Source organism: Prionailurus bengalensis, chromosome A1 (assembly GCF_016509475.1).
Source record: "Prionailurus bengalensis isolate Pbe53 chromosome A1, Fcat_Pben_1.1_paternal_pri, whole genome shotgun sequence".
NCBI classification, from domain to species: Eukaryota; Metazoa; Chordata; class Mammalia; order Carnivora; family Felidae; genus Prionailurus; species Prionailurus bengalensis.
This window is the reverse complement of record NC_057343.1, coordinates 30,235,899-30,307,987: the sequence shown is the minus strand read 5'-3', so window position 1 is coordinate 30,307,987 and position 72,089 is coordinate 30,235,899.

The following is a 72,089-nucleotide window of genomic DNA, read 5'->3' as shown; positions in this document are numbered from 1 at the left end:
CCCAGTACATCTCCAGTCCCCTTACAGATTATCATCACGTACAATTAAAGCTAACGCGCACTTGTCAAAACAAGATACATCACACTTGCGGTACAATAGCCCTAGATTTCTTTTTAATCATCCTTTGTCACCTGCTCGCAAAGTTTGCCAATGGAACCATTTGCAGTGCGGTCCCAATCCTTATTAGTGATTTAGTCATAGTTATTGCCATAATTATCATTTTAAAACTTTAACAAATAATTAGTACTTAACAGCTTTACGCGATGTTTAATGAGGTGGTAATAATTTATACCAGAAATAAAAATTCAGAAATGTTACAATTTTTTATCTTTCTGTTTTGGGGCCCCTTATGAAGATAAAATAACACCAAAGCTAACTTGGAACTCATGGTGTTTAAAGGAAGAAAAGAGGGTCGCATATGCAGCTGTAGACTAAATGACTTTGCTCTTTTCCAATATGCCAGTCAGGATGGGCTGGGGTTCACAAATCTCAGTGGCTTAACACAACAAAGTCTGTTCCTCCCTCATACTAATGGTGATGCAAGGTAATAGTCGGGGATCGGCCCAGTGTATTCAGTCAGGAACCCAAAGAAGCAGAGGCTCCACCTCCCCAACGACCATGTGCTTCCAACAGGAGAAAAAAGGAAGCTCTGCATATCACTTCTGTTCACATTTCATTAGCAAAATCAAGTCACAAGGCAAACTCTACCTTCAAAAGGAGAATGGGGAGTACAATCCTACCCTGTACCTAGAAAGTGGAGAACCAGAATATTCCTGAACAGTTTGAGTGACTGCCAAATCCAAGCGTGCAGAAAGATGGCTAACTGCCAAGGGCAGGTTCCTGGAAAATCTCAGGAAGAAAAGTAAAGTTGATGCGATCATCTTTTGTTCTGTATCTTACCTCGCCACAGAGGCTACCTATTTCTATGACCCGGGTGATGGTTTTACAAAATGTTCAATATTCTATGTAGAGAAAAACTCAAATCACCAATAACAAAGTGAAGAGAGGAATCACTGAAGAAAATCTTATATTTCAAGAAGAATCATGAATCTCCATTTTCTCCTTTGGGTGTCCTACTTACACATTAATCAATAAACAACTACGATAATACAGGTGGATTCTCACCCTGCCAGCGCTGTGTGGGAGACGCCGGTAACCAGAGATTAAGTGTAGGAGCCCAGAAATGGAAATATAAAGCAAGCTTGGCCATAATGTTCACAGCAGGAAGTTTCGCCTCTGACCATTTGACACAGCTGATTCTTACGCCCTTGTTTTATCCAGGAAGATATAGACAGCTATTATGGCGCATCCACTTTGGCACAGTCTCATCAAAATTGCAAAGGCAAAATATAATAACATTCTTTTTTGTCAACAATGTATGTAAAGGACAGTCCCAATTTGCTAAGCCTCAGTTCATCACCAGTCTACACCCCAGTGAATTATATCAAAATTAAAACACTCTGCTTGTACATTATTTTTATATGAGAATGTATACAATATTATCATTGACCTTCATCCTATTCCAAATATCTCCCCATTCTTTAATGTCAACTCTTCTCTTGTGTGTCTGTTATCACACTTAAATACCATCTATCTTTCTCATCCCAAGGCCCGCTCCATCACGTGCTCTTCTCCACAGCTGTTGTCTAGACTCCACATGCACAGCCATCAGAAATGATCTGTAATAAGTCTTTATTACTTGTAAATCCCTGTTTTCCCCATAGGAGATTCAGTAAAATATTAACAATAATTGAGACTCATTAAGAACAGGACCAAGGATTGATATAGAATAACTTCACAACTGATCCGCAGGAAATTGACAGCTACCCTTTTCAGGTATTTGAGGAGAGTTTTATATATGTACCCTCCTTCCACACTCAAGATTTTTCTATCATTTTTAACATGTTAACAAGGCCACTGGCATTTCTCCCTTTTGTGGTGCTCATGCCCTTTGTCTCTTCCAGATTAGACTCTATAGATTTTCATCAACACAGTTTCCAAACATTTGTACCATTTATAAATGGCTTCAACTAGGAGATCATTTATAATCATTATTCATTAACTTATTAAGAAATGACTTAAGATGACATGGAAATAATGGAGCTTGACAGTGCCCTTGACCCTTTATGTTTGTGTGTCTGCAGAGGATGTATATAGGCATGTAAAAGATGGAAGGATATATATAGAGAGAAAATCTTCCAGCCAATTGTAAATTGGGTACAGTTGCTCAATTTCATTATCTTCCAAAACTTCAAATGTAAATTTCAGTTCATAAAAAAATATAGTATTTTTATTTTCCAAAAAGACCCTAAGAGGATATTGTATATAGGGTGATGCTCGGAGGTATCTGAGATGTACGTCTCAAAGCATTACCTAGTAATAAAAACTTAGAGTTAAAAATAAGAAGAAAGAACAGCAATGGGACAAAGGTCCAAGGGAATGGACTACATACTGCCTTTGTGCATTTTTTTCATTAGGTAAATAAATGAGTTCAGTGGGCTTTTTTTTTCCTTCTTGTACGTTAAAATATCCCCGAGTCAAACTTCTGCTCCAAAACATGGTGTATAGTTCCCGTCTAAGGTTCTATATCTCAACAACAATGATTTCATTTGTTTCAAATGATCTGTGGTCAAGCCTCGATGTGTTTAAGTGTTTTAGGGCCTATTTGAAAATGACACAGACCCTGACCTAAAGATCTCATCAGTTGAAGAGGGCGGTGGTTCTTGGGCTTCAGAGAAAGCTAATTTAATGGACCTTTGCCAATGATCTAGAATGTCACAGCCTCAAAAAGAAATTTATAGCCTTTCTTCTTATATATGGTTATTCTTTGGAGGAGGGACTTGGACTCTTCGTTGAGAAAAATTTGAAAGCTAGATCGACTAGGCAAGGTTAGGTGTGAATTCCTCCAAGCTCATTTTCTGAGCACATGAAAGTTGATCTTCAAAATATCAAATTTATGCAGAAGACAGTCTGTGCTGAGTTGCATGCATATGTTGAAGTGCCAACAGGTCTGGCCAAAGAAAGAAGGGCTGCCTGGGACCACAGACATTGATGGGTTGGAGACATCTCAGCCTCCAAGGCTAGTTGACTTAAAACATGGTTGGCAGGAAGGAACTTTCTACTATATCCTTATCCTGTGCCTTCAGCATCTGTGTTCTATTTCCTAACTTGTCAGTGGGCAGCCTGCTGGAACAAGAGCCTCTTCTTCAAAAGGAATATGAAAAATTAGCATGCCAAATAACTGCCTCATTCCAATCAGAGGGCAGTTTGTGTATCCTGTAAGACAAGCTTCCTTCTCAATTCACGGACCTGAGAATTCAATTCAAGAGTGCTCTGCTCTGCTAGGGAGATAACCCGGGAGTTAGTGCTTCAATTACATCAGCAGGTATGTTACTTTTTTGCTCCTTCTTGCTAGTGTTCTCTTGCTTGTCATTGTCTGAAGTACATGGTTAGTCAGTATAGGTCGCACAGGTAAAGGGTGTTACGGGAGGAGGAATTGTCAAGAAGGTCCTCTAAGTAGGTTTTCTATCTATAGCTACAAAAATGCACGGCAAAATGAAGCGTGTAGTTGTAACTGTTAAGGACTCCGTATAATACGTGTGTTGAAGCCCACTCCTTCGGTGAGCGCCTCCTTGAAATGTGTGCGAATAAAGTTGCCCTAAACGTTCTGACTCTAAACAAGGTTGTAAGGTAGTTTCATGTTTTATCTCCAGTGACCTCTTCCTTCCCTAAATCCTCTGTCTTTATTAATTTTCTGGATACCTGCTCTCGCCAGAGAGAGCTAGTGCCTCAGAAAGCCCCGCCCTTCCTGTCACAGCAGAGAACTGCTCTCATACATCTGCACCTTCGACAAGCTTATTTTGAATGTCTAGTCTGTCCTAAGCGATGGGAACATAAAGAGTTCCTGCTCTCAAGTTGCCTGTAGTCTAGTGAGGGTGAAATGTAGACTGCACTCTCTACAGTTTCAACCCATAATAATTAGTCTTCAGTGGAAGGAAGAAGACCAGGTTGCAATGGGCATCGGTCACACAGATGGTGTGGATACCGGTGACTGGTGACCACTGGGCAGACCTTGAAGGAAACAGAAATGCTATCAAAACAGAAATGAGACATGTGCTATGAAAAGATGTTCAGCGTCGCTCCTTATCAGGGAAATACAAATCAAAACCACACTCAGGTATCACCTCACGCCAGTCAGAGTGGCCAAAATGAACAAATCAGGAGACTATAGATGCTGGAGAGGATGTGGAGAAACGGGAACCCTCTTGCACTGTTGGTGGGAATGCAAATTGGTGCAGCCGCTCTGGAAAGCAGTGTGGAGGTTCCTCAGAAAATTAAAAATAGACCTACCCTATGACCCAGCAATAGCACTGCTAGGAATTTATCCAAGGGATACAGGAGCACTGATGCATAGGGCCACTTGTACCCCAATGTTCATAGCAGCACTCTCAACAATAGCCAAATTATGGAAAGAGCCTAAATGTCCATCAACTGATGAATGGATAAAGAAATTGTGGTTTATATACACAATGGAATATTACGTGGCAATGAGAAAAAATGAAATATGGCCTTTTGTAGCAACGTGGATGGAACTGGAGAGTGTGATGCTAAGTGAAATAAGCCATACAGAGAAAGACAGATACCATATGGTTTCACTCTTATGTGGATCCTGAGAAACTGAACAGGAACCCATGGGGGAGGGGAAGGAAAAAAAAAAAAAGAGGTTAGAATGGGAGAGAGCCAAAGCATAAGAGACTGTTAAAAACTGAGAACAAACTGAGGGTTGATGGGGGGTGGGAGGGAGGAGAGGGTGGGTGATGGGTATTGAGGAGGGCACCTTTTGGGATGAGCACTGGGTGTTGTATGGAAACCAATTTGTCAATAAATTTCAGAAAAAAAAAAAAAAAAAAAGAAATGAGACATGTGCTTATCACAGAGATGAGAGAGGCAATGGCTGTTGACCGCGTACCCCCATCCAAGATAAGGAAGCTCACCGAAAGCCAGGCACAGCCGGCTGGAGTCCAGGCACTGGCTTCCAGCCTGGAGTTCTGGGCTCCACAGACTACAGACAGACCAGATGCCTACACCTGGCCTCAGTCACCCTGATGTCCCAGCATTTTCTATGTCCTTTTGGAGAAGCCCCAAGTGCTCCCTGCCTTCCTCCACCCTTTAAGTTGAAATTAAGTCTGCCGTTTACAGTCATGAATTTTTGGAATGAGCAGTCTATCGGAAATAGAAAAAATGTCACGACGATAACATAATAATCAGCATGCCTGAGTGCTTGAGGCTCCTTGAGACTACATTTATCACCTCTTTGAATCCTCCACCCATAGGAGGTAGGTGGGTTGATCATGCCTGTTCCATCATGGCCAGAGAAGTGGTGATAGGGAGAGGTGTCACTTCTGAGTCCCTGCGGCCAGCCTTCCAGGCCTTGCAGGCAATCATTTCTTCGCTTTGAGCTGAAGCTTCCAAGAGCATATTGTTGAATGCAACTCACTCCCTGACTGCAAAATCCCAACTCTAGGCTTCCTGATGGCAAGAGAGGAAGGAGATACAGACTTTAAGAAACATTTTTTTTATTCTGAATTTCCAGGAATTGACCTACATAATCCTCATGATGGTCCTAGAGAGATATGGATCATTTTCCCATCTTAGAAAGGGTAAAACTGATCCTGATGCACGTTAAAGCTTGAGGACCACTGTGCTAGGAGAACTGGGAGTTGTGAAAGCAGGGGGGATAGATGTTTAGGGTGACAGGGAAAAAAGAAGGTGCAAAGGCACTGAGGCAGGGAGAGCCCTGTTCAGGAATGGGCGGAAACCTCCTGTGACTAGAGCCCAGAGAGGTAGGAGAGCCGGCGGCTGAAGGTGAGGAGGCAGAAAAGGGCCAAGCCAGTGTGGGCTCCATGAGGTAGAGGATGTGGACTTTCTCCCACTGGCAGTGGGCAGCCACTGCTGGCTTCTGAGGAGGAGTGGAACAAAACCAAGTTTTGCATCGTTCAAAGATTGCTAGCTGCAGTGTGGAGAATGGATTACACGGAGGAAGTATGGATTTAAAGAGACAGTCGAGAGGCTATTGCATCAGTGAAGTGAGAGGTGATGGTCACCGGGACCAGGTGGTGGCAGTGAAGAGAACAGAATGAGCACATTCAAGAGCTCTTTAGGACAGGGGAGCCTTGGTCCATCCTCGACACAGCAGCAAGATTTGAAAGCTGAATCGGATCTTGTTTGTCTTTGACTTCTAATTCTTCAGTCTTCCCAGTGCGGATGGGTGGATGGGATGAAATCCAAAATCCTTAACAAATCCTGGGGCTTCTCCTCATTCTCCACACTCCAACCCCAGGCTCTTTTTCTGTTCCAGACTCAGGGTTTTGCACATGCTGTTCCCTCTGTCTGAGCACTCTTCTAGCAACTTCCACATGGAGGGCTCCGCTCCCCCTTGTTTACTGAGCCTCAGCTTGAATGCCCCCTCCTCAGAGGAGACTTCCTGGACCATCCAGTGGAGGTAGGGGGTCCATACTATTATCTACCTCAATACCTTGTGTTTGCCTTTCCTGGGTCTTAATTTGTCATTTGCTTTGTTCTTCATTTACTATCCTTTGTTTGTCTCTTCATGAAGATTTCATGAGAGCAGGAATCATGTCCATCTTACACACCCAGCACCGTACCTGCCCTAGCACGTAGTAACCTCTCAGTAAATACTTAGCACATGAACAAATAAACTCATAAGGATATGGATATCTTGGGGCACTTCAAGTTTCAGGCAGGCACAGTTGGATCAGTGGTGGGGACCTTCTCCAAGGACCACATTAGGTGAAAAATAATCACATTTTAGATGCAAGAGCTATGTGTCAGCCTTATCTTTATTTCTCCTTTCTTCTTTCATTACTTCCCTGAGATTTTTTTCAGAAGGTCACAAGTTCAGAGCCAGTGGCCTGCAAAGTCCCGGACAATGCATACAAGCAAACTGTCTTTCTCCAGAACCGTTTGCGGCAGTCACGTTTTGTTCCAATACCTTAAAAGTTGTCAGGACAATGAAAAGACCACCACACTTACCCAGATGTCCGAAATACTAAAAGGTCAAATTCAGCTGCATTTTTATTATTGAGGAGATTTTTAGATCACTAAAGCATAGATCTTCTGTATGTATGGTTTTAATTAGTATTATTTCCTTTCACATTCTGGAGTACTTTCTGTTTGCAACCTCACATCCAATGAGTAATCTTTATCATCCTCCACAGAAGCCAAGGTTTAGAAAATTGTATAATCCCTATATTCTAACTCAGGCGATTGAAGCAGAGAGAGATTACTTTTGCCAAGAGAGTGGTTTTATGGCTGAATCGGTTTCAGATTCAGAGCGTATTCCAAGCTTTCAACCCTCTACTAATGAACTGTGTACGATTTTCATTTCTGTTTGCTTACGTGAGTATTTACCAAGCCACCGGCATCATATAAGATCAGTATCCAAGCTACAAAGGCTTTTCAAATTGCTAACACCAGACATAGTTTAGACTTTAAGTACCAGGAAGCAACTGGGAACAGCTGCTTTTGAATCAGACATAAATCTAAGCAATGCTCCAATATAGCAAAAGGGGGAAAAAGACCTTGTCTCATTAAATAGCTAACAGGAGAGTATATCTGATAGTAAAACCTTGGCAGAACATAAAATACCTGTTTACTGCCAAATTCTAGTCACACAACATTAAGGTTACCTATTTAAGCACGGAGCACTGGCTTCTCATCATATATAATTCTATCAAGGAGTCTCCCTTGTGAATCTTAGTTGCCTTTAGAGTAAGCAGAAATACTATTGCCAAGATAACCAGGACTCAACCTCACGGGGATTTGTAGATAAAAATTAATCCCTCGAATTGTGCCCAGAAGCAAATCAGTGACTAATGGAGACTAGCAAGCGAAGGCATAACTAACCTCTTGGCGCCTGTCGCAGCCAAAGCTTCGGAATAATTTTCCAGGGTAGCTCCTTAGTAGAGCACATAGACAAAATCCCATCTGAGCATTAGAAACAGGAACTATACAGGCATGGTCTACTTATTTTTCCTTTATCTGTTGTCATGGCCATCCTCCAATTACTGTACTGGAGTGTCTCGAGATTGTCATGGGGTGACCAGCACGTGCCCAGGGGAAAGGGTAACTTTTTTGTTTTTTCTACTTCTACGCCACCTAAAGGTAATTTTAAGAAAAATTCTGGGGGAAAATATCCCCATGGGGATATTTTTAATCAAGAAGCACAACATTTCCCATATAAATGTTGCATAGGGACAGCCATGAAAATAACCCATTAAGTAAAATATTCCAAAATCGAATCTAATAAGGCTGGATAGAAAAATCCATTCTTCTACTTTGGAATAGAATGTATAATAAAACTAGGGAAATGTTCACATGGCATTGAAGTCTACAGGGCCAGTGTATTCCAGAGCATTCACAGAAAAGCAGAGAGTTAAGAAATGGGAAAATAAAAGGGTGATAGCGTTCTAACATGGCCACAATGAATAGATCTACCTTCAAATAAAAGAAAAAGAAAATCAATTCAGTTAGGGAGATGTCAGGACGGAACAATTATTCATGGCTAATTACTTTTTAAAAGATGATGACAATGGGTTAGTTTTCCCTGATATTGATGAAGGAAAACCTTTGGGGAAATCATTAGCAAAGGTGAGCAACGATATGAATTATTCTCTGGGATGTTGGAAGGCAAAGAAGAGGGAAGAATACGTAAAATACCAGTATAGTCTAGTGAAGGTCATCAAGACAAAGGAGCTGATACTACAAATTACCATTTCCTAAAATCCAAACCTGTCATCAATATGTCTCGCAGTGAATTATTTCCTTGAACAGATGATTTGTTATGAAATGTTCAGTAACTCACCAGACAAATGACTTTAAATAATTTTTGTCAGCAGTACATTCTGAAAGGCAAGATTATATGTAGTTGTTCTACCTATAAATTACGAATCCTTTTAAAACAATTAGTGTAGTAGCCATTTTTGATGTGTGCTCTTAGGTTTGGCCATAGACAGGTTGGTGCTGTGCTGTGGTTCCTGCTCACAGAACAGAGTTTACCCGGAAAAAAGAAAACAAACAACCTTGGTGGTGTTCACAGGCAGTCTCTGAACATAGGTTAATTATAGATTATAGCCTAGAGATGTGATCAAAGACCATGCACATTTGTGAGAAATGAACAGACTGTGACATGGGTGGTCTATTCATTTTCATCATCAAAAATGCCTGTAAATAATAGGAGCAGAGATCTATCAAAGAAGACCCTTCCTCTGGCTATGGTGAGGCAAGGGCTGCTTACCATATGCAAGAATTTTCAGCAACCCCTATATAAACTCCCCGTCCAAAATACACACACATGTATATACGTGAATCTGTGTATGTACAATTATGTATCTAGGCTCATATGTAGGGCCATGTGCTCACCTTATGAAAAGAGGTTGCTCCACCTGGGTGGCTCAGTCGGTTAAGCGTCCGTCTTCGGCTCAGGTCATGATCTCACAATTTGAGGGTTTGAGCCTCGCATTTGGGCTCTGTGCTGATAGCTCAGAGCCAGGAGCCTGCTTTGGATTCTCTCTCTCTCTCTCTCTCTCTCTCTCTCTCTCTGCCCCTCCCCAGCTTCTGCTCACTCGCTCTCTCTCAAAAATAAATAAATAAACATTAAAAAATACATTTAAAAATGACAAGATGTCCCTCTAACAACCATTAACATTGGCTGGTACGTAGACACCCTTTGACAGGATAATATGTGTTTATTTGCTCTCGTGAAAAGCACGGTGAACAAGGTAAAGACCATTAGCTAGCTGTCTAGTGACCCAGTCTGTGATACTAAAACTTGAATCAATTCCTGAAACAACAGGGTTAATTCCCACTTGGACGGGAATTTATTTATCCTGACTTGCTGAAGTCACAGCTGAGAATCCTAGCTTGAATAACCTTTAAGTGAGTTGATCGGGCATTTCAGCACTGTCTGCTATCTGGTCCGCCTCTCCTCTGTTCATTCCCACAACTCCAGGTTGACGGACCTGTTCACTGTGGTTCCACTCAATCCCGACACTCTGCCACGTTCTGCTGATGCATTTTTAATTCTGCCAGTCCCCCCACCTGCAGCCTGTCCCCTCTCCCTTCTCTCCTGTATCTATCTCTTACAGACCTATACATACTTCTACCATAGCTTATTTAGACCTCATTCATCAAGCACAACTCAGGAAGTCTTCCTCGAAGGCAGCAGCCCACCGTGAGCTCACTGTCCTCCGACAGCTCACACTGTCAGACTTGACATTCTCTTACTACCTCATGTGATTATGTGTCTTTAATAATTACGCTAGCTGTGAACTGCTTAAAAGCAGGCCAATGCGTAACATATCTTTGTGTCCTTAAAAATGATAACATCATATCTTCTTTATAGCAGGTGCTTAAACAATGTTTTGATTCATGAATGGATTGAGTTTAAATGGCCCTAAATGTTTCTTCAGATTTTATGTGGGAGAAATTAGCCTATAAGCAGATGGCAACCATATAAGCAAACTAGATGAATTTCTGTTAACCATAGCATATATGCCAGAATTCTGTACCATGATGTCGCTAGATAATAGAATCAATCTTAGTTAAGTAAACAATGTGAAAAACAAAATAAGAAAACAATTTTCATTATCTTAAAGTATTTCCTTATTAAGAGAATTATTTTCAGTTGTGAAGTTTGATCATCAAGAAAATGGTAACTACTAGTGAATTTTCCCTTTGTTGTTGGTATTTAAGAATTTTCATTCATTGCTTTCTAGGAAAGCTGTTAAGAAAGAGAAGTTGAAGACAGAAGCAGAATAAGGTCTTTCAATGAAAGATAATTGCTATGAGACCACTCTTGCCTTCCTTTTAAAAACACATCTGGAAATTGGAAGAAAAAACTGAAGAAATGGGAGAAGGAGGTATCAGACTCAAACATTCCCGAACATGGATATAGAATATGATGAAACAGCTAACTCCAATTGCAAAGTCTCAGCAAACATTTCTGGAAACATCTACTAGACTCTTTTCTCCTTGAATATATGACTGTTCTGCCAGAGTGCTGCTGCATGGAAGGATGTCTTAAGTCAACAAAAAGAAAGTCTTCCTTTACCATCCTAACAGAATCGAGACATCAATGGGATTAAATTGTCACAGTCTGGAGAGATTCCAAAAACTGGCACTCTGTTGTCAACTCCATAAGACAATGCATCATGCCTACTTATTAATGTGTATTATAAGAACTTCCAAGGGGCACCTGGGTGGCTCAGTTGGTTGAGTGACCGACTTTGGCTCAGGTCATGATCTCGCGGTTTGTGAGTTTAAGCCCCACGTCCGGCTCTGTGCTGACAGCTCAGAGCCTGGAGCCTGCTTCTGATTCTGTGTCTCCCCCTCACTCTACCCCTCCCATGCTCATGCTCTGTCTCTCTCTGTCTCTCAATAATAAATAAACGTTAAAAAAAAAACTTTCAATACCTTTTGTGAAAATTCCATATAACCAGCTAAGGGCATTGATTTTTCAGACATTTGGGAGTGTTGAGGAGACCTTGGGCAGCCTCTCTCCTGATCAAAGGAGTGATTACCCCAATTATTCTTCCTACAGAATATTTTAGGTTTATGCATGCATTGTAGCAGGTGTGTTTAAACTCAACTCAACTATTTATATGGGCATCTCGAGGGCTCTTAAAAATACAGTGCAACTTGACCTAAAATTCCACAAAAATTCAGAAGAAAGGAAAATTACCTATCTTCTTTGGAGGGTGTTTTTAGAGAGTTTGAAAAAGGACACTGATGGATTCCTCCAGACAAAGATTTGAGAAGTAATAGTATCTGAGCCAGGTGGGAAAGAAAAGACAAGAAGATGCTAAAGTGTTCCCAGCATATTCTGCTGATGTTTTAAGTTCTACCCGGTAGTAATTGGAATGGGATTTCGTTATAAGAAGTTTTTACCCACTCACACCAACTGCATCCTTACAAGAGTGATGGAGACTAAGTGTACCTGTTATGACCATTACCCTCATCGTCTCCAGGGAAACAGCCCAAGGAAGTTATCAAAGCTGTCAAAGTAGAGGAGGAAAGAATACAGTGCCAACAAGCTCAACACTCCAAAATACTTGAGGCTTTAAAATAAATAACAAACTCATACAATTCCACTTAACTAATCATGAGGGGGAATAAAAGCCTTACTTCCTTTTCTATTTCAAAGATTTTAACACTAAACAAACAAAAAAAAACCCCAAAAAACACAACTGATGGCCCTTGCAAAAATATTATTCATATTTCTCGTTGCTTAAACAATATAGAGCCTCAATAAGATTGTCAAGTACAGCACATTTTAGGTGTAAGTAAAGTTAAGATTAGCCACGAACACAAATAATTCATCTACGGTAAGGTCTTTAAATACAATAATTATTTATGCCTTTTTCATGGTTCGATTTTAGCTTTCAAAGGTATGTGGCTAAACCATACACAGACGAGACACTTTAAAAATTTTTTTTTTCAACGTTTATTTAATTTTGGGACAGAGAGAGACAGAGCATGAACGGGGGAGGGGCAGAGAGAGAGGGAGACACAGAATCGGAAACAGGCTCCAAGCTCTGAGCCATTAGCCCAGAGCCTGACGCGGGGCTCGAACCCACGGACCGTGAGATCGTGACCTGGCTGAAGTCGGACGCTTAACCGACTGCGCCACCCAGGCGCCCCCAGACGAGACACTTTATAGTAATCCGTTATATGTGTGTTATGGCAAAATCCTATCCCCGATCCTTATGTGAGATGTGCATTTCCTTCTTGTCCAGGGCTGTCTGAAATTCATGGGCTCTCATTGCGATGTGTTCGTAATTTAAAGGCAAAGGGTAAAAACCGGTTCTAGCTGGTGGATTTTTTTCTTGTCTTCTTAGTCCTCAGTCTCACTTAATCTGAGAGAGGCCATCTCCTGCTTTATAGTCCCTGTTCAATGAGGAATGAGAGAGCTCTCTAAGTCGGTGCCATTCAGGTCAAGAGGATGTGTGGGGAAGCACAGCTGATTCTAGCCTACATTCTCCAGATCCAGCATTTCCCAACATCCACCATGTTGCCCTCAGGGCTTCGTGGAATCGGCCACGCCTAAGCAATTCCAGATCTAGTCAGAGTCGACCACTTGCCCCTGTCAGGAAGTTTGTACTTCCTGACTTGACTTTCTAAGTTAGATAAGAAAATCAAGCTTAACAAATGCTAGCAGAGCCATAAGTCCATGGAGAGGAACAAAATGGGGGTTATGTTTAAATAACTCTAAGTCACAGGTGGTTCTGAGTATTTATTACATACCCTGCAAAAATTGAGATACGAGTCAATAGACTCCCATTCTCTGCCCAGCCCCCATCTAATCCAGGCAAGCGGCAGCTCTGGTCTTCCAGGAGGAACAGGAAAGGTGAAGATACTCTTGCCTCTGAGAAGATAGAGGGCAACCCCATCTAGGGGGGGAAGAAGAGAAAAGGCAGGCACAGATCTCCACATCCCTGGAACTCTTGGAGCCCAGAGCACATTCCTTCTCCATTTCTAGAGTATTCTTCCTCTTCAAATATCCACAGTCTCAGATGCTACCCTCAGTCCATTCTCTTCTCACTCCATTAACTGTCCTTGGAACAAGTCCAGACCCTTGGCTCTAACCACCAGGGAAGATTCAGGTGTTGTGAGGGCAGACACTTACACAATGAAAGAAAAGGATACAAAATTGCAAATATAAGATAATACATGAAAGTGACTGTTCATTACCAATGAATTGACAAACATGGAAATAAGAAGCAGATATAAACCCATAAATACAGAGAACAATCTGATGGTTGCCAAGGGGAGGGGCTGGGGGGATAGGTGAGGGGGAATGAGAGATACAGGCTTCCGGTGTTGTCATGAATAAGTCATGGGGATGGAAGGTTCAGCATAGGAATACCATCCGTGGTATTGCAATAGGGTTGTATGGTGACAGATGGCAGCTACACTCAGCAGTGAGTACGATGGCGTGATGTCCAGAGGTGTGGAATCACTGCGTTGCACACCTGAAACTAATTCTTAAAAAAAAATTCTTGAAAAGAAACTGGATGTTTATTAAGATGATGAAAAAAACCAGAGCATACTAATAGGTAGGTCACAGCCAGTTCCAGGTGCTCCGATCAGGTGCCTTCCACTGTCATAGCACGTAGACCGGCTGCCATCGCTGCTCACACACGGCGACTCCGGCCCTAACCCCACTTCTGCCAATTTCCCTTTTCACACAACTGCCCTTTGGAAAACTACCTCTTTCACAAATCAGGTGCCTGGTTAGTTGAGAGATTTCACTGATGCTTATGAGTCTTTTGTGCAATATTTCATTAAGCCTTTGCACATTCTGGTTGATAACTAAAAGAAGAAGTGAACCCAGTTATATCTGGTATTACAATTGAAAAAAAATTATGAAAAGAGTAAAAACCCTTTAGACAAGTCTTCAGTTTCTTTTTTTCCAAGGGTATTGATTTGTTCCATTTTACATATATTTCTTAACCATAACCATATGTAAAAAATGAATTTTATTTTCATAGCCCCACCACTGCTCTTTAAAATGCACATAGATTTGCAAGATAGACAAAATAGAGGCTACAAATTACTCTCAGTAGTTAAAATTCAATTGCATTGATGAAATTATGGAAAAGGGTTCATTTTCTGGTGCTGTCTTTGAGCTTTTTGAAATCCTGGTTGCTGGCTTACTCACTAATTTGGTAATTTGCAATAGGTTTCCCAGTCATTAGTGCAAATTAGTGAGGTTTAGCTATAATGTGAATATTAATATCTTCATTTAGAAGCATTCCACGTGCCCTCGACTGGTTTCTAAGGACAAGTTGGTTTTTTTTAAACCTTGGAGAAAGGCTATATGAAATACATGAATATGATGTTTATGAAAAGGCATTTGATAACCAATGCATTATTTTTCACCTTCTATGAATAAAATGTCAGCGACTTTGGTAATACTGTACTTTAAAAGCCCCAAGGACTGGCAGGCAGCCCCATGCACATACTGTGCTATATTAGAGGAATATTGGTTCTTGGCTAGAAAGGATTTTCTAGCCCAGTCTGAGCAATAACCACTTGATCACACATCTCGCCTGCATCTAAGCTCCCATCAGCCGAATATGTGCCTCTCATTTGCTGGCTCCAAGCCCTCCACTCAGCATCCTGCACACTCACTGGGGCTGTGTGCCTTCAGATACGTGACCTCTGGGGCACACTGGAGAAATGTTGCCTTCTGTCCATGACCCTTTCAAGACCCTTTAATGTCTTCTGAAGTTGTCACTATGGCACTGCCTGGCTTCCATAATTCTCCCTGACAACCACTCCTCCTGACGCCAGCTTTGACCGTGTGGCTCTAACTCAAGTTCCTGCTGGAAACCACCACCATCAGTGTCTTGTTTTTTCCCCAATAGAAGCAGAATGGGGACTTCGCCGGTGGACCCACCAAAATTACCAACGTAGTAGCTCAGAATAACCCTCTCTGCCCTGGCACCTAGTCTGCCAACTCACCTGACTCAGGCCACAGAGAATTCCAAAGCTTTCTCCCCCTCTCTTTCCTAAACATGGCATTATTTAACACTTGCCATCAATCAGCTTGGAGGCAAGAATGATCACATGACACAGTATCCTCATGAAAAAGAAAGATACATTCATCAGCTGAGACCTCAAAACAAGACAGCAAGATGGATGGTGGCATGAGAAATCAGGGTTCCTTATTTTTCTGAGTTATATCACCTCCCACTATGGTTGTAATATTCCTGAAACAATCTTGGGTTTTGGATTTGAGTCTGTGAGTCTGTGACCCACCTCGGAGTCTTAGTTCCCCTATTTGTAAAATGAAGAGAAGAAGATCGCATCACAAGGCTGTCATAAGGACTAAAATATAAAATATGTAACATACCCAGCAAGGAGCCTGGCACATAGTCGGGCTCAAATGGATAATGATGCTATTATCATAATTGAAATCATTATTAAAATGGCAGGTGTCTGAACATGTAGGTCCTCAATGGGGCCCTGGGGTTAATTACCAGTGATTAGTCATTGACACGGTTTAGACTCCAAATCCAAAAGGGATGCTGACCAGAAGTAGCATGGTCTATGAAGAGCCAAAGGGACAAGCCACCTCTGGGTTCTTTCAGAAAAGGCAAAGACTCAGACATTTGGAGGATTATCCAATACTAAATCCAAAGGGTCAGGCGCAGGAAATTTTAGGGTCAAGACTTCCGAGTTGAGAGACAGATGGGCTTGGAACAAGAGCCGGTAGCAGCCATCCTGAACCTCAAGACACAAGTGGGTGTTTCCAGCTCACCCCTCTGAGCCAGGGGTGTTTGGGAGTGTGAAGTAGGCCTCAAGGGTCCGAAACACAACACAGAGCACAGAAGGTAAGGGCTTGGAATGCCTTTAGCCCATTTGAGCCATTTTTAAAACGCTGCATCAACACTATTCTAATATTATGACCTTTGAGAAACACCTGTGTTCAAAGCCCGTCTACCTGAAAGACCACGTTTTCCGAACAGCAGTTCTATTTCCTGAAAATCAGGCACCTGTTACCCGAAGTGACAGTCCCTGCTGTGCAGAGGCAGCCATCAGATCCAACAGCTGTGTCTGCTTGAACTATGCGACAGAACGACCCTGTGGGGACAGTGGGACTCTGTAGAACGCCCCTCTCGATCATCTTGGTGGCCCTCTCCAGCCACAGTCAGTCTGTCAGCAGCCGCTATTGGGCATTTGTCCTCAGCACAGTAGGCAGTCCCATGAACCGACACGTGGCTCTTTCCAAGGGGGAACAAGACCTTATCCCCTATGCGCTAATGAGTACGAGTGCCCCGTCATGGAGTTCAAGACCCTCCTCCCCCACCCAATCGCTTTCTACTGCACTTCACAGCTTCCCTACAGCCACCACCCTGGTGCATTTGTAAATTCTTAATACTTTGGCATAACATGACTTCTTTTTAGACCCCTCATGCCTGTTCTTGGAATTCATCGAACCCTTTCCCTTCAAGTTAACACACGCTTTCTGCCGGTCAATGTGCCCCCACTTCAAAACTTCACTTCCAGTGTAGCGTTTAACAGCCTAGTGTGGGGAAGAAGGAAAAAAGAGAGCGAGAGAGAAAAGCAAAAGTGTGAGCCTCATGTAAAGGGAAAATCAGAACAGATTGCAATAAAGCTAAACTGTCTATTCATTTGAATCAAATGCTATAAATTTCTAAGCATAATGTTTGACAGTAAACTGTCATCAAAGCAGCAGACTCATTATAAAAATGCTAAGGGTATATAAATCTCATTGACTGCTTATCATTAACTGCGCGGGGTGCTGATAGGAAATGCCTGGTTATAATTTATACTTCACTAATAAGGTCCATTTTGGAGTATAGCTGTCAAATCTATTACTCACCTTTCCCCAGTTTTATAGTTGTTCTGGACAGCACTGAAATTGAATGTTAAAAGTGTGGTTTCAAGCATTATCTTTTGCTCTAATATCTCATCCCTGCATATTGAAGCGTGCCTCACCTCTAATCAGAACTCAACAGCTAGATTGTTTTTCGGAAAGCAAACCAAAGGGAGTGAGAGAGACAGAGAAACATGCTTTTAAAAAGGCAAGACGTAACAGAGTGTTGTTTGCCCACTTTCAAAATTTAAAAGGAAAAATGCAATTAAAATATTGGCAGTCCAATTATGCCATTATTCTACCATGCCATCAGCATTGATGATGTTCTTTTTTTTTTTTTTTCTTGGCTGTGATGAAGAAACTTGCCAATAAGTTATCACGACGCGGTAGGTGCAAGATTAGACATTTCTATTTAGGTTGTCACATTTACGTTTAGGCTGGCATTCAAGGAGCTCAAATCGGTTTCTCCAACTATTGAGCCATGTCCTCATGATCACACAGATCAGGAAAAAAGCTATTGGTCCCTACAGAAGCTATGTAAGACAGGGAACGTGTCCAAGGAAAATATTAAGACAGATACCCAAACACGGCAACATATGGTTTAACCTCCAGCTCACTTTAAAACCCCATCCTTGATATGCTAAACACTAAAAAAAAATCCCAGTAAACTTTGAGAGAAAATGTTCTCATATTTTTGGCATATGATAAATGGAGTGATCTCCATTTCTCCATCTCTAATATACCAGCTCTTACTCACTGAGCCTTCCAGGGTATCGAGGAAAAGCGAGGAGTTTCTAGAACGTGCCAAGCTAATGTGCTCAGCAAGGATACAAACTGAAGGCCCCGACGAGAGCCACGCCTCACCAAAACGTTAAAACCAACGAAGTTCATAGTCATCAAACCACAGACCTCCTCAGTCTGAACTGAAGAGTCCAAGTGTGAGAGATCAAAGAGAAAGCCCACCGGGTGATGAATTGCTATCCCCAGCTAGTTGGTTTTGACTGTGAAATGCTTCCCCTTTTGTGGACATAGGCTCTGTGTACTATTTTTTTGAGTTTATTTATTTATTTTGAGCGAGAGAGTGTGTGCACATAAGCAGGGGAGGGGCAGAGAGAGAGAGAGAGAGAGAGAGAGAGAGACCCAAGCAGGCTCCACACTGCCAGCACAGAGCCTGATGCAGGACTCTAACCCATAAACCGTGAGATCATGACCTAAGCCAAAGTCAAGAGCCGGATGCTTAACCGACTGAGCCACCCAGGCGCCCCACCCTCTGTATGCTTTAAAGCGGCATTACATACGAGCTATCCCTTCCCAAAGGATTGGGTTTACGTGGGTCAAATAGCAAAGCTGTAGCGCCACCACGCGGCAGCACGTTCTCCAAGTCGGCCGTCCAGACTCCTTCTTGTGTTTCTAGTAACTAATGCCAACGTCTGAAGGGCAAGCTGGAATGGTGTTACATCAAATTCTGCTACAGCAGGACTGGGTTCCCGGTCCCCACCCCACCCCCCCCACCCCACCCCCACAGCTAGATCATTCAGTTCAAAATCACGATGCTAGAGTACGGATAAATGAGTCCTTACTGTCATCAACACATGGTGTCCATACCCTACCACCACGTCCTTCTGAAATGTGCCCTAACTCTCCAGAAGCTTCCCTTTAGGTGACAGCTCTTTAACCAGAAACCTAAGGATGTCTACTAGATGCCCATCCATTATTCTATCTCACCGTTTGAGGGCCCTTCTCCTCCATTCCATGCAATCGCTCAGCACTTAGCTTGTCACTCCCCGTCTGCTATAAATCCTCACCTACCCCATCCCCTTAGTCTCCTCTTCAGCTTTTTAACGAGATGAAAATCGCTCTGGTGCATTGAGTCAGCCTCGATGAAATCCCGCCTCAAACTCCACTAGATCTGTAACCTGGGAGGAAGGCCCTTAACCTCATCTGTGAGCCCATGTCCTCCTCCATGGTAAGATGAACAAGTAAACCTCCTCCAGCATATCCCTTCTCAGGTACGGGCGATAGTCCGTAACTGCCGAGCAGGAATCTCCACTCTTTCCCACTCACATCTGCCGTGTTCTCCAGGGCACACCCAGCTCTCAGAGTGACTCAGGAGAGGCCGCTGGAGGTTCAGAATCGCCGCACCCACTGCCATTTGTCACAGCCTCTGTCTTGCCTTAAAAACAAACAACACCAAAAGCAAACAAAACAGCTCTTGTACAGGATGAGTTCTTGTGCCTGCACTCAAGGTCCTTTGCGATCAGGCTGACGCGGGCTACCTGCGCCCCGCCCAGCCCACAGCCTCCTAACCACCCCTGCCTCCAGGCAAACACACCTGCATCCTGGCAGTAAGCACTGAACAATCAGACCAATCAGACTCTCTCTTGCTGCAGACTCTGGTACATTTCTCCCTTCCGGCCGCTGCTTTTATTTCATTATCCGCTTCAACTACTAATCATCCGGCAAGTCTCAAGTCAAGTTCTAGCCCATCACTACCCTGACACCCCAGGTAAAGCATGGTTCTCCTACACCCATGCTCTCACTACAGTTTGAACACCCAGTTACATCAGTTGTCACTGGGAAGCGTTTACCTGCAAGTCTGTTAAACTCCTTCAGGAGCCGCGTCCCTCGATCTCACCCCCAGGATGTGCACAGAACTCAGCACCGTGTGGCTGCTTCATAAAGGTTAGAAGAACAAATGTTACCAATCCTGTCTACAAAACCTCTCCAAAAACCTCATAAAGCATCAACTCTTGGGGCGCCTGGGTGACTCAGTCAGTTGAACATCCGACTCTTGGTTTTGGTTCAAGTCATGATCTCACGGTTCCTGAGTTCAAGTCCTGCGCTCGCAGCATGGGACCTGCTTGGGATTCTCTCTCCCTCCCTCTCTCTCTACCCCTCTCCTACTTGCATGCATGCTCTGTCTCTCAAAATAAATTAATAAACTTTAACAAAAAAGAATCAACTCTTGAGGCACCTGGGGGGCTCAGTCGGTTAAGCACCCGACTTCAGCTCAGGTCACCATCTCTCTGTCCGTGATTCGAGCCCTGCGTCGGGCTCTGTGCTAACAGCTCAGAGCCTGCAGCCTGCTCCAGATTCTGTGTCTCCCTCTCTCTCTCTCTGCCCCTCCCTGCTCTCTCTCTCTCTCTCTCAAAAATGAATAAACGTTAAATTTTTTTTTAAAAAAAGAACCAACTTTTGTTCAATCTTATGGCTACATATATATGGCATTAATGCCACACTCTCTTCTGGCGCTGTCTGTAATGAGGGCTGAATAACAATTTGCTTAAATCCTCCTACGCCAAGTGTAACTTCACTTGGAAACTTACTGAAATTGACCGTACATGTGAGGCCCACCTAACCCTTGTAGAGTCATAGAGAATCGAACTCAGCAACCATCTAATTCACATTCACTGGAGTAACTAACTCCTCAAGGAGGGAATAGAGGTAAAAAGATGAAAACAACATTTCAGAGGCACTCAGAGTCACTGAGCTTCACACAGGGCAAAACTCCGCTGCTTAATGTCTGGCCACATTCCTTATTTTAGCCAGATAATTTCACAAAGGTGAGAAAGCACATACCATAAATCCATGTCATGGTTGGGAGAAAAAATTCAATGCATATATATCATGGACGGAGGAGTGATGGTATGATTTTGCAAATAGAAGCACATACATATATAAACTATACAACTAAATGCTTATAGGTGGTCTAATCTAGCCAACAGCACAGTCAGAATTAATAAGCACTGTTAACGTGACAAGCAGTGCAAGTAGCATAAACAACCTTCCTCCTAATTTAACTTCACGTCCATATTATCATAAACCGGTAATGCAGTGCAACCACGAACGCTGAGATGACAATAGCCCCACAAAGTGTCCCGAATCTCCAGACATACTCAGCAAAGAAAAGCAATTTTTATTTTTTGCTGATAAATGGTTTAATCAAACCTAACAGATGAGGCAATACATTTTGAGAACACTTTGCTGTTCGGATCATGGGGTCAGTAATTTTCTTTGTTGCAAACACATCACAGGATAACTGAGTGTGTGTTGGGGGATGAGGAGGAATGACATAAATTGTCCGCAAAAGGTGGTATATTATGTTCTGTCCAGAAAATATTTTATATTTCAAACATGCTGCCAGGGGAGAGAGGCATCAGAATTGATAGTTTTCCTGTGATTTTGCAGAAAGGGAATAAAATAGCAATGCAAAAATCATACCTCTCAAAAAAAAAAAAACCCTCTCAAAAAAAAACCACGCACAAAAAAATCAAATCATCAAAATAATGAAAGCGTAGGTGTTAAATTTCAATGCAGCATTCAAAATGCAACTTATCCTGTATGGGGTCTGAGGCCATCTTGCGCAAATGTCACTAAAAATAATGACCAGACGGTCAGGTTACCATTGTGTAATTTGTACGGTTCCTTTCTGTAAAAGAAATGATCCCAGACTACATTTTAGGAAGACGCCGCTTTCGGTGGCCAGTGAGCCCTGTCTCACAGCCAAGAGCTTCCAACATTTGAAGCTATGCATCAGGCAACTTGCGGATTCGCTTCTTGTTGCTGCACAGGTCTTTTTAATATGCTTGAGAGCAGACACTTTTAAAACTAGACTGACTATAACTTTTAGTGGAAAAATTCAGCCTGTGCTCACATAACGCTGCTCTGGGATAACGGTAATCATTCACATTTGCAGAACACGCGTGGCTTTCCAATTGCCCTCACATACACTCTCCTTCCGAATCCCCAACAATCCTGGGATGCATCAAGGAAAGATATTCTCTCGTTTTACAGATGAAGACACTGAGGGTCAGAGAGATCAAACAGCTGGCCTGAGGCCACCAAGCTTTGGGAATTCTCGAACTCCATTCGAGGTCCCCCAACTCCCAACTGAGGAGTCCCGCTATTCCCCACCTATGTCAGAAGGATCTCTGCAGACAGACCCTCACTCTGTCACGGGTTTGAATTTTAGCTTCAGCTGTTGCCTCACAGGGCTACCATGAGGGCATTACTAAGCTCTCAACCCGCTCATCTTACGGAAAGCTGGCAATCTCATAGAGCCACAGCTCACACGGCCTTTTGTAAGTTTCCCATAGGGCTGCACCCCCCCAGAGGTGCTGGGCGTGCTGTAACTCAGTAGGGGAGAAGTCTTAGGGAGATGACCTCCAAAGCCTGAGACTTCTAGGGTAAATAACTGTCCCAGTGTGCCTGGCTAGCCCTGGCACTGAAGGGCTTCCCATCATGGGCGACTTTCAGGGCTAAAGCCAGAAATGAGGGCTCCCCCGGGAAGTGGGACTTTAGGCACAAAAATCAGGACAGTCCCAGGCAAACCAGGGCAGTTGGTCATCCCAGTTTTCAAAATTTTAATAAAGTATCTTCAGAAAGAGTGACTTAGCTCATCAAAGATGTTTAAAATATTCAGCCCTTCTATTTCCAATGTGCCCATCAATAAACATTCACCAAGAATTTGAAATGAGTCCAGTTATGAAAGACCCAGTAGGGCCAAAAATTGGAACCGAACTGACCCTTCACTGAGCCTTTATCTTACTTTCAGTTATTTGTTTCTCTTAGTTGTTAAGTGTTCTTGGCTTAAGAAAAGCTAAGTATTAGAGAAAATGCATTGCAATGTAAGCATTTGCCACCAAAAAAATGAGAGAAAAAGGGAGAGCAGCATCTAAACCTTAGCATGAAAAGGACACAGGATACCATGTGAAGGCGCGTGTTTGGCGAGAGGGAAGGAGAAAGTGGACACTCAGGAGAGGAATTTTGACATGCCTGTGCTGACAGAACTTAGCTAAGTATACAGAGAGAAGGCCGTGGGCCTGGGGCTGGAACACGACAATCCCACCAAAGAACAAGCAGCACAAAGGCCAGGAGGAAAGACGGAGTCCGGCGCAATCACGGGACACAGAAACCAACAGAGAAGTATCAGACAGTGAACAAGAAGGATTTTGCATCCCGTGCTAACGAATCAGGACTTTATCCTGTACGTAGCTGTGAGCCACTGAAAGATCTTAAGCCGAAGACACAATCACATGCACTTTAGAAAGACAATGTAGCTTCAGTCCGGAGAACAGATTTGGGGAAGGAAGGAGCAAGACCGGCACAATTTCTATAAACTAAGTGAGAAACGATGGTGGCCTGTGTTATGGTGAGTGGCGGTGAGGACGGAGAACTGGATTTTAAAGATATGAAGGTGGTGTACTAAACAGGATGTCAAGATTGATCGAATATAGTTTGTAAGGTAAAGGAAACAACCTAGGGTGCCACTAGACATATAGCACATCTGTGTACGTGTCTATGTATATCCATGTGGATTTGTATTTCTCACTCTGAAAGCAGTTGTGTGATAAATTTTAAATTTTGCCTAAGCCATAAATAGGACAGCTTGGGAATCTGTGGCTGTTCCCGGCTATTACCTCTTAAAAATAGCCAGGCAATATGTCGTAATATGTGTAGCTCAAAACCATGCCTAGTATAGCTCGGTTAACAGCCAAAATCATGTTATCCTCATCCATTCATCCATCAATGGACATTTATTGAGGCCTTCTCAGAACCAGTGAGTAGACACTGGGGGAAAAAAATGATAAAATGATGAATGAAATAGCATCCTTGCCCTCAAGGAGTTCACAGCATAGTGGGGGAAAACAGACAATAAAAAGACAATTACAGCACAACGTGATCAGTGATAGAATCCAGAGAAACGGAGAGTCATGTGGGAGGACATAAAGGGAGTAGCTTACCTAGCCTGTGGGAGAATGTTAATCCATGAGAGCTTCTGGAAGAGATGATGCCCATTGACTATAGGCCTCTCCTAAAGTGGGTTATGTATTTCCACCTCAACCCATCTCCCTCTTCCACTGAGTTCTTTACAGAGAATGATTGTGTCTTATTTATCACAGAACCTTCCGCAGTAGGTGCTCGATAAGATGGATGGATAAATGGATGAATGGATGGATGGATGGTTGGATGGATGGAGAGATAGATGGATGGATGGGTGGATACGTGGACAGACGGATGGCAGACGGTGGATGAAATGAGTGAAGGGAATAAATGGATATTGATCTAACCTCAAAGGATTAAGGAAGAATGGCCATCAATTCATGGAAATTACCAGGCAAATGGTGCTTTATGGTGAAAGGGGATTTATTGAGAAGGTACTGGATTAAATGGGCCATTGGTTCAATTTCGTTTTGTGGAGTTTGACCCTTATCAGTTGATTCTTGTTGTTTAGTATTTATTGAGCCAGATTTTCTCTGTATGTAAGCTACTCCCCGGGAGAAGGTTAGACACTTCTGGAAAATGCATTAACTCTTTCAAGCCACTAGGGCACTGTTCCGTGAATTACTTTTTGGTAATTAAAGATGCTGCAACACAGGAACACAATGTGCTGGGACGTGGAGAGCTAATCTCTCTGCCTGCCTTCTCCAGCTGCCTATTTCTGATTACTGAAGAGATAGGGCACCAATATGTGGGGATTACACAATGACAGCCAGTCCTGATTTCATATAAGAACCGACAGAAGTCTCTTCCCGAAGCCCATGAATTCTTCACATTAGAGAACAAAGATTAGCAGGATCAAGTGACTAAAGCACTTAACGGCTCTAATCCTCACTCCCGCACAAATTCACTCTGTGGTTTTATACTTATCTCCTTCAAACTCTTTACCTTCTTCGCCCCTCTCTGTGCATCTGCAGGATGATAAGAGCAGTTGTGGGCTCCAGACAACCGGCATCTATCATCTTTTCTCTTCTAATATAAAAAGAAAAGAAAAACGGAGCTAGGTTTGAATGACTGCCTTTTTTCTTATCCATGTATATGCCTGAAATCTACTCATTAGATAGAAATGGTCCGTCCCCCACCCCCGCCTCACCCCTTTAAGGCCAGTGACATGCACTTTCGGTTTTCAAACATCCTGTGCTGCTAGTTTGCATCCCTAATTACCCACTGCACTGGTCTTGTTTTATATGACTTACAACACGCAGTTTTGCCCTTAGTTCATTTACGCAAAATCATCCCTGGTTTGAGCCAAGACATATTCAATATACAATTACCTGGTGGGTCAGGGCTCTGCCGTTTTGTCATTTTTACTGGCATTTTCTCCATTATTGCTAAGTACTGAGCAGTATAAGCTGTCAGAGCCACATGGCTGGCCTGAAACTTAATTTTCCCAAATTGCACACTTCTTCAGAAACCGCTCCCACCCCCACCCCCACCGCAACCCAGTTCCCTTGAGGGGGAACTAGGGGCAAACAGGGTTAACTTCAAACTCAGTTACACAGAGCTTACCAAGAGCAACAGCGGGAGGAAGCAATTAAGCAGAAGTTGGGCGTGCAGGCCTGAGACTTGTGGAGACAATGCAGAATTCTGTGTCAGAGTGGCTGCTCAAAAGTCTTTGAGTCGCGAGAATCCTTAGAACATGAAATTCTGGGGTAAAAGGCAACAGGCCAGACGAGAGAAAGCATGCTTCCCGAGGACCCATCATGCGGAAGACTGTGCACGAGACGCTGTCGTGGCCAGTAGGGCATTAATTCTGATAATAACCGATGAAGATGGGTATTTTTATTCCCATTTTACAGATGAGAAAAGAGAGGTAGAAAGGATAGTAGAACTGGCCATGATGCACAGCCAGGAAGTGGGGGGAGTCTCCTTCAAACCTAGTTCTCCTCAAATCAGACACAATGTTTGTTGCAAAAAACCACCCTAGAGAGGGTGGAAAGCAGTTTCCTTGTACCAGAAGAGTAGGAATCTAGTACGACAGTCTCTGACTAAAAGTCCTGAAAAGTAACAGAGGAACACAAAATGCCCAGAGCTTATGGTTCCTCCCCGTCTCCCAACTAGCCTCAGTGTTACACATCTGCTTCCTATCTTGCCTCCAGGTGATCTGAGAGAGGCATCACCTGGGTCTCTTCCTATTCTGGGTAACTCTTAACTCCCTGCACCTACTTCTCATGAAGAGAAGCCCTTTGAAGTCCAGTATATCACCCAGTCCCGATCACCTGGAGAGTTTGGAAAACCATGACTCAGCTGAGCCTGTCGCTTTGTATCAGCCTCAAAGAGAAACTGCCTGTTCCAGCTCCTAAGGAAGAGCAGAGCGAGAGGATTGTCTGTTCTCTTAATCAGGGTGTCTTGGCAAGTGCCAACCTCAGGGCGCATTAAAACACAAACGCTAATTAAATTTGGAGACAGACCGACAATTTTTGCACACCTCTCCTCTCTCAACTTTACTATAAGGGACTGAGAGTTTTGAGAGTCAGGTTTTCTTTTCTTTTCTTTTTTTTTTTCTTTTTCTTTTTTTGAGAATCAGTTTTATTTTATTTTTTTTTTATTTTTTTTAATGTTTACTTATTTTTGAAGCAAAGACAGAGCATGAACGGGGAAGGGTCAGAGAGAGGGAGACACAGAATCTGAAACAGGCTCCAGGCTCTGAGCTGTCAGCACAGAGCCTGACACGGGGCTCGATCTCACGGACTGCGAGATCATGACCTGAGCTGAAGTCGGCCGCTTAACTGACTGAGCCACCTAGGCACCCTGAGAGTCAGTTTTAACAAAGATTATTAGTCTGACACCCTTAAGTATTTCTGTTTTCAGTTGGATTGAGGGTAGAAACTTAGACTATGGACTTATAGCCACTGGTGACATATTTGAATATAAAAAAGCAGGGCAAGTCCAGGGGTACCTGGGTGGCTCAGTCAGCTAAGAATCTGACTCTTTTTTTTTTTTAATGTTTATTTATTTTTGAAAGAGGAGGGGAGGGGCAGACAGAGAGAGAGGGAGAGAGAGGATCTGAAGCAGGCTCTTTGCTGACAGCACAGAGCCCAATGCTGGGCTCGAGCTCTTGAGCTGTGAGATCGTGACCTGAGCCGAAGTTGGATACTTAACCTACTGAGCCACCCAGGCGCCCCTAAGCATCCAATTCTTGATTTCCACTCAGATCATAATCTCAGGGTTCGGGAGTTCAAGCCCCGCATCGGGCTCTGTGCTGACAGCATGGAGCCTGTTTGGGATTCGGTCTCTCTCCCTCTCTCTCTGTTTCTCCCCGCTCACATGCGCTCTCTCAAAATAAATAAATAAACTTAAAAAAAAAAAAAGTAGGGCGAGTCCAGAGATGGAACCATCCTGATGACAGAAGGCTCCGTAGCTTTCACTTCTACTCAGATGGCCTCTCCCAGCTGGGGTTTTGGTAGGCACAGTTCCACAGCTCCCCGTTCACGTGGTTTCTGGCCATGGCAGGTGAATCACAGCACCCATTCCCTTCCTCTGCACCACACACTTCCACAAGTCTACACACGCACATGCTTTGGGTCAACCTGCCATGCCAAGCTGTGTAGTGAAGAACGAACTCTTCCCAAAGGAAGGTCTGACCTTTGTCCAGGCTCCTTATGAGGTAACTTCTAAACCCTGGGAATCTCCTAGGTGACAGGCATGTCTTCATTTTTGGTGATGGGCACCTCAGACCCCACTTAATAGTGTGTGTTAACGTAAGTGGGCACCTGACAGTTTATACTAAAGAGACGATGCTGGGTGGGGCCAGCCACTCAGGCTTAGGCTGGGGGCTGACTCTTCCAGGAAGACATGGGGTTAGAAAACTAGGGCTTTGTGCCACATGAAAGCAGCTGACCTTGGGGAGGGATGAACTAGAGACTGAGTCCAACCATGTGGTCAATGACTCAATTAACCATGCCTACATAATGAACTTCAATAAAAACTCCGGACACAAAGCCACTGTGAGCTTCCTGGGTTGACAGTTCTTTGCATATCGCCACACATTGATGCCAGGAAGACGCCGTGTCCCTGAGGATGCGGAAGCTTCACGTTCGGAACCTTCCCAGTCCCGGGTTCTGAATGGGCAACTATTCTTTCAACTGGTAGTGATTTGTATCCTTTTGTGATAATAATACTACACTTATAAGCATAGCACTTCCCTGAATTCTGTGGGTAGTCCTCATGAATTAACAAACCTCAGGGATTCTGTGGGGACCCCCAAAATTTGTAGCCAGCCGGTCTGAAGTGAGGGGTAGCCGCGGGCCCCCCAACTTGAGGCTGGTGTCATAAATGCTCGGCAGGCTTGGCAGTAATTTTCCGTGCTGTGTCTTTCACCTCGTTGGCTGACTCTGAACGTGACCACACTTTCTGAACCATAGATGTTCGTATCCAGCTCCCCTTGGCTTCTTCTCCTGGCCCTGGATCACGCCTCCTGTCTTTCTCACTTTCTAACGCTGCCTCATCATAATACTCCACTCAGTGTCCTGAGATGTGTCTTTCCCAGGAGCACCCTAAAAGTCAAAGATAAACACCTTTTATTTATGATCATTACTCCCTCTGTCGAAAGACAATTGTTTTGATGCGTCAAATAGTGATTAACAGCTTTACTCACCCCATGCACATCAATACACGTCTGAAGACAAGGCTATCTCTGGGTGGAAAGCAGCAGGATTGGAGTCTGACGGGGCGAGGGGAGGAACATGTGTCTCTGTGCCTTGCTCAGGCAGCAGTTGTCATCTTTAACGCCTCTGAAACTCACAACTGGAGTGTGGCTCAGGATCACTGGTACGATCCCGATCCTGTCTGAATGGTGCTCTTCATAGATGTTTTCACAAGCTTTGCAATCATGGGTTAGTTAGGGTTTGGGGGGTAAGAAGGGGGAAAGTAAAAACGGAAAGGCGATAGGGTCAAAGGCAAGGTTAGGGTTTGGGGAGTGAGAAGGGTAGTAAGAAGGGGGAAAGTGAAAACGGAAAGGCAATAGGGTCAAAGGCAAGGTTAGACTGCAGCACCTCTATTGTGTCTGGTTCAGTCTTTTTAAACTTCCTACACATGGGCCCCCAACATCTAGACATTTACAAGCTGAGGTCACCCCTCCGGTATCCTGAGGTCCTGCCACCCCCCACCCCGCGATTTCCTTCGCGACTCCTGCTTCCTCAAAGCAGGCATATACTCACCGGCATTCCTGCACTGGGCTACATCTTCCCACCAAGAGACTGCAGCCCAAGTCCCCGTGGGTTGCTGTGGAGCGTAAGAGATGCATGGCTTGTCCTCTGGGATCTCCGAGGTGACACGAAATGCCTTGTTGACATTTTACTTGGAGCCTTAGAAATAAGTCTTGTTGACTGCCAGGTTCTCTGAGCTTTAGGGATGGTGATTCTGCATTTTTGTATTTTCTGAAAAAATAGACCTATCACTCACTCACTGCAACACTGCTCCTCCGACCATGCCCAGGCCTCTGAACACGGCTTCTTCTCGTCTCTTCCTCTCCCTTGCCAATCAGGACAAGCGCGGTTACTGAGCTGTTGGAAGCTTCGAGCACTAAGGACCCTTGAGTGTCCCTAAATACTTCAGCTACTTGCTTTCCTCTGTTTATTTTGCAGGAAACAGTCAATTCTCTGCACAAGATGTCAGATTAGCCTTCCATGTAAGAAATGGGAGAACTGGGAAAGTTAACACACACACACACACACACACACACACACACACACATTTATAAAGCAAGGGAGAAAAGTCTTAAAGGAAACTCTTGCTGTTATAAAATACAATATGGGATCTAACATTTCTACTGCCACTGCCCCTTTTCAAGCCAGATAGGTGAGTTCAAAGCCCTGGAGCTCAGGTCCAGCCTCCCTTAAACAGCTGTGTGACTTCGAGAAGGTTGCATGACCTCTCCAGGCCTCAGTTTCCCCATCCATCAAACTTAAAAATGATCTTTGAGGTCCCTTTCAGTTCCTGGTTTTTATGAGAAAGAACAGGCAGGAGTGGGGACCCGCAGCGGAACATAAGCGCGAGCAAGGGAAGGCAGGCCCTTGACACGTGGCTGGCGTGAAGAGGACCAGAGCCTCCTTCTTCTCATGACGGGCTACCTTGCCTGCACGATCCCCATCCCCTCGGCTCTGGGGAATACATTAAATACCTGAGAACCACTATTCTTCTAAGTGATGTAATGCAACCCTAGAGTAGACCTATTTATTTCATTTTATTTTTTTAGTGTTTATTTATTTTGGAGAGAGACAGAAGGCAAGCAGATGAGGGGCAGAGGGAGAGGGAGACACAGAATCCGAAGCAGGCTCCAGGCTCTGAGCTGTCAGCACAGATGCTGATGCGGGTCTCCAACCCATGAACCGAGCCAAAGCCAGAGTCTAACCCACCGAGCCACCCAGGCACCCCTGGAGTAGAGTTTCCTTTGAAAGCAACTGGACTGGCTATGCTGCCCTTTATTTTATTTTTATTTTATCTTATTTCATTCTATTTTATTTTAAGGGTGTTTATTGATTTTGAGAGACAGAGAGAATGCACGCACTCGAGAGGGCAAGTACCAGTAGGGGGAGTTGGGAGAGAGAGAGGGAGGAGACAGAAAGAATCCCAGGTAGGCTCCACACTGTCAGCGCAGAGCCCAGTGTGGGGCTCAAAGCCACGAACCTTAAGATCATGACCTGAGCCGAAAACCAAGAGTCTGATGCTTAACTGACTGAGCCACCCGGGGGTCCCTGGCTACACTGTCCTTAAGGGCGGGCTGTCAAGCAACGGCCTGAGTAGACAGGATGGGCCCTGAGAGAGAGGAACGGCTCTTACTTCACAGGGAAATAAACAGCTATAAACCTACAGAGGTCATTGTAATAGTGGGAGGAAGGGCAGTTGGAGAGGATTCTCTTAAAATCATCTTTCTTCATTGACATTTCAAAGTGCAGTCGTCAGATGCCAATATTTACATGAAATATGCAATTTGATATGCCAGTTGCAAATACCACTCCTCTGTAGTGTCCTGGTTGTAGTTAAGGTCTGTTGACGTTTCATAGCCGATAAAGCCCTTCTGGATTGAATCCATACTTTTGAGCAGTCTAGAAAGCAAAGAGACCATCCAATCTTCGAACGAGAACAAAGCAAAATGAAAGCAATTAATACCTTATATCAAAGATGCCGCAAAGTTTTAAAGCCTGAAAGGATCACCGAGATCCATCCACCCTCCTCAATTACAGAAGGGAGGTCAGCAGTAGAAGGGTGTTTCCGCTGTGAAGGCATGCATCTCTTTCCTGTAGGGGTCTGAAGTCAAGCTTGGCTTTACTTTGTGAGGAAAATAAACACTGTTTCTCAATTCCTTCCCACCTGAGCCTCATACAGACTCCATCCTAAGCCCCGCACTCACATTAGCCAATATTCCACATTTGAGCTTTTAATCAGATTTCGCCAGATCTTAATCCTCAGCCCCAAGGTATGTGTGGGGAATCGAGTATTTGAGAAAACTGCTTACTATGTGCCAGACTTTATGCTAGATACTGGCAGGAATTCCCATCCTAGACAGGGAGACAAACATGCAAACAAATTACAGAGGAATGTTGTTTGAAAGGGCAACAGGTGTATGAGACAGAAACGACCGAGTCTGCTTAAAGGAATTGAAAGCTTTTCCTACAGAAACTCTGTATTTAAAAAAAAAAAAAATTAATGTTTATTCACCTTCGAGATAGAGAGACAGAGAGAGAGCACGCGCTCCAGGCGGGGGGCTGGGGGCACAGAGAGAGAGGGAGACATAGAATCTGAAGCAGGCTCCAGGCTCTGAGCCGTCAGCACAGAGCCCAAAGAGGGCTGCAACTTGTGAACTGTGAGCTCATGACCTGAGCTGAAGTAGGACACTCAACCGACTTAGCCACCCAGGTGCCCCAAACTCTGTATTTATTTTAATTTATTTATTTAAATTCAAGTTACCTAACATACAGTGTAGTATTGGTTTCGGGAGTAGAACCCAGTGATTCAGAACCCAGTGCTCATCCCAACAAGTGCCCTCCGTAATGCCCATCTCCCATAAGCCCATCCCCCACCTCCCTCCCCTCTAGCAACCCCTGTATTTTTATATGTACAGACTACTCTATGCATTCAATCCCTAAGCCCTACAGACAGCTGTGGAAGGCCCTCTGCAAAGACGTGCCTATATGTACCACACAAAGTACTCATGACCTCTCAGAAGCTGAAACATTTGGAAAAACTCCCATTCTGAGAGGCAATCCACAGGCAAAAGATCATGAGGGCACAAGATGCGTTTTAGAAGGTTGCGTTTCATGCATTACAAGTACCTACCAATTTTCTGCCAATTAACATCTCACACAAACGCAAAACACACCAAGAGCCCCCATTTTGGAAGCACACTTGCTTCTCCCCACCTCCCAGGGGTGCAACTTGCCAGGCATCAGAGGTCTCGTATGCCTCCTTTGGCTGTCTGTCCACAAATAGAAGCACAGCAGACCCAAAAGGAAGAAAACAAAGGGTGAGAATAAAACACAGTGTTTCTGTCAGCCAGACGGCACAGCTTCCCCTGAATCCACAGGACCGCTGAGAGGCAGTGGAGAACTCTGAAAATCAGGTTGACACTTGCTATTTAGGATTGCAATAGAAAGTCCATTATATTAGTTGTTAACATTCCGAAGAATACTTAAAAACAGTAATCTATTTATAATTTCTCTTCTAATATAGCACTATTATTTCTGGAAAGCTTGCAGCAAGACTAAAATGGCCTTATTCCAACCACCAAAATCAATTCTTCTGTACAAATTTGATATAGGCAGCCTTGTGTACCATTTGAAACAGCTCACTGACCTGTGAAGCCTGGCATTCGCACCATAAAATTTAGACCTTATTTGATGAAGTTATTGAACACTGTACTTACCTCATCTAAGGTTTAAAAGCCTCGTACATACTTTCGCCTTTTCTCTTCAGGAGGAAGTTTTTGGGTAAGCGGCAAATCAAGTTGTTTGTCGGGATTTGGGTAAAGACACAGACAGTCTAGGCTGCACTTAATGAGAATTATAAGTTAATTTTGAGTGTGATGCTGGAGGTTCATTGCCAAGTAGTAATGACGGAGATTATTTTCAAAAGGCAATAGAAGCGGGGGGAAAATACATAATGTGATATCTGAAGAGAAGTCTATTTTCTTCACTGGGCTGCTAATTAAAAGTTTAGTTTCATACACTCTCAGCTTAAAATTTAGGGGCAATGAATGGTACACAAAATCTAGCTACCACGTTCAATGGGGCTAATAAAGAACAGGAATATTTACCCTTCTTAAGGTTTCGCTCTACAGTGATCTATACACGAATGAATCCCTGGATTTTTCATTGCTAATTTGCAGCCAATCATGGACATTGACATTTAATAGTAAAACAAAGCAGCCTCCCAAACAGCTCTATCTACTTTATTCATAAAAAAGAGCACGTTCAGTAAGATCATAAAAATACTGTCTTGTAGGGGTGCCTGGGGGGCTCAGTCTATTGAGCATCCAACTTCAGCTTAGGTCAGGATCTCGCATTCCGTGGGTTCGGGCCCCACGTCGGGCTCTGTGCTTGCAGCTCAGAGCCTGGAGCCTGCTTTGAATTCTGTGTCTCCCTCTCTCTCTGCTCCTCCCCCACTCATGCTCACTCTCTCTCTCTCAAAAAATGAATAAACATTAAAAAAATTAAAAATAAAAATAAACAGGTTGAACCATGGGAGAGAATTGTCACACACACCTCAAATCTCAACCATAGGTTCACATCACTGAAGATGACTCCTAAATATAAGATGATTATGGTCCCAAGTCCAGAAAACCCAAAACATTGGCCAGAGTATGGCAAAAGAGTCAAAATTTTAGGATAATGCTGAGATTCCCTGTTTGATGGGCATGATTTTTTTATTTATTTTTTTGAGAGACAGAGACAATGAGAGCAGGGGAGGAACAGAGAGAAACGGAGAGAAAGAATCCCAAGCAGGCTCCTGCGCAGAGCCCAATGTGGGGCTTAAACTCATGAAACCACCAGATCGTGACCTGAGCCCAAACCAAAATTCGGATGCTTAACCGACTGAGCCACCCAGGTGCCCCAATGGTGGGCATGATTTTCTTTAAGCTTAATCTTTTTTTTTTTTTTTTTAGAAATTTGACCAAATAAACTAAACTATAATAAAAATAAAATTAATTTGACCAAAACAGAGAGTTGATAATTTGGATAAATCCTAGGGTTTCAATTCAATAGGCAACTGCAAGGGCACCTGGGTGGCTCAGTCGGTTAAGCGGCCGACTTCGGCTCAGGTCATGATCTCACGGTCCATGAGTTCAAGCCCCACGTCGGGCTCTGTGCTGACAGCTCAGAGCCTGGAGCCTGTTTCAGATTCTGTGTCTCCCTCTCTCTGACACTCCCCTGTTTATGCTCTGTCTCTCCCTGTCTCAAAAATAAATAAAAAACCTTAAAAATTAAAAAAAAAAATAGGCAACTGCAGAATTGTAATTGCATTCAATAAAACCCATAGATCATTTCTGAAACTGTGACTTTGTTTCTGCAAATCTTCAAGCTGGGTTATTCTTTTAAGTATAGGTTGCTTGCTATTAGGAGAATTCTCAGTCTTCACTATTATATTCACCTCGAGTCTGGATACATGCATATCTCACAGGAGGTATGTATATGGTAGGGCAACACTAAGATGACCTCTGAGATCATGGAAATAATAAAGCTGTCCTCTTAGATCTGCATTCTAAAAGTAGCAAATAAGAGAATCAGAACATAGGCTTACACATCACCATGAAGAGGCAGAATATCTCTCAGGACAGCAACTTTGCCCATAACCTACTGGAAGCTGTTTGCCAGCTACATCCATGAACGTGACAGGGACTGTCTCTCCTTTCTGACTCCAAGGGTGCCAAAATAAATGCATCGTGTGGTCATAGCCTAGTGCTAAGGAACACGCAGAGAGAAGTAACTCCTTCCAGTGCCAGGATTACGAAGCAGCTGCTGAAAATTTGGTTTCCTATGTAGCTTGCCTACAAGGTGAGATAAGATAATCAAGCAAATTTGAATATATAGTCCACTTGACATTGCATTTATCAACGTACATTATAACAACTAACCATTATTCGTTGCTTACGGCATGCCATACACCATTCAAAGCACTTTACATCTATTCTCTCATTGAGTTCTCTAACAGAACTGAGAGCTTAGTCACTTACTCGAGGTCGCACAGCTAGTTAGTGGAGAAGCCAGGATCGGAACCTAAAGAACATACTTCTAGAACGTGTGCTCTTCACAACAATGCTCTTAATAATCTGATTTTAATCATTAGTGTTGTTGTGAGCTTTGATATCACTAACTAGCATCTAAGACCTGTCACTTCGGAAGCACTGGTGAGGTCATGTTTCCAACACTGGAGAGGTGAGGCTAACCCCAAGACCATAAAGAATTCCCCAAGGAAACAGCACACTGTTGGGTGATCTGCCACCCCGTGGTCCCCAGGAAACGTCTCCACGCACCGCCATCCCTGTGCACTCTTGCTAGTACATTCCTCCCTTGAAGACAGTAACTAGGTTCTTGCTTTCTTTGTTGCAGTTTCAACTTCACTGTGTTCACACTGTCACTGGACTAAGGTAGTGTGATCCCTTATAGGAAATCCAACAAGTTGGATTTCTTGTGCGGATTAACTCAGAATGTCAGTGATCAGTCTCCTGTTTGTGTGAACCAAATCTCCAGACTCTGTTTTTGAGATTTTCCGAATATCACCTAAACTGTAAAAAGAAGACACGAGCACGAACGTGATCGGAAGTTCCAGGGTGAGTGGGAGCTCCCATGCACCCTGCATAGAGACTGGCTTTAGTGTCCTTCTATTTTTGACAAATAAACAATCAAAATCTTCCTTCCCCATCATTTGCATTTCTTATTCCTTATCTAAAATAAAATTAGTTCATCCTTACATGGACTGACTCCCTCAAATATGAAAGTGTGTGAACAGGTACGATTAGATTTCAAGTCCTAGTTAACTAACTAAAACATACATTTCCGAAAATGTAATGTAGCATCATGTTAGTGTGTGGTATTTGCCTACTGGCTCCATTTTTAACATGTTTTTGAGAACACCTTATTGTGTTTTTAAAAGTATAAAGTCCCCTACAGACAATGCTCATCATAAGACACTTTCCAAAATGTGTTCTGTACAACATTAATTACATACAATATTAATAGAGGTAATCCAAAAGAAAAAAAAAGGTTCTAAAGCCTAGTAAGCATTAGAAACACTGAGTTAAGTGGGTTTCTTTACTGCAAGACTTCTAAGAGCCTTTAATTTATTATATATTATATATTGTGAATCTAAGGATAACAGAATATACCAGCATTTCTCTAACTACCTGTGGTGAAGGATGGGTTTGGGTTCCTTTCCCAATTCAGAGAAGCATGACTTTTCTAAACTATAATAAAAATAATAAAATCAATATACTGGAGAACTGAAGTAAAGACAATAAATGCGATCCATTTTTATTATTAGACTTAACAGAAGTGGGATTACGTCAAATTTCTATTTAAGTCTCTAAATGTATATTCTCAGTTTTTGTTTGTATCACAGACAGGAAACAGGTTGTGGACTGGAATGAGTTCTGGACTATACTTTGAGTAGCACTGGATACAGAATTCCCCACACATGTTTGGTCACAGACCTCTGACCTAGATACTATAATGAGTCTGGTATTCAAGGAAACGCGTTGAAAAATGCTCCTTTAATTTCAAAATCTGTTTTATTGCATATCCCAGTTGAACTGCCATAAGAGGAAAATCACCTGATTTAATTGCCAAAGAGGTAAGGTTCAATTTTGTTCTCTTAAGACTAAGAGGTAAACACGGTCAAGATGAATTAATGGTTGGGCTTGGCATGTGAAGGTATTGAAGATGGGGGGGGCGGGGTAAGAAGGAATGAAAAGGCAGATGCCTGGTCACTGTTCTCTGATGATATCTGAAAGTCCGACCAAAGCAAAAACTAGTTAGAAGCAAAGAAAATGTGTGTAGCACCTGCTTGCGTTAGAGTTTGTTTAAATAAATTTCCATGATAAGGAGACATTCTCCCAACCTAGAAGTAACAGCATTCTGTACAAACCCACAGGGGTCATGCAAATTTCAACTAACCTGCTTCTAGTTTCTCCTCTAATCATTTTGGATCAATCAAGCACATTTTGAGTTGACTACTTTGTACCTACTAATGCGTCAGATTCTACATCTTTCAGATTCTGAGCCTGCTTTGTAATATAAAAGTCAAATAAAAGGTTTCTTAAGAGCTGCTGGTGTTTTGCCTAAGGTTTTGTTCCTCGTCAGAAATGTTAAAATTATAAAATCACAAAACACAGTTTTAAGAAATGTGCCCTTGTTTAGGAAAAAAGATTAATTGTGAAATTCAACTCGAAGTTAGAGCCAGTGCAAGAGGCCTAAAAAATAGAAGCAAATAAATTCTCTTGATGTTATGTTGTACTTTGACACTGTTGCTGAAACCCAAACCCAATTACCTAAATGTAGTTTCAGGTCAGAAGAATGAACGCTTCCTACAGAAAAATGTTTTAACCAGAACTTCAATCTATAGGAAAAGTGTTTGTGGTTGTCCCTTAGTCTTCAGGATGGTTTCTAAGGAAGATGGAGTCTTGTGCTATGCATACCTGGAAAGGGCACTGGAGTAATGACAATTATAATTGAAATGTGTATCACAATAGATGAAGTGGATTATCCAGTTTTAGAATCCTTTTAGAAAGAGAAAACATTCTTGAAACTTAAATGAACCAGTGTGAGACAGGGACAGCCCTGTCAATATTTGAGGTCAGAATTATCATTCATTATCCTTTTACCAAAGACTGCCTCAGTAGGCTGGAAATCCAGAGCCAATAATTGAGTCGGGGGAAGAAAAATAACTATTATTGCGACTATCTCCACTTACCTAGAAACCCAGGGAGCTCATAGGTAAAATGTTGTTGGTTTCAAGTGACCTTTTCTCTCCAGTACTCTTCTTACTTTTGCTAATGTCCCATTTTAACACCTGAAAAGGTCATTGTCTTACCGCAGTCAGACACAGGAGAATTGATAGTGATGATGGAAATTTCGCCTTCCCCATAGAGTCAAACTGTGCCACAAGTTGCTTGACATTATGACTTACGTAAGCAGGGTAAGCCCTGTAGGAAAAGGGTTTTATGCCCTGTCACTTGAGAAGTAGCAACATATCCATGTTGTCCTCCAAATTTCTCTCCCCCTGCAAATCTCAGCTTTAAAATTACTATTTAAGATACAAAGTCCTCATAATACCAGTCTCCTTCTTTAATACCTTCATGGGGATGGCATTTTTGAATATATAAGCCTGACTCACAGCAGGGTGCAAAGGGATGGGATACAGAAGGTATAAGCATGGCAAGGAAGGAGGTGAGAAGTCTTGCACCCATTGAGCATTGAGTGGGGAGAAAAGACACCAAGGCTCCAAGGGCATCACAAGGGAAAAGTTAGGGACCAAAGACAAGGTGCACCCATGTGTGGCTTTGCCTGGAGATGACTCATGTGAAGAGCCCAGCCCATGCTGGTACATAGCAGATGCTCCCTGAAGAGTCTTCTCTCTCCCTTTCCTCTCCTAGGGAAGCCCTAGTCTAGGAGATTGGATTCTATCATAATAAACCTCAGCTGGACTTCCCTGTTTTGTCATTTCGGATTAACATGCACTTCACAAATACTATCTTCAAAGTCTTCAAAGTCTTACCATTGGAGGGACAAAAGGGAGACTTAAGATACTGTAATACATCCAGTTGTATTTTTAATTTGATTAATGTTTATTTACCTTTGAGAGAGAGAGAGAGCCAGAGTGCAAATGGGGGATGAGCAGAGGGAGGGACACACACACACAGAAACCGAAGCAGGCTCCAGGTTCTGAGCTGTTAGCACAGTCCCACGCGGGGCTCGAACTCGTGAACTACCAGATCATGACCTGAGCTGAAGTTGGACGCTTAACTGACTGAGCCACCCAGGTGCCCCTCAGTTGTATTTTTATTTCATCTGTTCCTTCCCACTTTCAAAAAGAGTGTGTTGACAGTGCTACCTTGAGCTTGTCTAATGTGTTGCTTACATGCACATTACCTCCCTTTGTCCTTTCCACATACTGCTAAAGTAGCAAAAGAGAGCTGGCATAATTCCATTCAAGATGTGAGGGAATCAGGAAACAACAGATGTTGGCAAAAATGTGGGAAAAGGGGAACACTTTTGCCTTGCTGGTGAGAATACAAACTGGTGCAGCCACTCTGGAAAACAGTATGGATTTTTCTCAAAAAATTAAAAATAGAGCTACCCTACAACCCAGCAATTGCACTACTAGGTATTTATCCAAAGGATACAAAAATACTGATTCAAAGGGGGCACATGCACCCCAATGTTTATAGCAGCACTATCAACAATTGCCAAAGTATGGAAAGAGCCCAAATGTCCATTGACTGATGAATGGATAAAGATGTGGGGTATATGTGTGTGTATATATATATGTATATATACATATGTGTGTGTATATATATGTGTATATATATATATACACACACATATACATATGTGTATATACATATATATACATACGTATATATATATGTGTATGTATATATACATATATATACACGTATATATATGTGTATGTATATATATATATGCACAATGGAATATTAGTGATCAAAAAGAATGAAATCTTGCCATTTGCAACAACACAGATGGAAGTATTATGCTAACCAAATAAGATAAATATCATGTGATTTCACTCATACATGGAATTTAAGAAACAAAACAGATAAACATAGGAGAAGAGAAAGAAATATAAAAACAGAGAGGGAGGCAAATCATAAGAGACTCTTAAATACAGAGAACAAACTGAGGGTTGCTGGAGGGGTGTTGGGTGGGGGGATGGGCTAAATGGGTGACAGGCGTTAAGAAGGGCACTTGTTGGGATGAGCACTGGGTGTTATATGCAAGTGATGAATCACTAAATTCTACTCCTGAAACCATTATTACACTATATGTTAACTAAACTAGATTTGAATAAAATTTAAAGAAAAAAGAGAAACAATTAAAGAAATTAAAAAAAAAAAAAAAAAAGATGTGAGGGAATCCAGGTACAGAATAGGTAAGAAAGATCAGGCTTTGGATTAAAAACGCTCGGTCTCCATCATCCCACCCAGTGTTCTATTAAACCACAATTTCAAGCCTTAAACATTGTGTGCAACGCATTAAAGGCATTCACGCAGCACTGGGTCAGAATCGCACGGTTTTGAAGCTCTCCAAAGGGCAAGAACTGGGTCTTGTCACTGCCGTATCACAGGAACCATCAATAAAATCTCACATGTATTAGATGCAGAACATTTGTTACATCTGTGAGTATGTAAGGAGAGAGGCAGCGGAGGAAGAGCTGAGGAAGAACATGAAAAGCATGGGGCTTAGCAAGATATTTTAAAAATGTTATTGTCTGCTTGCTTCCCACATGCCAGCCATAATTAGTTTATTTGTATTAAGTCATTTAATCCTCACAAGAACACCTGTGAATTCGGCCCTGTCATTATCCCCACTTGCTTGGTGAGGAAGCAGAGTCAGAAAGAGGTGAAGGGGATTCGGTGCGACCAAGTGGCCCAGCTGGCGACTGAATTCCCAGGTTTTACACCTTACAGAGACCAATCCGATTTCCAATTAAGGACATGAAATTCAGAAGCTGTCCTTTACAGTGTTTTTCTCACAGCTGGAGCTGGGTTTCAGTAGAGTGTATCTATCTGGATTAATAATGAGTGAGCAGAAACCCAAGGGTCAATTATAGGAGTTTGAGTCTAAAAACACATCGTGTTGGGTCAGCGAATCCCAATGCCAGTGATGGGTTTCACCACATCATAAATATATAATGTACAGAAAATAGAAGAAAATGCAATGGCCAGTCGTTGATTGACATTATAAAGAACATATTTGGGATTTGGAGAATAAGTGGAGAAGAAAAGGTTGAAATATTTATAAATCTCAACTTCTCATTTACCAGTGAATGCAAGTGTGTGCGATTCAAACATCCTTAGTGGATACTGCAGTTGTGGAAGATACAAAAAGAGTAGGAAACATGCTTCCAAAATACGGGAGACATGCTTCCCAGTCCCTAGGAGTTTACAATTTTTAACAGAAAGTCCAGATGCATGCACAAATAACTTCAACATAAGGCAGGATGGGATAAATGCTCTGAGACTGTCCAAATGAAGCACCAGGGACCCTTGGAGGGCAGAATCAGGGAAGGCAGCACACAGAATATAGACTTTGGGGTGGGTCTTGAAGGTAGAGATGGGAAAGATGGGAACATTCCACAGAGAGAGGAGAACAGATGCCAAACTAAGGAAGTAAGAAATACCATCTTATAATTGAGAAAATGGTAAATAATTCAGATTGATTCAGTATGGAATTATAGAGAGGAGTGAAAAAGAACATTCGTTCATTCATCCATCCAATATATTTTCATCCGATGCCACCTACACCTCAAACATTGTGTGGAGCGGTCATTGTGGACAAATCCACCAGAGGATGGCCTGTTTGCAGTGTGAGTGACAGACAATAAAGAACAGTGACTAAGTTACAATGAGACGGCAAAGATGAACTGGTTTTGCAGGGTGGAGATCTTGCAATGCCAGACAAAGACGTTTAGACTTCCTTCTATAGGCAACAAGGAATCACTTGAGGGCTTTGGGTCAGAAGGGTGAGGGTGGTGACAAAGTGGATTTTTCAGGACACTTGAACTCAGGACGGAATACAGGAGAAAAGATTGGAGCAAGGGAATTAATCAGGAGGCTACCTGTCTAGCCCAGGCAGGAGTTAATGAGGGGCTCAGGTAAGGCAGTGGATGTGAAAATTGAAGAGTGTGCATGGGCCGAGATGCAAAGGCCGTGAACACGGGCCCTGGTGGACAATCAAATGTGTTAAATGAAGGGCAAGGAGGACCCACAGTTAGGATCTGTTCAGCCAAGGATAACATGGTGCCTCCAGAAGCCTGTGGAACCAGAAGAAGAGGACTTCGAGATTAAAACTAATTTAAAATTCTGATAGAGCGTCTATTCGAAAATGTCCAATAGTCGCTCAAGAGCAGTACCTGAGTTCCTTATGTTCTGTTAGGCCCTGTTGTAGATGCTTCCGATAAGCAGATAAAAGGCCTGCGATTTGAGGAACAAATCCGAGCTGAATAGAGAACCGTATGAGAATTACTCATACAGACAGGATAGTTGAAGCTTTAAGAAAACATGATGATACGGAGACATATCCGACAGTACACATGTCATTGGGATCTCTTTTTGTTTTTCGATAGAATTCTTTTTCTAGGCCAGAGACAAAGGATAATGCTAGCTGCCTTCAGAAATTTTTCCATCTGGGCCACATGGCTTTTCATGTGACTCTCTATCTGCTTGCCTTAGGCTTACATCGGGCTTGTATACGCCTGCCTCTTTCATAGCCCCGCCTCCTGCATGCAGTACTAGAAACCCAGAGGAAAATGACAGTTTTACTGCCAGGGTCTGAGAAGCAACTTTTTTTTTTTAATTTTTTTTTGTTTTTAATGTTTGTTCATTTCTTGAGACAGAGAGACAGAGTGTGAGTGGGGGAGGGGTAGAGAGAGACAGAGACACAGAATCCAAAGCAGGCTCCAACGTGTCAGCACAGAGCCCTATGCGGGGCTTGAACCCACGAACTGCGAGATCATGACCTGAGCCGAAGTTGGACACTTAACGACTGAGCCACCCAGGAGCCCCTGAGAAGCAACTTTATGTATCTTTTTAAAGCTATTACATCCTATGTAACTGCTTTTGGTATTTAGAAATATTAATTAAATAACTTGCCCTTTAATTTAAAAAAATGAATAGAATTGGGGAAAAAATCCATTCTCAGCTATCCAGGTGATTGCTTGTGTCTCTCGAGGTAGGCGGGAGCACCCAGGGCACCAGTGGCCATGTGCGGTCACTCACCTGATAGCAGAGGGGACTCAGAAGGGGCGAACAGAGCCTCTGAACTCTGGTTTGAAAATCTATTCCCGTATTGCCAGTTTTTATTCAGATGTGACGTGTAAGATTTTCTTGAACGTAATTGCCCGTGGGGACTACAGTGGATAGAGGTGAGGAGGAAACAAGATTGCTCGTGAGGTATTTGTCGAAGCTGGGTAATGACCAAATGGGGGTTCATCATACTTCCTCCTTTTGTTTGTGAGCACATTTTCCACAATAAAAGAGTACATTTTCTTTTCATTTTTTTTTTTTTAATTTTTTTTTCAACGTTTATTTATTTTTGGGACAGAGAGAGACAGAGCCTGAACGGGGGAGGGGCAGAGAGAGAGGGAGACACAGAATCGGAAACAGACTCCAGGCTCCGAGCCATCAGCCCAGAGCCTGACGCGGGGCTTGAACTCCCGGACCGCGAGATCGTGATCTGGCTGAAGTCGGACGCCCAACCGACTGCGCCACCCAGGTGCCCCATCTTTTCATTTTAAATGTATTCCTAGAAGGACATTCAGTCTACTTTGATGCTGCACCCCTCTGACAGAATCGAGAGGAGACTGTGGAAAAGCCAGTGTTTCCCAGAGCTGCATCCTGAGATGGCCATAAGTTGTATCTACTTCCCAGGAGACTGTGAGGGTAGACTGAGTGCACAGCCTTACCCCCCACGTTCTCAAAAAGAATCGTAATGAAATAACGCGAGCACTGTACAAAAGGAAAATTGATCCACAGTGCATTGTGGGAGGCACCTGGGGGGCTCAGTTGGTTAAGCATCTGACTCTTGATTTCGGTTCAGGTCATGATCTCACGGTTCAGTTCATGAGTTCGAGCCCCACGTCGGGCTCCCTGCTGACAGTGTGGATCCCACAGGGGATTCTCTCTCTCCCTTTCTCTCTCCCTCCCCTGCTCACACTCTCTGGTCTCTCCCACAAAATACACAAAAGTGCATGGTGAACAGCAGGTCAATCTTCATTAGTCAGGGACACTGCTCAATTTCTGAAAGAAAGAACAAACAGAAGCATACTGAGGGGAGGAAGGCTTACGGGAGGACCGTAGTACAAGTAGGAGCCACTCTTCGTCACAGAAACTTGGGGAGGCCTGGATTGTGAAAGCATGAGGAGTAGACTATCAACCAGGATAGCTACACGTCTGTACGACCCACTTGTCTCCCCATAACTCTGCGCGGAGATGCTGACGGTAGTGGTTTTGGCTCAAGAGGGAAGCAGGAAATCAGTTCTCGGGAGAACCTGACTAAGCCATTTGGGGAGGTCCGAGGCTAACATACCTGGCCCCCAGACACTGAATCTATAGCCACCGCTCTGGAAGAACAGCCCTCGTGAGGAAGCAAACCCACACAACGCCAGGGCAAGTCCTTGCCGGGTACTTAGTACCGAAGACATCAATATTAACAGTCAAGACAATGCCAGACATTGCCGAAAATGACATGTAAACACACTGGAAAAATGATCCCAGAGAAAACAGAGATAATTTAGGAAATAAAAGATAACATTTTAAATGTAACTAATAACCTCAGAGAGGTCTGAAAAGATAATTCGGCCCTAAATCAGTAAGGGATACTATGAACAATGGGAACCTGAGAGGACTCAAGGTGAACATTTTGATCATTAGAATGAAAAATTCAGAAGACATGGGAGGTAAAAGTGAGGCAACGTCCCAAAACACAGAGCGAAGTTGCAGAAAGATGAAAACTTCACTCTAAGATATCCCGTGTTCATATAACCAAAGTTCCGGAGAAGCCAGAAAAAAATAGAAGGGAAAGAAAAATTTTCAGAAAATAAAAATAAAATTTCCCAATGCTGAAAAAAAAGTCTTATTTGAAATAAAACTACTGACCTTTAAAAAAAAACCTACACCGAAATACAGCCTCATAAGTAGAAATGTTATAACTATATAACGTAAAAATAATGGCCTAGCTGATAGAAGTTGGGAAAAGAAAAATATAAATCTTCTTTTATGTAATAAGGAGTCAAGAGACTATTGGTTTGAAACCTCCTTAGGAACTTCCCTGATGTAATCTGCACACACACACACACACACACACCAGCCCCCAGCCCCACGTACAGAGGGCAGGGAGAGACTCAGGAAAGAGACTCAAGAAAGAGACAGAACACTCAGATTGGTTGGTGACACACCGAATAAGCAAAGGGAACTTAACAAGACTTGTCTTGGGAGGCAGCAAGATAGCCGATCTCCTCCCAACCCTCCAGCCAGAATCTGGAAGTTTATAAAGAGGCCTTAATTGAATCAGTCACGTTACCCAGTTCTGATGGTTTCAACAACATATTACTATCTCCAGACTGTATCCTTGGAGCAGCTTCTGGGAATGAGGTAGACAAGTGGAACACACATTCCAAGCACAGGGGAGGGGACAGGGAGCCTCCAACTGCTGGGGACCAACTAACTGGTCGATCGATGCTTACATCTTCTTGATGACCTCCTCTAACAGAGACATTGCATACATTTACTTGATACGTCAAAAAATAGACCTGAAACCATAAAGGTAGCCAGTAGGAGATCGAAAAATAATAAGCAACATACTGATAGGAATAAAAGGAGAGAAACACAACAGGCTTGGGCAAGCGTGCCATATTCCCCATCTTTCCCAACAGGGTGGCCACAGCTACTGTCTGAAATCCGTAAATCAAGGAATTGAGGTATAAAAGCACAATAATCCAACATATACGGATGGCCACCTGAAAACTAGAAAAAGCCAGAAGAATTATTAATGGAAATCAAAACAGCGGGCACGTCAGCCTCAGGCCTCCCCAATGGCTCGTTCCACTTCTTCGAATTGCTGCTCAACCCTTTCTCCCGGGGGCCAACATCAGGCCTGTTAGCAGCTCTACACAGAGTTGTGGGGAAGTGGTTGGAGGTGGTCACCTCTGGGGGATAAACCTGGGGATGGGGGTTTGGGAATGGGGGGGCAGGGGGAACACAAAAAGATATTACTTTATAACCAGATTTTATGTACCTGAACTACAATATATGTGTCTAATTTAAATGGAAAAGCTCTCGCCACTGGGATCAAAACTCTCTGAGCTTATGAATCTTTTCCAAATATCTGAACATATCACTGATATAGTCTGCGCCAAGCATTGGCAGAATGTCACCACAATTAAAGAAAATGCTGACCCCGTGGCAGCAATGACTACGAGAAAGTCATCATAGGCAAGAATCCTTACAATGGACACTACTATTGCCAAAGGTTTGGGGCAAGTATCGTAGGTAGTTCAGCTGAATATTTGCTACTGATTTTTGGCTGTTTGTTTCATAAATAATTTTTGTTTTATATTTGCAATGCATAAAAATAAATTACGTTTAGAAAAGAAAATGTGTACGTCTTAACTAATAGCAAACATCACCATAAAATATACAAATATATAAAAATACAGTGACAGCCTATTAATGAGCAGAGAAAAATATACATATGCAAACAGAAACAGATTAATACATTAACATACACTGACCTCCTATTACTGAGAAGAAATAATATATGCGGATGCAAACAAACACAGACTTTAATGAAATTGTACAACATATGCAGGAGACAACAATTAGCAGCTTATAAAGTACCAATGGTGAATTACTAAGACACATCCGAATTTAGATTGCGAACCTTGAACAATCAATGCTTTAAAGGCACAATCTAAAATGTTAGTGAGAAGAGGAAAACAATAGTAATATTAATGTCAACATATTTGATTTTCCAACACTGGAGCTATTGATTATTTCCTGCGGCACATTGGTTGGAAACAACCATTTGTCTGATATAATTTTATTTCAGTTATTATTCCCAACAGCTACTTTTTCAAATAGCAAATGCAAAATAAAACCATATGTGAGAAGTTTGGATGTTTGTTTGTTTCCAGTGGGTTGTAGTAGACGAAACCTCAGAATTTCTATTCTGAAGATCAATTTGGTCAAGCAAGGCCACTGCTTTCAGAAAATCACACCCTAAATTCGGATCAGTATTTATTTAAACATCTGTGAGTCCCTCCCAAATTGGCAACCCAAAGTCCACGGAAACAGCTCATGCCGACCGTAAAAGGGTTGCACGCAGAGAATTATGACGAGCCCCTGAGAAGGCATTCTATTTTTCTAGGTCCACTAAGTTTCACTGGAGCCCAAGCAGTCTTTTGAAAGATAAATGCCTTATTTGAGATAGGGAGGCTGGCTGATGGAGGCTGATAGAAATGACACATCTGGACCAGCTATCATTCCAGCGTTAGAAAGCATCAAAGCCTCACTAATCCTGACAGCTTTGAGCTACCCAGTTTCAGCCTCTCTCCCTCCCTCAACGGAGTGGTGTTTCTAGCAGCCAATAGCCTATCATAGAAATTGGCACGATCGGTCTTCTCAGTTCTGGGTTCTCTCTCACGTTTCAAGAGGTAGAGGGCCCAACTTACCATATGCACATTCCCGAGAACGTGTGGTTTTCACGTGTTTGCTATCTAAAGGTTAATTTTCTTTCACCTATTAAACAGAATGCTGGTCTCAGTAAGGCAGGCTTGCAGCCAGGCAGCCCACACTGCTTATTTGCTGCCTGTTTTAATAACAGAATCATGCCACAATGAAACCTTTTTAACGTATGGTAATTTAATTGCAGAAGCCCTGTCTGTTTCAACAAAAGCCTCCTATAAGTAGCTTTAAAGATTAAGTTATGGGAGGCGACTCTCACGCTATCTCCCAGCAGACGTGTCTTACATCGCATTACATCTCTGCCATTCTACACGGGCACAATGGCGGTCTCCGATCTCCTTAACTCAGGCTCTGAAATTAAAACTTGGGTTTATAAACCAATGAATCATTCTGCACAGTTGAGGGAGTTAGCCTTCAACGAACATCAGAACTTAATATTCTAACTGTGTCGAGAATCACAGGAGGGGGAATAGGAAGGATCTTCCAACAGATATAATGATATATAATAATTATGTAATAACAATAGCCAAAGTGCATTCAGCTCCAAGGGTGTGTCATAAATTGCACTAAGTGACTTCATCCATCAGAATAACTCAGGGGAACGTTTTTATTGTCCCAGTTTTACAGGTTTGGTATGGGTACATGTATCGTAGTTGTCCCCCTCCCCCTCCCCCACTTATCAGCAGTTTTACCTCCCATGGTTTCAGTTACTCGAAGTCAACCACAGCCAGGAAGCGGATGATCCTGTTTCCGACCACATGTTGTCAGCAGGTCAGCAGTGGCCTAGCGCTGTGTCACCAGCCTGTGCCATTGACCTCATCTCGTCTCATCACGTAGGCATCCTAACATCTCACATCATCACCAGAAGAAGGGTTAAGTACAGTACAGCAAGATGTTTTGAAAGAGAGAGACCGCACTCATGTCACTTTTACTACAGATTGTTGTCAAAACGATCCTATGTTATTATTGATTATTGTTGTCAATCTGCTAATGGGCCTAACTTATAAAGTTTACCACAAGTTGGCATAGGAAAAAAAAAAAAACACAATTAATATAGAGTTTGGTCCTATGTGCTGTTTCAGGCATCCACTGGGTGTCTGGGAGTGCGTCCTCTGCAGATAAACTACTGTATTACTTTGCTGTGACTGTGGTGCCAAAGGACCACAAGTTGGGTGGCTTAGACAACAGAAACGGAATGCCTCGGTTCTGGAAGCTAAAAGTCTGAGATCAAGCTGTCAGCAGGGTCGGTTCCTTCTGTAGGGAAGAAGCTGTTCCGTGCTGCTCCCTGAGCTTCTGGCGGTTCGCTGGCAGTCCTTGATGTCCCTTGGACTGTAAAAGCATCACCTCAATCTCTGCATTTATCTTCACGTGGCATTCTCCCTGGGCGCACGCCCGTGTCGAAACATCCCTTTTTAAAAGCGCGTCCATCAGTCATATTGGACTAGGGCCAGCGCCACTAATTCATCTTAACTAATTACATCTGCAAGGACTCTATCGCCAAATCACTTCGAATTTGTAGGTACTGGGGTGGGGGTAGGACTTCAACATACGCGTTTGCAGGAGATACAATTCAACCCTTGGACAAGCTCTGTTCTGGTGATGGGGCGGCCATTCCCAGTCCTCACCCTTGCTTTTATATGCTTTCCCTAGGGCTTGCCCTTGCTGATGTCTTGAAGTTCACTCTAGAAGCACGCTGTCTCCCATCTATACTTAAGACTTAACCAATGCCAAGTGAAAGGGTCCTTATGGCTCTGAATGCGCCAGCCTAACTCACCAGGAGACTATGATCTTCTTGGAGTAGCCACAATGCATCCATTCCCTAGAAATTCTGGTCAAAGCATGTGGATGGTCAAAGCTTCTGGGAGTCTCAGCTCACTTGGAGCAGGTATCAATGGCCTCCTGCCTTCTCCCTAGCATGGGGTATGAGCTGGCAATCTAGATCATTCATGGGAGTTCTGGTTATGAATAGAGTGCGTCCCAGGGGTTCCTTGCGGTTGACAGCATGCCTTGAGAGTTTCTTAAGATCCAACATGAGCTACATGAGGGGAACCGCAGAGAGGAGACTGGGGTTTGAAACAAAGGTAGGTCAGCAGGGGAAGTAGGAGAGAGAAAATAATATGTAAAGAAGGAAGTAACCAATAAGGAATGAGAAACAAAGTATATGTTGCCTCTCCTCCGTAAGGTAATCATGTAGCAATATATTCTCCTTACAAACAGAGATGCCCTCACTTTTCTTTCCTTCCCAGAGATCTAAAGTGGAATCAGCCTCTGAACGCATGAATGTTTGGAAAGGCGCCTTTCAGGAGGGCAAGCGGCCTCTGGAGCACATTTTGTGGTTTATTAACATCATTACCGAATCTCAACACAGAAATGTTCAAGTGAAACCACAACTGTTATGGCCTCTTTTTCTTGGACTGAGGGATAGTCACCGGATGTTTTAAGGAAACAGAAAGCTCTCACGTTGCTCTTATCCACAATGCATCAGTGAGAGGGGCTTCTGTCCTTCTCAGAAAAAACAATACTTGTACAGGGATGCCTTATGCTACCTCTCCAAGTCACCAGGGCTTGTTAGGGAAAATATTTTAAGGCCATAGCTCCTTTCTCTATAACTGGCGGTCACTATTCTGTTCAACATATCATGGCATGAGTCTTTCCCAACACCACCAAAAAAAAAAAAAAAAAAAAAAAAAAAAAAATTGGCATTTAATAGGACTATTTAGTAATGGTGAGATTAATTTTTCCTGATTTAACATGCCTAAATGATTTGCCTAAAATTACCCAAAACACCATGATCCTTGGAAAGGCTCAGAGTCATGAACTCCCAGGCCACTGCTGGACACATGAGGCCATATGCTCCATCACCCATCACCCCCACAGGACTCAGTGCACTCGCCTTGGGAACTGCAGCACTCACTGAGTTCAGTTCTCCTTGCTATTGTTTAAGAATGGATTGTTTAAACGGTTGATGCCTTATGATTATAATTCGGCAGGGCCACTGGTACCTTATTAATTAGGTGAGCACTGTGTAATTTATTAGTGCAGGAGCACAGGGTGTTTTCTTTACTTATAATTGCTCTGAGAACACCCAGGGAATCTAAAATTGGAGGGGCTGGGGAATTGCTAGCCCTGCCTGAGGGGAGAGAATGTAATAATCCCTTCTTGCTTATTCAAACCAATCCTCTAGGTAGAACAGGGGACTGGAGAAGGACGGAAGCTGGAACCGGCATCTGGTCCTACCTAACCGCCCCCACTCCTCCCCCGCCCTAGCAGACTCAAGGAACTCAAAGAAGCTGCGCTGTTGAAGAAGTAATTGCCTTTGGTGGTATTAATTGACTTTTGTGCAGCCCGTGAGATTGAGGGAAAATGAGGTGCCTTGCAACCTTCACAATTTATCTCACTTGGGGAGAAGGGCTAAGTGGATTCAGATCCTGAAAAATCAAGCAAGCGTTATATACACGTTGACCTTTTATACTGAAGGGGAGACTGCTGATCGCAAAGCCTCTTCTCTGGAGAGAGAACACTTGCCTTCCCTGCGTGGCCGTGGGCTTGCTGTCAAAGTGGATGAGACGAGTGCAGGGGAGACGAGACGCGGGCAGAAAACGAGCCAGGGCTCCTGAAGGACCTGGGAGAGCAGAGAGGTGAGCACAGCTGCAATGTGCTGGCCTGTGCCTGCAGACTCAAGGTGGCTCAGCGAGCCTAGAGATTCCTCTTTTTTTTTTTTTTAAGTTTATTTATTTATTTTGAGAGAGAGCAAGCAGGGGAGGGGCAGGGAGAGAGGGAGAGAGGGAGAGAGAGAGAATCCCAAGCTGACCGTGCAGACCACAACGTGGGGCTCAAACCCACAAACCCTGAGATCATGACCTGAGCTGAAGCCAAGAGTCCGCGGCTTAACCGACTGAGCCATCCAGGCGCCCCCTGGAGATTCTTTAACTTGACTGACTTCAAATTCATTTCCCACACTGACAACTTTGTCCGTATCTCTAGGTACAGGGGAGAATGTCTGCTCTTAGCCCTAGGAAATGAATTCAGGCCACAGCAACATCTGCTCGAGTTAAAACGTCTTCCTGGCTTCCATATTTGTAGCTGTTCTCCAGAAGGCTGGTGAAACTCTAGTTTGAAGGCACTAGGTGTGTGGACCAGTCTTATTTGCGTTATAAGAAATAGTCCCCTTAATGTTTTTGAGTACCTGCAATGAGCCAAATTCTGTACTCTTGTTTATAGCTACCAAAAAAAAAAAAAAAAAAAAAAAAAGTCTGTATAGGAGACAGGCTAACTGCTTGGGTTTTGTAATCAGATGGACCAGATCACTATCTATGAGCCAGTAGAATTGGGATCCTAATGACTTCTAGTTCCTGGAATTGGGGAAGGATTAAGAAAATTAGGAAAGCAGATAGCACAGTGCCTGACACATGTCAGAAGCCAAAGGGCAGACGGACAAAATTCAGGACAGATTGGAGGTCCAGAAACCCTACCTGTGCGCCTGGAGAGCTGAGCTTGTCTGTAAACCAGCTTCTCTGCCCCACCCTCACTTCCCCATCACAAACCTGAACATGTAAATGAGCCCCGGGAATAAAAATGACGCAATGCATCCACCCCCAAATAATCACTGGGCCACTGGTGAGGGGTGGGAGGGGCGAGTCCATCTCCTGTGAATATTCCCCAGCCTATTTCTGAAGATCTCTGTCCCTCTCAGCCTGGCTCCCAGGTGATAGCACTGACCTTTCTCAATGTTTCCAGGTGGGCCTTATTCTAATTGCTCTCCCAACATGCACTGCTTTGAAGTGTGTTACCCTATCACCTCACCCACCCGTCACCCCATGCCCCAGAACCACATTATCTCCTACTTCAAAGCCCGAGGGCAGAGAATTTTACCCCTGGTGCTTCCAGCCACTCTAGGCTGACTCACATCTGATTACTGCCTCTCTCCTTAAGAGCCTGGCACACATTTCTAAAGAGCCAGAATCAGACACAATTTGAGGGTGCTCCCCTGTTGTATCAAAATCAACCACTCATAGTCCCCAGACCAGTCAATCTCATGGCCTGGATTCTCCCTCCATTTAATGTGAATTCCTTCTTCCTCAGACAATCCACTGGGGACGTTGCACCGTGACACTTGTTCCCCAAATGGGTAGAAATCTAGCCATATGCCCTCCAGAAGCTGTCTTCATTCATCTCTTTCTTTTTGCTTTTTTTTTTTTTTTTTTATTGCTGCTGTTGTCAAGATGCTTTGTTTTCCTAAGCTCCTTACTAAGGCATTTTTGGAGATGTTCTAATATAAAATCAAAGAGGGGTACCTGGGTGCCTCAGTTGAGTGTCCGACTTCAACTCAGATCATGATCTCACAGTTTGCGAGTTTGAGCCCCACATCGGGCTTTGTGCTGACAACTTGGAGCCTGGAGCCTACTTCGGATTCTGTGTCTCCCTCTCTCTCTGCCCTCCCCTACTCATGCACGCACGCACGCGTGCACTCTCTCTCTCTCTCTCTCTAAAAAAAAAAAAAAAAAATTTAAAAATTTAATGAAACAAAAAAATAAAAAGTACATAAAATCAAAGACATTCAACTTGGAGGATCAACATGGACAAAGTCTGCATGATGGGAGCTATCCTTCCTCCAAATTCTACAACCACCAAAGAGGAATGAAAGAAGACAACTAGGGCTCAAGGAACATGAAAGTAACAGAAGCTGTGGAATCTCTTCCCACCAGGGTTTCCCTCCCAACCTTGCCCTGATATATTTGTCAGAAATTATTTGGAAGACTTATCCAAAAGGAGGCCCCTGTTTGAAATTATGCACGGTGTTTTCCAGTGTTCATCAGAGACTCCTCTCTCCAAAGCCATTACAGAATGTACGCATTTGGGGCTGATTGGATGGTTTCTAAATTAATAATAGCTCATAAGATGCTACGACTTCTCAGATCTTTACCTGTGGCTTCATTGTGTCGCCGTCTCCCCTGCTCCTGACCCGCTCTGCCTTCTGCTGCATCAATGTACTGTCAGTGATAGAGTTACAGAGTGCCGAGCGGGATCGGAGATTAAGAAAGCAAGAGAGAAGCAATGAGATTTCAGATGAGATTGGAAACTCGATGGAGAGCCGATGCGAGAAAGTTGATGAAGGGAACCCGAGGGCCAATAAAGGAGGTCCAGCGAGGAGGAGACCGGTCAGGAAAGACAAAAGGCCTGTATTAGCAGTGGCAGGGGCAAGCAGTAAAAAAGCAAAAGCTACTTGGCCTCATCTCTTAAACTGCCTTCCAACTTTATGATTTTCAGAGCAAGTTAATATGCAAACCCCCATGTCCTTTCATGTATTCAGTAAGTTGATATTGCATGCTTGCCATGCGCCAGTCCCAGTACTCTGTGCTGGGAACCTAGCCGGAAATAACATAGATAAAATCTCATCCTCGTGAAACGGAAATTCTAGAGGGGAGGAAGACAATGATAAATAAACATAAAAGATCAGTGATGATAAGCACTGTGGTGAAAAACAAAGCAAGGTACAAGGTCACCAAATGCTAAACAGTGATAGTTTAAGTAGGATGGTCAAGGAAGTCCTTTTGGGGAAACTGACAACTAAGCGGAGACCTGGAAGAAGAAAACAGTGGGAGGAAGAGCATTTCAGGCAGAAGGAACAGAAAATGCAAGAGCCCTGAGGCTGAAACTCCATTGCATGTTCCAGTCATACCCTGGAGGCATTGGGATGACAAATCAAGCAAGAGGGAGAGGGGCTGACAGGATCAGAAGTAACCAGAAGCACAGCACACAGGACCTGAAAGCTATGGGAAAGACTTTGGATTTTAGTCACGCTTGTTGAAAACAATGAGACAGGAAGAGTAGTTTTATAGCTGAGGAAACCAGAAATTCCGCTTGAATTCGGGGCTCTGTTACTACAAGTTGGGAGAGTTGGTAGACAAGACAAGAGGGGGTGGTTGGAAATGCTACCAAGTGAACTTGAAGAGATGTGTAAACTTGAGGAAGGTACTGTAATTTGGGAGGGAAACAATGGAACCATTTCTATCTTCCCCACTGCCACCATTATGCATGAAATTCCACCATTAGTGATTTATGCCTTTGAGCGCTGCAAGGTTTTCCACATATGTGGTATCCAATATTGGTTAGCAACACACGGAGGAAGTCCACCACTAAAGTGGAACACAAAACAGCCAAACGTCAGGAAGGAGTAGGAGAGTGCGGACAACGAAATTGACAAGACGTAAACACCTCCTGACAGAATATTCTGGGAATTCATTGTTGTAGGTCACAGGATTGCTTAGGCAATAATTACCCTGTTGGTTCTTCATGCCTCTTCATAGAAGAGTATGTCTGTCTATAGTGATGATTATACTGCTGTCACTACTACTACCAAAGGCTAAGACATATATGATGCCAACTACGAGCCAATATTATGTTGACGCCCATTTAATCCCCTTAAGGACTCGGATTTATCTCTGTTTTACAGATAAGAAAACTGAGACACAGAGAAGTGACTAGCAAATTGACTTGTCATCCGGCTAGTAAGTAGTAATGTCACCATTTCAAAGCCAGGCTAAATATCTGGTTCTATAACCCCCGCTATAAACAATCCTGCTATGCTGTCGGTATACCTACTGAATTGCACTGATAAGTAAATGTACTTTTTTTCCCCCCATTGGAAAGAAAAAAGTTGTGTTGAGTTTGACTAACGGCTGATGTAAAACCAGGGATCAGTATACTTTTTATTATTATTATTTATTTTTACTTTTGAGAGGCAGAGAGAGATCGAGTACAAGTGGGGGGTGGGACAGGGAGAGAGGGAGACACAGAATCTGAAGCAGGCTCCAGGCTCTGAGCTGTCAGCACAGAGCCTGACGCGGGGCGTGAACCCACGAACCATGAGATCATGACCTGAGCTGAAATCAGATGCTTATCTGACTGAGCCACCCAGGCGCCCCTCAGTATCTTTTTTTTTTTTTAAATAAAGGTTCATACAATAAATATTTTAAGCTTGCAGGGCCACACCATCTTTGTCACAACTACTCAACTCTGCCATAGTAGCATGAAAATAGCCCCAGGCAATAGAAACATGAATAACTATGGCTGATGACCAATAAAACTTTATTTACAAAGCAGGCAGGGGCCCATTTGACCCAGGGGTCTTAGTTTGCTAAGGGTTGGACATAAACACTTCCAAAGGGAAATACACAGCTCACAAACATATTACAATTATAGACATATTGTCCCTAAATAAGAAAGTTCGGAAATGATACCCAGAGATATCTGTGCATTGAAAATTTCAGATCACGCCGGACTCTGCCACACCTCTTGTTTCAACTTCCGTTCAGCATCCTAGAGAAATCTTATCCGACAGCTCAGTAAGAAAGCAGAAGCATGCGAATCACAAACGTGTGAGAGAAAAGATTCATTTTTAAAAATAAACAGGAAGTATTGCCCAACAAAAGAACAAACTTGTAGTCTCTCCATAGCTTCACTGGGTTTTCCCAAGGTGACCTGCACTTCCCCAAAAGGAATCCCATCTTCCGAAGCCCTTGTCTCAGCTCCATGCACCACCCCAGTCCATGGCCTGGCTGTGCCATGCTCTCTTAGGACAAGGATCTTTTCCTGACATGAAAGGAAATCTCCCTGGACACCTGTTAAGAATGGCCAGTCCACTCAGGACGATGAATAGGGGTCAAGACTCTTGCAATAGGCGAGATTAAACTCAACTCTACTGAAACAGAAGGAGGGAAGGTTTTTAAACACTGGGGTGAGCTAGTGGAGAAGTACAAGACATTAGGGGGTTGGTGGCAACTGTCCCTTACGAAAGTTAGACTCCAATCCTCACATAGAGACTGGCAGAGAGGGGCCCTATCTTTCTGGATTATTACATTTAAAAGGAATAGCTACCATGTCCCTGAGGAAAACATTCCTGCTTGGTAGAAAATTTACGTCTCAAAGGGGCAAAGAAATAATTTACAATTATAGGTTTGCTGAAGTATATGCTCCCAGATTGCAAAATACACTACAAAGCTGTAGTAATCAAAACAGTATGGTACTGACACAAAAATAGACATCTAGATTCATAGAATATAGAGGCAGAAATAAACTCATGCTTATATGGCCAGTTAATCTCCAACAAAGGAGGCAAAAATATACAATGGGGAGAAGACAGGCTCTTCAGCAAATGGTGTTGGAAAAACTGGACAGGTACACGCAAAAGAATGAAACTGGACCAATTTTTTACACCCTACACAAAAATAAGCCCCAAATGGATTAAAGACCTAAATGTGAGACCTGAAACCATAAAACTCATAAAAGAAAACATAGGCAATAATCTCTCAGACATTGGCCTTAGCAATATTTTTCTAGATATGTCTCTTCAGGCATGGGAAACAGAAGCAAAATTAAACAAATTGGGACTACACCAAAGTAAAAAGCTTTTGCACAGTGAAGGAAATCATTGACGAAACAAAAAGGCAATCTACTGAATGAAGAAGATATTTGCAAATGACATATACCATAAGGGATTAATACCCAAGAGATATAAAAAACTTACACAACTCAACAATAAAAAAGAAAAAAGAAAAAAAAAGACACCAATAAATAATCTGATTAAAAATGGGTAGAGGACCTGAATAGACCTTTCTCCAAGGAAGACATACAATTGGCCAACAATCACATGAAAAGATACTCAACATCACTAACCATCAGAGAAATGCAAATCAAAACCACAGTGAGATATCACCTTATACCTACCAGAACGGCTAATATCAAAAAGACAAAAAATAACAAATGTTGGCAAGGATGCGGAGAAAAGAGAACTCTTGTACACTGTTGATGGGAATGCAAACTAGTGCGGCTACTGTGGAAAACAGTATGGAGGTTCCTCAAAAATTAAAAATAGAAATATCATATGATCCAATAATTCCACAACTGGGTATTTATCCACAGTAAACAAACAAACAAACACAACTAATTCAAAAAAAAGATACATGCACTCCTATGTTCACTGCAGCATTATTTACAAAGCCAAGATATGAAAGCAATCTATATATGAAAAAATATATACAGGATATTACACAGCCATGGAAAAGAATGAGATCTTGCCATTTGTAACAACACAGATGGACCTGGAGTGCCCAGTACTAAGTGAAATAAGTTAGAGAAAGACAAATGTCATAGCAACTCAATGGTTCATACCTCAAAAGTAGGGGGGAAAAGTATACCAGCTTCAGAAACAGTGCCCAAGTGTAGATGAAGAATTGAATTCTGATAAACAATAGTAGATGAGTACTTTCTTAAATTTGAGATGTGAGTCAAACTAATTTGGCCTATCAGTAGCAAGACTTTCTCTGTCTCCTTGGTGGAGAGGCTATATAAATGCATCATGTACATGGTCAATTTCTATATAACTTAACTTTTCTGTCCTAATTTTGGATTTACTGTCCTGCTCTAAAGCTCTCTAAAAATTACCATATCAAACAATCAGCTGAGGTACAACACTCTTTCTTACAATGAAAATTGAAGAGCTCTTCACCAATATGTCAGATTGCTCATGTTTTAATGACATTGGATGTTCAGCATTATCAAGAGTTCATATCAACAACAAAAAACCAAAAACCAAAAACATCTATGTCACTTCTGGCTCTTTTCCATGAAGCTAAAATGCTCTTAACATTTTCCAGGTTGGTGCTAAAATAGTATGTATTTCTCAGTGCCAATCTTTATGAGGCATAGACCCCCCATCCATGAACAAGAACACGAGTCTTTGGCTGGAATCCCAAAGATTCTGAAGATAAGCTATCAGTATTATGAATTACAAACTAAAGATAACAGCCTTTGTTTATACCAGAAGAAATTCCAATTTAAGGAACATTAGCAACTCTGAAGTTAATGAATTTGAGGATCAAAGACCAACGCCAAATGATATGATTTAGCTGGCAGTAGTCCACTATACGCAGGTAATGCTGAATTGCTTCTTTCCTGGAGTATAATTCAAGCATTTGCTACAATCTCAAAATAGGATGCTATATCTAAAACATGCATTTGCCTATGGCCAGAGCCTGGCAAACTTTTACCAAGTGCCTTTCCTTTCCTTTCCCATCATTTCTGATTACCTAGACACATATGGGTGTAGAGAGGGGCATTGTTACTTGTAATTATCTTGCTCCGTCTGCTTAATTCAGTTGGATGCATCATTTCAAATTTTGTGACATCACAATTTCAACAGAATGAAAGGAAATGTCATATCCCAAGCTGTGGGTTGTAACATCAGTGAATGAATCAGACAGCAGAGGAAGGCTTAATTTTAAAAAGGAATTTTTATTTATACCAAAAAAAAAAAAAAATCCTGTGTAATAAAATGGAAAAGAAAAGACATAGGCCATTCTGAAAGAATTTTTGGATTGGCACAAAGTCTAACCATTGTTTACTTGAACAATCTGGAACTTCATACACTTTGCCAGGAGCCATTTTATATTTCCATTTCGAGAATTACAAGCGAATAAAATCATAGACCCAGAACATTCCTTAGAGGTCATCCAATGTAAGTCTCTGATCTTATGCATGAGAAAGTGGAGGTCTAGAGAGGCTAAGTGGCTTTGCCAGAGGCCCACAGAGCCAGACCAAAGCGCAGGGTTCCTACTTATCCATTCCAGGAGTATTTGCAAACTGCTACTTTACCTGAATGTGCAGATTCCTTGAATGAGAATCCAGAACCCCCTTGTGCCAGAGATTCTGGGCCACGTAGGTGCTTAACCAAATGGCTAATAAAATCCACACTAAGTAAAAAACAAATTGTTGTTGTTGTATTCTTTAAAGTAAAAATGTTTTTCCTACATGTTTTGTCCACATGTTCTATATTAAATCTTAGTCGTTACAAATTTGCATTTCTGTGTGATAGTCCTCCATATAAAACCCTAACATGTCTAAGAGTGACTTGGGAAATTTTCTCAAAAGGATGATTTGCCCAACTTACCCTACATTTCCCAGAATTACTGCTCCACTGTTGAGCTGGGTTTTGATGAGCATACTCTAATGTTCAAGTCATAGCTTCCAATGATTGCAGTGGTATTCTCTGCAAAATGAATGTCTTCAAATGCAAAGGGCAAGCTCTCATGGTAGTTCCTTAAGACTTCATGTTTTTCATGGAAGAGTGGACAGAACTACAAAATTGAATAATACTATATATACTGTGATAGATCTCTTTTTCCTCTACACAGATGAACCAAATTCTCTTGGCACGCTTATTGTTATGCTCCTAATATGTGCAAGTGTCAGCAACTTTGATTTGAAGACATAAACCACAGATTAATCTTCAACTCCTGTCTGTCCTTTACTTTCACAGGGAATCAGTAGCCAATTCTTCTTGATCTCAAAATAAAGCATCCCTTTCATTAGCTCTTTCTACAGCCTTCGTCACTGATCAAAAGAGACAGTCTTCTAAGTGGAATGTTCAGGATCCAAGAACACTACAATCCCAAACGTCTCTTCTCCTCTGCTGCCCCATGCAGATATCACAGTCTAAAGTCTACCCATACATATGAAGAAGCTCCATGGGGTCAGAGGGCTCTAAAGGTTAAACGTCCAATCATTTAGCTGCCACAAGACTTCCAATTTGAGGCATATACCATGTATCCCTCCAACTTTGGTTGTCTTCTTCAAACATAGCTTTGAAAAGCCCCGAGAATAAGGCTTTTCATGTAGGGTCCAAACCTTTTGTCCTGGTTCCTGCTCATTCCTCCTTTTCTTCTAGTTCAGTCAAGCCATCTCCCAACCAGTTTTGTGAGAAAGCAAATCATTTTTATCCATCAATCTGACAGTCTACCTTCTACCTGAATGGCTAGTAAAACCTTGTCTCCACTCATACCTCATTGGTCCATTTAACATTTCAACTCCTTGTGCCTATGCCCTATAAATGTGACTCATGTTACAGTTTGGCATTGTAGCCTACCAGAGCAGAAGTTCCCAAATACTAGATCACAAAAGTTATCAGGAAGGCAAAGAAAACAATAAGGGCAATATTGAGTTTTTCACAAAACTAGATGTATCTGAAGAACTCGTGTTTGGTCTGAGATTAGATGCTTCCTACATTTTACAAATTCTCATAATTTTACAGTTCCTGAATTTTCTTGTATAAAATGATGGTGGTAAGCAACCCTATGTAAACCACTCCCCTCCCCCATTAAAAGAAGTGTCTACCCATAAAGTCTAGAAGTTTGTGAACTAATGCTCCAGTTGGGAGACATAGAATAAATCTATAATTCTCTTTTGGCTATCCCCAGAACAGTGCTACTTATGAATATTCAGAAATAAAATTGGATAATTTAAGAAAGCATTGGTAGTCATTAGTGCTGCTCAACAAATGTTGGCTATCCGCTTAGACATGTAGAATTACATCTTCTTACCCTTCAAATTTATATGTGCCCATGTGGCATCCTTTGGCTAATAAAATGCTAGCAGAAGGGATGTATCTCACTTCTGAGTGGAAGCTCTAAGAGCTGAGCATAACTTTACTGCTTCCTCTTTCCCTCTTCCACAGGAACTGCCCACATGGAGGATGGCCCTGAGCGAGGGTGACAGAGATCAGATATCCCAGCCAATCCATGTAGCATCAGCAAGAAATAAACTTTGTTGGTTTAAGCTACTTAGATCCTGACAAGTATACATGCACTTTGAATGAGTGAGGAAAAGCATATCGATGAAAGATATTATGATCATTTTCCTTAAAACTGAATGCTAGGAAATAGACTCAAAAGAAAATTAGAAGGAAGTAAGGAGTTCCATCTTAAGTGAGAGCCTTTATTTCACATATTTCCCCAAGTGGGAGATCTGACTGACTATTGGCAGATCAATTAGCACTACAACAGGGGTGAACGCTGTGGAGGGGGTGGGATGGAATTATACCATACATATCAGAGCTGTTTGATCTATTCAAAATGAGATGTTATCTGAACCTCCGTCTTTCTGTGAGTCGAAGAAAACCAGATCAGGAGAAAAATAGTGTTATTTGCTCTAATGGCTAAGGTTTAAGTGATATACAACACAGAATCATTGGCACAGAGCTTTGCATTGCCCTTGGTTTCCATCTAAGCAGAGAAATCCCGAATGTATTTCCTTATCTGCTGGCCCTTGTGCCAAAACATATTCCCCTAACTTGATAGCAGAATGAAAACATTTTCATGGAGTTGCAGTTCCCTTTATTCCCCAGGCTTAAAGTAGAGCCAGAGACAGTAGTTGTGGGTAGGAAAGGGTAAAGAAGACCAAAGGGAAATCTCTCCAGCCCTTGTCTCCTACAGGGACCACATTCCCCATAATTGTGTGGTCAAAAATACTGCCTCCGTGATGGCAGTCTGCTGGGTGACAGGATGCTCCTCTTTCAGAGCCACACAGCTTCAAAGACTGCTCTAACCAATCTACTGCTCAAGGGATTCTCCAAATACATAAATCTGTGAAGGCAAGAGGCCACTGGCCAGGGCCCAGCATTTGTTTCTGCTCTGAAATCTCAGACACTAGTGTTTTTCAGTATTCATGAATATGTAACGCCAACTTTGTTGAAACTTTAACCACGATTTCCTTGTTATGAACTGCTCAAAAATCCTCATGCACTTTTCACCAGAATGAGCTTAGCACAATTATGAGATGAGTGGATTGCCAAAGCCCAACAATACAGAGTTAATGAAATTGTCATCAGGGTGAGCAGTGAATGGCAGCTCCATCTTGCGCTGCGTGGTTAGCATGTGAAGAGCAAAAGCCAGGAGAGTCTGTTGTGTTTTAAGGGCTGAGCAATGGTATGTCCAGCCCGAGCAGGCACATCAATCCAGACTCCCAGGGAGATAAATGGAATTCACACAAGTATAAATCATCACGAGAGAGCACAACCTAGAAATATGAGTGGTGCAGGAGGCCTGTGTCCCAGGCGCAGCTCTGTTACTGAGCAGCTGTGTGACCTTGAGAAGGTCATGTGATTTCTGGGTCTGCTTCCTTCTCAGGAAAATAAGGAGATTGCACTAGATGATTCCCAAGGCCGCTTCCTTTTCTAACATTCTACGATTCTCTGTGAAATAGTTATTGGATCAGGCAGTATGAAGAAGCATTATAATGGCTACTCCTCGGGATTAACTGAAAGTCCCAACCTAATAGGATGAGCGCCTTCACATAAACAGAGTCTTCACTCACATCCCCTAAGAAGATTGGGGTTTGGAGGGAGGGTGGTGTTAGAATCAAGAACTAATGACATCACCCAAACGTCATTTGGCTTGGCCGGATCTCTTGGCTTCAGGCATTATTTTTGGTCTAAAAAAAATTACCCACGGTCGCCTCAATCCTTCTCAGGGTCGGGATCCACCATTCTCCATCTCTGGATCCATGGCATTACCAGCCCTTCCCCTATGCTTAAATTTTTACTAGTCTTAAGATGATCTAGAATCATTACCATGCTGCTCAACAGCTCTGCAAACTCCAGCTTTGCTCTCCCATAGCCTTGTCATCACAGCCAGCTCTGTCTGCACCTTTGAGTGGTCCCAACTCTCTTGACCCCAAGTAATAAATTCTTTCCCTCAGAGCATGACAGCTCTTTGTAGGTCCCAGAGCCCAATGTCCAATAATTCTGTCTGGTGGCCAACAAAGATTTGTCTGTGGTTCCAACACAGCTGCAGACTAGATCTGGATCTAGAACCAGCTCTCAGGAGCTGGCCTGAAATGTCCCAAGGAAACAGTACAGTCAGCGGTGCTACCCTTTCTTTTCTGTAGGCTCTAACCCTAACCATGTCCTCAAGTGGAGTTTACATCCTTAGTTCTCCACTGTATTTATTTTTCACCCAGCGTTCATTCTCGACCGCTCCAGAGAACCTTCCCCAGAAATTTGAGAGGCAGCATTTCTCCTTTGTCTGCGGTACAAGATATTTCAACCCCAAATCTAGATCATTTAGACCTCAAGCAAGTATAATTTCTGACGGCCCAAGGTGACATCTCAGACTTTCTGGGCCGATGAGTCAATCATACATCACCAGAGCCTTCAGTTAAAAGTATAGACAGACAGAGGTGCCTGGGTGGCTCAGCTGGTTAAGCGTCCTACTTCAGTTCAGGTCACGATCTCACAGTTCATGCGTTCAAGCCCCACGTGGGGCTCTGTGCTGACAGCTCAGAGCCTGGAGCCTACTTCAGATTCTCCCTCTCTCCCTGCACTGCCCCCACTCATGCCCTGTGTCTCTCTCTCTCAAGAATAATATAAACAGTAAAAACTTTAAAAACAAAAACATAGACAACAATGCAATTTAATCAATACAAAGAGCCAGATGTCTGACATACATTATAAACATCATCAATATTTTTTCAGATTGGAAATAACTCAAAAGCTAAAGTCAAGCTAAAGCTAAAGCTATGTTATCCTCCCAACTAGATTATTGAAGGGAAAGTAAGAAAACATGTGTATTACATTTCTAGAATATTCCAAGAATTGTGCTAATTTTTGTCTCATTTAATTCTTACAGTACTACCATGAGGCATCGTTGTTGTAATTACAGATAAGGAAATAAAGGCTGAAAATGTAAATATCTTTACCTAAGTCACTTGGCTCATACGTAGCAGGGTAAGTTGTTAAACAGAAGGTCTTTCTGACTAATGAAGATACGTCCACTCTACTAGTATCTTTCAAGGCCTGAGTCATGGACTTCCTGAATCAGATTCTCCTGGTTTACTTCTTAAAATGTAGATTCTAGGGCCTCTTCCTAGACCTGGAGCATCAGAATCTCCAGGCATGGCTCCTATTTGACAATCTCTGCAGGAGACTCGTATATACTAAAGTTTATTTACCAGCATTCTATAGCATGCTGGCACCCTCTAAAGTCGAAGGCTGCGTCTCATAAATCTTCTATATCCCTGGCAACATCAACCACAGAATTGGGCACCTGGTAGGTACCTAATTAAGTTCATGTACCAACAAATTTGTTCAGGTGCAGCCTTTTTCTTCAACTGAGCAACAGTGTCTATGTACAGGTTAAGGTGACAACAGCCTTGCTTACACAAACACAGTGCTACAAAACCAAATACAAAATGAGACACATGAAAGGAAAATAGTCAAAGACAGTTCCAGGGCATCTCCCTTGGGTTCCCTCCTCTGCTCCTATGCTAGTCCCCCAGTGGGGAGGGCGGTAGGGAAGGGGTACTTCCTGAGCCCCTGTAGGTAAACAGCCTCTCTCCTTAGCTCCCATGCTAAAGGAAAACTCCTGAAGTTTGCTCAAAATCAAGCAATCACTTGATCAAATACTACATAAAGACACAAAGAAAGTATTCCCAGAAAATTCAAACAAAATAAAAACAGACTCATACCTAGAATACATATGTCACAAGGCCATTGGCCTTGAGATCTCACAAAACAGAGAGTGACGGTGAAGGGCTTACTGAGCCCAAATCCCCCTCTGGAAAGTAACTACATCTGTGCCTCAAGGGACTAGTATAACCTCAAGGAGCCCTCCTTCCTCTCTCGGTTCTTTGTTTCTACATGAATTTAAAGTTAAGGAATTTTTTTCCCAGAGTAAATTCTTATTCCCTCATGTAGAAAAGAGAAAGGTAGGAACGTGGTTTGTTTAACAGGTGCCTCCTATGCCAACAAGAAAACAGACAATCTGAGCTCAGCTACGGAAGGAATGCAAAGCCAGGCTTTGCCCCATCTCCCTAAACCAGAGTGCCCACAAGAGGGAAAGCACTGCTGTTTCTCACACGAGTAGTGTTTAAATTTACATGTCAGCATGGCCTAAGTAATATATTCAATTAAAATGCGGTCTGATTATTTATTGATTTTTCATCCTCCTGCCCTGCTACTGTCCAGGCAATTTTCGAAACCACTCTCCAAGTACCTCTCATGCTTCCTGGGAAAAGGCTGATACAACCAAGAATTCCCAAACAAGAGCTGAAGTATAAAGCTAATTATTTCAAGCATGCCTCTGCTGCTGGAGTAAGTCTTTATGGGTTCAAGAGGTGTCTTAGGTCTGCTACAAAGGCCAGATTTCAATTTGGGTAATTAGACTTTGCCCTACCCTTGAGAGTTCCCCTGACACAGTTTCCTTCCTTCCCTTCCTGAGTCTCTACACATCTGTGGTGGGGGTTTTTTTGTTTTTTTTTTTTTTTAATCTTGGTTCCTCACACCCTTCTAGTCTTTTTTTGAGTAGATGCCCCTGACTGCATATTCCTGGGTTTTTCCTGTCAGCAGGATGGGAGACAACTGTTTCCAAATCCTCAGGACTGGTGTTAATGTTGCCTGCCCCAAAAAGCCTTCCCAGTGCACTTTTCAGCAGAACTGATCATACCTTTTTTCTCCGCATCCTTTTATATCGTTCCCTTATTAACACATTTGCTGTGTTCAATCCCATACGATAGTCGGTTATGTGCAGTCTTTCTTCCCCACTGGAAAGTAAACCTTTTAAGACCACAAACCCATCTGACTTCTCAATGTCCCCCACCGCTGCTAAGTAAAAGAAGGGGGGAAAAGCTAACATTTATTGATGTTTTTCATGTACTTGGCAATGTAAATAATATCATCTCACTAAGTCTTCAAAACAACAACTGATCCTAATTTTATAGAAGAAATAAAAATGGATACTAAAAGGGTGCCATACTCTACTCAAGATGGCAGTGTGGGAGGTGCTGCAAAGGGGCCAGATTTCCAGGACTGTTGGACCTCTGGCCCAACATCACTTGCCTAACCTTACCCAGAGGCTAACTACCAGGGGCTCTCCAAGTTGTTAATGACTAGGAGAACAAGAGCTTCTAACATGTTTGTACATCTAATACCTTTCTGCACCTGTGTTTGTGCTGATGACCAAGTCCACCAAACTGTCTGTGGGGCTTGAGGGGCCCTCCTTGTAGGCTCCCTGCCCCCACCCTGTCTATTAAGGCTTTGATAGAATCCTATCAATCTCACCCACAGTTATTTGAAAGATCTCTAAACAATGATATAATACTCTTCTTACCCCCCCCCCCTCCTTACTGCTCCATGATTGGTTCTGATATAAAGTATCAACCTCTCCCATTTCTGGATCATGTCAGTCGAACTTTCCCCCTACTTTGGGGATTTCTAAACAAAACCACAATCTCAGAATAAACAGTAGGGGATTATCACATGTAAAAGAACAGATTGTCTTACATCAGGAGTGGCCTATGTATCTACCTAGCTATGATTATGAATGAACCTCACAAACCCACCTTCTTCCACCACCGCTGCACCCCAGGCCTCTGAAGTACAGCCAAAGGTGTGAATCAGAGGCCCAGGTTTACTGATCAGGTGCTTGGCTCTCAGACCTGGCAACTCTGAAGATGGCCTCGGCTCCCACAGAGCTTCCCGTCCCTGCCAGACCGGTGAATGTTAAAGCAGCTGCTCTCCCTCCTCTTTGACCATCTAGCAAGTGAGGAGTTGATACAAGCGCTACACGCCATGCTAAAAAGCACAATATGCAACCGAGTTTTTGCCACTTGCCTTCTCCACACGAAAGATATAAGAAATGGTATAGCAAATAAATACCAAGGGGGCAGGAACAAGGGGGAAACCATGGCCCTCTTTGGGCAAGATTCTTCTCCAAAGCCATTAATTCATCTAGTTGATGAGAAAGTCATCCAGAGGTTTTATATCAAGTTTTACAAAGACTAGAGACATCATTAAAATTCCTTATCTTTTTTTTGAATTCAGATCCCTTATTATCTGAATTCTACATTGAATATTATCTTTATTGATAATATTTCAGGTATTATCCCTGGAATCTTTTCCCTACCAACCATGGAATCTACTCCCTTATTGTGTGAAAAATCAAGGTGAAAAGTCAAGGATTAACTCACAAAAAGAGAGTGTCTCTTAGCCTATCCCAGGTGCTGGAGTTTATTTTGGATTTCCCACCATCATTGCATGAGAGAGCATCCCCCTAGTGGCCAGAAAAGGAGACTCAATTCCAGCCCACTTTTAGGAGGGAAAAACTGTGATTCCAAAACAAACAAACAAAAATTTACAGTTATTGGGTACTATGAAGCAGACATGTCAGCGATTCCAACATAAGTCCTGGACTTGGGTTGCCATATGGTCCTCTTCACATATGATTATGGTTGAAGATATATTTTGCCACCCAGACTTAGTATTTTTGTTTCTAAAAACACAGCCAGTAGACCGTTTGTTGGGTTGTATTATTTGGAAGTATTTAAACCAATAACCCAAATCCAGCAGCTCTGAAATTCCTTTTCATGATTCCTTTTTTGACTGCTCCTATGAGGTATGAGATTTTGAAGTCCTTTGTTGAACATCATCACCAGTGAAAGAGAGATATGTTGGAGAAGCAAATATATGTTGGCAGGAGGAGTCACAGAATGACTCCCCTACCAGATGAGACAAAGAGAACAAAAGAGGAAGGAAACAATAAGAAGTGAGATGACAGGTCAGAGAGCAGAAGGGTGGTCCCCAAAATAGAGAGCCAGTCCTTACCTTGTCTGGAAGAGCCTATGCTTTTCCATCTTTGGGGTTGGTTCTGCATACAAGTCTCTGGTTAAAGGGACTTAGAAACTCTCTGAGTGCTTTTCAGCCCATGGTAAGCATTCAGAAAAGGGGAAAGACCTTCACTTGATCAATTACAGCTGCATCTACCAATGTAAATTAAGAGACTTAGACTCTGCCCTTATAAGGAAAGACTGGCATTGGTGAGCAGCATATTAATAATGGCACAAATGCTGTTGTAAATAGATGGCAGAGACCATAATAATGGTCTGGACAAAGTGAGGACTATGTTTCAAATTAATTGTTCTATAAATTGCTTATGTCTGTGTTTATTTCATAATAAATCTCAAATGAGTTGACTAATTTTGACAAAATTTCGTTCATTTATCAAGGGAATAAATGTACATCAAATGGGACCCATGAGTCAATGCATCAAATGACAGCCAATAAAAGCTTTCAAAGTGCTCTATTTTCTATAATTTGTAATGACTTTCAGAGTCACCATTCTCTTACCCTCTTTAACCACACTGCAGAACATCACAAGATAAATCTCCCAATTTCAGCTAATTTCACATTTTCTACATGTCACTCTCATGCTTAAAAACCTAGCCCATAAAGCCTAAATTCTTCTACCTGGCTTTTGATTGACTGATTAATAGGTACTTGTGTAGAGTAAGACCTATGATTCACACAATCACAAATATCCAGGCATTTTTCACAGTGCAGAGGGCAGGAAAGGTTATAAAATGTATGTTTGGAAAGTAAGAGAAGGGATCGCCTCTCTCCAGTTAGACGAGGAAACTCTATAGAGGTTTTCAGAATTCTGGAGAAGTGTCTGAAAGGTAGAGAGTGAAAGGCATCCCAGGCATTTGTTTGGGACAAAATGCAGTCAAGAAAGCTGTAGAGAGAGATGTCATGAAAAGGAGGAATCTGACCAGCTGTGTGGGCTACAGACAGTCATCTTTAAACTCTAACGTGCGTTTGGATCCCTGAGGACCTTGATGAATGCGGATTCTGATCCAGTAGCCTGGGGCGGGGCCGAGTTTCTACATTTCAAACTAGCTACCGGAGAGGCCGTGATGCAGGTCCATGGACCACACTTTGAGTAGACGGCTCTGAGCTGAAAGGAGTAGCTTTGTATTTTGCTAACAATCAGAGCTGTCGAAATGGGGGGGAAAATCTGTCAATGGATATAAGTTTCTCAGGAAATGCTATATATGGCATATGGACAAAGTAAGATCTTTAATTTTATCCCAACTCTATCATTTAGTGACTCCGTTTCTTCATTTAATTTACCGCTTTAGACTCAGTTTCCTCATCTTTAAAATGGGGATAATAAAAATCAACTTGTAGGCAGGGTGATAAAAATTAAATGAGCCGGGGCCATCAAGCACCTCTCACTGACTCTGGGCAAAACAGACTGTTCAATATCATACGTCTCCTCCTCCTCACCTCAATTACCCCCTTCATCACTGGAGATGTTCAAGCAGAATTTCAATCGACCCCTGTGAAGGAACTTACAAAGAGCACGCTCACCTCAAGGTTGAGGGCATCGATGACCCTGAGATTCTACAACACCCAGCACTGATCGATGGAATTTTAAGGCAGTGATTTCCGGGATGTGAGCCCCAGATGCATCAGTCTTATTCAGGTCTGTTATTGTTGTGAACACATCTATTATGCTCATATGATAGATCAACAGTCTGGAATCAGAAGCTAATGGCAGCTAATAACTGAATAAACAGTTCAATAATGAAGTGCATGTGTGCATAAAGATGTTTCCATCAATATTCTTTAGAGAGGGCCTTTTATACTAATACCTTCCACTTATACAGTCTTTGGAGAGCTTACAGGTCTGTTATCTCCTTTGAGCCTTAAAAGAACCTTAGGAATGAGCCTTCCAATCCCCATTTAACAAACACAGAACCTGTTTCTTGATTTCTCCACGGTGCCCCCACCAGTGAGGCCCAAGACCAACCCCAGAACCTGGTGCCGCGTGCTCCCCACTGCGTTCTGCTGTCTCTCTGAACGGTTGTCAACTCTGTGGAATCCAGCAAATATTTAAGTGACCTTTGTGGGCCAACCCTGGAGAAGTTAAAAAAAAAAAAGAAGGCACAGTTAGAGACTTTAGAACACACAGGGGCATCCGCTCACATCTGTTGCGGCACCTTCCTTTTATAGATCAGGTCACTAAGGTTCAAGGAAATGCCACAACTTGCCTAAGGTCACCAGTGAGCTCTTGCCCCAAAAGAGAGCACATTGTAAACATTCCATTAATCCTGATTGGGCGGCTTTCACTGTTCCGCCCTCTAGGACACCCAGGGTTATCGTTTTTTGTTCCAGATTCTTTCTGACCTGCTATCATTACCAATTAATCTGCGGCTATAATGTACTTGTTTTAACAAACATGTAAAACCTTTAGACTACGATCTGGTTATCTTTGCCCTCTCTAAGTCAAATATTCTTAGGTGATTTGGCATTAATGTTTAAGGGGAAGATATATAACTAACATGCCAAAGCCAACCAGGGCCGGCGTTGAAAAGTCCCAGCTCTCAACCCGTGCAAGAGCCACACACATCCACCGGCCTCCGAACAACGAATTCACCAAGGACTGGCCATTCGCCATTCCGTTTCTGCTATTTCTTTAATCAAAGCTGAACAGAATGAATTGCAAATAAAAAGGGAAAAAAAGAAAACATTAAATATGAAAGGCCAACTTGCTCGCCTATATTTTTAGTTCAAGTGACAGTTTTAAAATTACAAAGGTAAAAACCCTTTGCTAAATCGGGTTTTAAATGTGCCATTTGTCAAGCCAGTACATTTTTACGATTTTTAAAACTACTGTTTTATCATGAAAGGTAAAAATACAAAGTGGTGGTATTATTCTTCATCTCTTCCACCACTACCCCGTTTGCATTTGGGGGTGGTTTGTTTTTCTAAGCAGGAAACCGGGCTGTTCTCTGCAGATCTCTGAGACACATTTTCATTCATGTCGCAATGCTGTTAGATCATTTTCCAATCTCAGAGCTGTTATTGTTTCACAGAAATAGGGAAAATTATCCTTGCAGCGATCACAGAACTCTGTAGCTGAAAGAGACCCGAGAGGTCACCGTGAACAGCGTCCTCCTTCACAGATGAGCAGACTGAGGCCAGAAAGGTGAACCGACCCACCTGCCTGCGATGCTCCAGCCCGTCAGCGGCAGAGCCTGGCCTAGATTCTAACTCTCTTCACGCCCGATGAGTGATTTGGCATCATGTCACAATGCCCTTCCTGACACCGTCCCCCCAAATGGTCAGTGCTTTCTGGCTCTGCCCCCAGGTCACTTCTCTTCCAGCCAGTTAGTAGCTTGACTTATAGAATGACCCTAACCTGAAGACCTGTAGAGTCTTTGTAGAGATAGCCAAGAGAAAAATACCTTTCCTGCAAGGTCAAGATAAGGACCGAATCATTGTTTCATTGTAAAAGGGATGTGGAGATCTGGGAATGAGAGGTGAGGATGTAACATTACCTCTAAGAGGGAAGAGGAAACTATAAAGGGCACAATAGAACCTCTCTTATCCCCTAAACAAGTCTGCCTTTTCTCCATCATGATTATCCTCAACCAAAACTTCGTAAATATTCCCTAAGAGAAAGGGAGAAGAAACTCTGATTTCTGAGGCACTTTCTGTACAGCTGTGGAATCTGTGCCTCTGAATATAAATAGCCATGGCTGATAGGAAATGGGCTGAAACCATCATCAAGCAGAGAAAACAGCATCCAGGAGGGTTCTCCGACCAGGTTCTGCTTCGGATCTTATATGGATCTCTGACCAAAGTCCCCAGCTCTCTGCAATCTCCCATGCCTACTTCTAAAATGGAGCCCCGGTAAATACATTTGTAGATCGTCTTCTTTAATCCCATCCACAGCAGCCCAATCAAGTATCCCTTTCTACCATGTCCCGTAAGGACAGCCGTCCTGAGAGTCAGGCCAGACTCGGTCTCAGTCTGGGCACGAGGAGACACCAGGGGACGAACAAGCATTTCTA